This window comes from Uloborus diversus, chromosome 5 (genome assembly GCF_026930045.1).
Source record: "Uloborus diversus isolate 005 chromosome 5, Udiv.v.3.1, whole genome shotgun sequence".
NCBI lineage: Eukaryota > Metazoa > Arthropoda > Arachnida > Araneae > Uloboridae > Uloborus > Uloborus diversus.
Window position 1 is genome coordinate 31,769,739 of NC_072735.1, and position 72,089 is coordinate 31,841,827.

At 33.5% G+C, this 72,089-nt stretch overlaps 1 protein-coding gene across 1 annotated transcript; it reads left to right on the forward strand.

Moving 5' to 3' along the window:
- Positions 1 to 424: 424 nt before the first annotated feature.
- Positions 425 to 33,993, forward strand: LOC129222137 (cell division cycle 7-related protein kinase-like; the record flags this gene model as incomplete). Its single annotated transcript, XM_054856588.1, is given in 11 exon segments — positions 425 to 484; positions 597 to 680; positions 2,170 to 2,302; positions 2,392 to 2,485; positions 4,685 to 4,827; positions 8,009 to 8,210; positions 13,448 to 13,668; positions 16,428 to 16,510; positions 18,341 to 18,490; positions 29,367 to 29,661; positions 31,964 to 33,993. Coding segments are annotated over 10 exon segments (1,431 nt in total). The 3' UTR covers positions 29,660 to 29,661; positions 31,964 to 33,993.
- Between the last annotated feature and the right edge of the window lie 38,096 nt (positions 33,994 to 72,089).

Sequence of the window (72,089 nt, forward strand, 5' to 3'; positions counted from 1 at the left end):
CAAAAAGAATTTTTTTAATCCGAACCAGTAGTTTCCTGAGATTAGCGCGTTCAAACAAACTCTACAGCTTTATATTATTAGTATAGATTCTTGGTTAACCAAAGACAATTATAATTTTATTTCTTAAGCAATCATCATAGTTCTTCAGTGCTTTTATTTGTATTAGCAGTTTTGAAATTTTTGTAAAATATTAGTGTTTATTTTTTAGGTATAAATTTCTGTATTCAATCCTTCTATTTTCTTGAAAATTCAATTTGGGACACGCCCCTTTTTAATTTGAAAATGTCTGTCTTGGGAATTCGTGCTACTTTCACCCCCTGATTTACCAGACAGACGACAATATTCAAAAGTTGCCTGTGACGGTTGTTTCTTTTGTTTTTGTGTATCTGAATAATAGATGATATGTGTAATTTTATTCTTATAGCTTTCTAAAGAATTCCTAAATTTATTGCTGAAATGTCAAATTCAAACATTCCTTCCGATGGTGAGTAATATCTTAAGTTTTGCTCAAACCACACATTTAAATACTATATTTGTCTATGTGTTTTTTCTGTAAAATACAGAAATCATAACTTTTATTTTATTTTTTAATTCAGAGGAAAAAAATGAAATTGCCAAGATGCTTCAGTTTGTGCCTCAAGTTGCAGAAATATTTGATGTGAAAGAGAAAGTTGGGGAAGGTATAAAACAGTTATCATTATTATTATTTTTTTTTTGTGACATTTATTGACACTAAAATTACCATTTACATGTGTAAAATGTGCATCTTACTTTTGAAATGGAATTTTTCTCTAAAGCATTTCTTGCATTAAAGTAGCAACCTGTTTTTGGGAGTAGTTATCAAATTAGAGTAGAAATCCGTTAGCCATAATTACTTGAGCATTATACATCCACCTATTACCCCCCCTTCCCTCAAGTTAAAAGTTAACATTAGAAAACTGGCACATAAGTCAAAAAAGATAGATTTCCTTATCACAGAAATAAATGTTTCTAATAGTCCACTACATTTAGAATCTTCTGCCCAGACTAATTTTCAAAAATGAGCGTTGAGAAATATTAATAAAAATGCAGTGCTCAGTGTCCTCCCCCCCCTAAGCTTAAACCAGGCGTTGATTATTTTTCTCCCGATATTTAAATAGTAGTTATAAAATTCATTGTCTATCATTTTTATGCAAAAGAATGAACCACATCATGTGAGGAGGGGAGGATATTTTCTTCTCTCTCTCTCTACTCTCCCATTTTGTGTCATGCCATACTGATAATTTCATACAAAAGGAAATCGTCTTCAAGTTTGATTTTTCAAAATTGAATTAAGAAGGGAAAATGAGAGAAAGAGTTAGCATATTCCCATAAAATTTCCTGTTAAAAAAATGTTATTTTTAAAAATTATTTTTTAAACTAATAAGGATTTTTGATTTTTCTCATGTACTGAGTAGATATCATTTAAGATGGTCTCCATCAGTTATGGCATGAAAATAGACAATTACAGTTGACTCTCTGTTTAACGATGCTCTATTTAACGATTATCTCTATTTAAAGATGACTTTTCGTGGTCTGTTATGTTCCACTGTAATTTTAAAAGCATTCTCTTTAAGGACGCATTCTACTTAAGGATGATTTTTTGCAATCCCTTGAAAGTCGTTAAATAGAGAGTCAACTTTATTTAAAACAAGCCCATTGTGAAATTTTTAATTTTGGTGAAAGAGATCTTTAAAAAAACATAAGAAATGTACATTTAATATTCATTTAAAATCATTTAATTAATGACTTATTTAAAATTATAAGTGCAAAGATCGTTCTCCTTTAACATGAAAAGAATACAACTTTGTTGTCGAAGTAGCCTTTGAAATGCATTTATATTCAGTCAACAATAACTCTTTAAGTCCCAAGGGGTGAATAAAACCTTAGAATTATTGGTAGTTTAAGCTATAGGAAGCTCTTATAGCATTCCCATGAGTTTGGGACCCAATGATACCTTCAAGATAAGGGAATATTCAAGTCCTAAGGCTTTGAGTTATTAAAAATTCGAGTTGACTTATAAATGTGTGTGTATTGTTTTTGTAAGTTGAATTGCAGGTTATGCAAAGCTCGTGCTTGGTATTCAAAAATTGTATCAATTTAGCATTTTTTTGTTCATTGTAATCTTTCTTAACTCAATGTCTTTTTTAGGTACATTTAGCAATGTTTTTCGTGCTGTTGTAAAGAAAGGAAGCAAAGAACAAGAATATGCATTGAAATACCTCATACCTACTAGCAAGCCGTCTCGCATTGCTAGTGAATTACAGTGTTTAAAGGAATTTGGGTAATATTGTATTCAACTTAGTTCAATTGAAAGATAGTCATTGAGTGAATAACTAAAATTTGGAAATTAATGTTGATTTTTCTTTTTAGGGGGTCAAATAATATTGTTGGTGTTGAGTTCTGTATCATGAACAATGGACATGTTGTCATTGTTATGTCTTACTATCCCCACCAGCGATTTTCAGTAAGGATTTCATTTCTTAAACTTTTCAACTAAACTTAGAATTTTTGTATTATTTTAATAGTAATGGATATAAATGAGCCTGTTTATATATTTTCAGTGTATTTTCCCTATTTCTTAGTTTAGAATTAATAGAAAATGATCTGCAGAGTATTTAGTCTTTACTTTATACATACATACTCATACAAATGTACAGGTAAAACAGGGGTGATTTTTTACCGAAACTCATTGGAACGGCGTTCGAGTACTACTTTTCTGGGAAAATAAATTTCCCTTTCTCATCGAATTGGTCCTGACTCTGGTTTCAATTATTTCTCATCGACTTTCCGGTACTGGAAAGTTAACAAATTCACTCCTGAGACATATGCACCGGTGGTGACATTGCCTGTATATTTACAAATAATGGATGATGAATTTCTCGCTAATTTGCTATGTTCATTTGCTCCCATATGTTACGGTTCCACGTTATGATAACTTGGTAATTTACTCGTCCATCTTATGATAATTTTGCTCGGGAAAATGTTCTTAAAATTGGAATAGAAAAAGAACAAAATCGAAATTTCGAAAAAACGCTCCGAAGTGCTCAACCCTATGCTACAAACTAATTCTGTGCCAAATTGAATGAAAATCAGCCGAGTGGTCTAGGCGCTGTGCATGTAACAGACATACAGAGATCCAGAGACACAGACATCTAGACACATAGATATCCTGATACACAGACTTTCAGCTTTATTATTAGTAAAGATGATGCGTAATGGTTCTTTATATTCAAGTGCATACAAAGTAATAAAAATCGAAAAATACAAAGTAGTAAAATTGAAGTTCAAAAGTCCTAAGAAAAAAGGCAAATATAGTGCAAAAATGTCACATCCAACCAATTAGATTGAGCAAAATTATATAAAATTGGAATAAATTTATGAATTGTTTATATTTTATTTAGAGTTGTCTTCAAAGAATTATTCATTGTCTTTTTTCCTCATTTGATGATAACACTTTTGTTACTCAGAATTTTTATATGACTGAATTCATGCTTAAGCTTTGAAAATTCTTTATGACTTGAAATTTTTTATGTTTTAACCAATTTCTTTCATTTAACGAATTATTTTCTTATCTTTGTTTCACTTGTAATTGTTCACTTTATTCTTATTCGCTTCATTTTCTGCTTCATTCCTGCCTTTCTCTTCTTAGTATACATTCCTCAACTATGTTACAAAAGTAGGTTCTTCCTTACTTTTTGTGAGTCTAAAACTTTTTTTAAACCTAATCAGTTTCATTTGAGTTTTAAATGAATGTAGTTGTTATTTGCTGCAACACCTTTATTACATGTTAGATGCAAATATATTTTCACCCACATTTTTGACAATTATTTAAACATGAAGAAATGTTTTAAAATCATTTGCATGCTTACATGGTACTATTAGTAGTGTTAATGATTTTTTAATTTCTGGGAACATCTTTGATTTTGAAGATTTATGTGCAAAAATAGAAATATTTTTTTGTATACCATATTTTTCTGAAGAGCCTCTTAAAAAATATTTTTTGCTATAATTTGCGCCTAGCCCACACTATATGCATCCAGGAATGCAATCTCTATGATACTTTGTTTAAAGCAGGGCTGCCATGAGCAGGCCCTTGTCAGTTTGGTTGCCGAGCCCTCCTCCATTCTTAAAACTTGCCAAATTTATGCTACTCCGATTCTGAGCCAGTTTCCTTCAAGGGACTGGCCCCTAGTTTCCGACTTGGATGACATGGTCTCTCCTAGACCCTGGTTTAAGCCATGTTGCCAATCCTAGTATTTTATTGTAGGCAGAAGAAGTTAAAGTAAATAATGAACTTTCACTTTTAATGTTTGTTACAAAATACAATTTTGAATTCTGTCTTTCTCTTTTTTTTGGTTATTCAAACTGTGCTTTCTTTTGTGTACCTGACTTATCTAATAATTTCTTGTTATTTTTTAATTTTTTTGCCTTTGAGGGAATTAAGTAATTTACATATAAAAATAAACTTTTATAATAAAAATTAGGGAAGTTTTGTGAAATTTAACTATTGCTATACAAGTCATGAAAGTACATGCATTTTAAAAATTATTCATAATTGACAATTATATTCATCCATTTTTAACAGATTAATGAAGATGATTTTATTCATTTTTGTTGCTATCCATTTTAAAAAATTGTTTTTACCCCTTTTTTTAATTTATAGGAATATGTTCGGCTCATGAAAATTAGTGATATTAAGGATTACATGAGAAATTTGTTAATAGCTTTATGTAAAATTCATTCACATGGAGTTATTCACAGAGATATTAAGCCTAGTAATTTTTTATACAACCAAACAAATAAGAGGTAAGAATCCATTTTACTTGAAATTTTTTAAAAACATTAAAATTTTGTTTTGTGTGCAAAAAACCTCTGCCTTCACAATAGTTTTAAGTTTTTATGCTTTAGAATTAATTTTAGTTTAAACTATTCCAGTTCAGGATAAAGAGCCTTAAGTTTTAGGTACTTGTATGCAAGAAAATTCTTGAAATATATTTTATTTTCCTCATATGGTTTTTAATCTACTAATAGCAATAAATTTATGATATTTCTCTGGTACAGTATTTAAAAAGCTTTTTTTTTTTTTTTTGCCATTTTCTGTGGAGTTGATGGAAGATGTACAAAGTTACTCAAAAGGTTGAATTTGTTTTGATGAAACTAGGGATTGCAATACTGGTATACCGAATACCAGTATTTGGAGCTATTTCGCAATTTGGTAATACCGGTATTTGCTGGGGTAGAATACCGGTATTTTCGGTGTTAGCTAAAAATAACTAGCTTTTGATAAAAAGAGTTTTCAATTTAACTACTTAGATATCTACTGTTAATTTAAACCTAAATTTCTTTTTCGATGAGACAGTGTCAAAGTACTCCAAAATTGAAGTACTGAAATAAAATTTTGGCTTTAAAAGTAGGAATATATAAAATATCAATGAATAAAAGTAGCTAAAAGATTTCAAAAAGATATTTTTATCACTAGATGGTGTAATGAATCGCACTTTCATGAGTTTATGTGAACAACGTTTTTATTTTCTCCATTTCCTTGACTTGCCCTCTTGCGAAAATTAATTTTAAGTGTAATTACGAATGTGTTTGTGCTAGGAACAATTTATTCCAACCTTCAATTGCAGCAATTCTTTATGGTAATTCATAAAAATATTTGTCCCAAATGTACTGAATTTTGAAAAAAAAAACAAAAAAAAAACTTGTTTGTATAACAAAAAGTAGTGTGTTCTCGCTGGTATTAGCGTGCTGTTCAGTCTCATTATTCATGTTTATACCGAGCGAGATAATACTTATAAAGCCTTGAACATTTGCAAAGAGGTAAGGTATAATTGGTTGAAACATATTTTCTTACATTTACATAATTGTAAAGAATTTCGAAAAAAGAAAACGAAAACGAAAAAAAAAAAGAACCTAACAAGATCATATACAATGTAATTTTCAAACCAAAGGGTTGATAAAAGGTAAACAAAATTGTGTTCTGACTGAGAGAAAATCGTTGAAGATGATGTTATATAATGCTTGAAGGGAACTGTCACTCAAAGAAAAGTTACTATTCGCTATAAATAATAATGATAAAAAAACTACCCACAATACGAAAGAAGCACCCACACTCACAAAAATGATTTTTTAAAAACCAACAAGTTAAAGACCTAATTAATTGAAGAGGAATTACTTCCATGCAACTGCAGGGGATAGTGCATTATTAACAGTATCACCGGCCTGCGTGAATGCAGAAAGAATATTTTTAACTACAGGAATTGTTTTCACTAAAATGAGTTCCAAGCTTACTGACAATTATTTTTCTTGATATTATTGATTTTGTGTCATGATATTTGTTTCTTCATCTTATATTTGTTCACAACAAGTAAATAATGCACTTTTTGCACGAAGTAATAAAGTATGGCAACGAAATGTTATGTCTTTTGAATGTTTTTTTGGGAAATTTCCAATACCGGTATTCCGCGATCATGTTAAAAAAATACCGAATACCGGTATTGCATTTTTGGTCCGGTATTGCAATCCCTAGATGAAACCTTTGGCCTGTGCTTCTTCTTGATGTTATTCGTAGTATATAGCCAGTTCACTAACATAATATTTTTTTTCTAATTGACATTTTTGTCGCTTCTTAATAGTGCTTTAATGCACTGTCCCCTCAAATTATTTCTCTTGTTTTACTCTTGAATTTTTTAAAACTTGCTATAGAATTTGCAGGTACTGAAAGAGGAATTAAAATGTTAAAGTTAGATTTGTTATAAAAATAAACAAGAAAAACACGGGGAACTTTCCTGTCATATGCACCATAATTCTAATTCACAATTTTTATAAATTGTTAGTCATATAGTTTCTAAGTGAACCTTTGAATAAAAGTATACAAATAAAAGAGAAAAAAAAAGCATGTTTGATATTTTTTTATACCATGAATTTTTCACACTGGCACAGTATTCTTTGATTGTAGCATATTACATCATAATAACTTAAAATAAAACTTTTTTTTTGTTCTGAGAAAACCAGGAGCAAACGGAGTAAATTTTAAATTTAATCAGTATTTCAGTTTAAAAAAAAACCCCTATGTATGAAATGTTGAAGTTGAGGGGGAAGAAATGAATCAAACCAGGTTTTTGTGATTAAAAGTGTTTTTGTTGATTATAGACCACTCTTCTAGAATGTGTCTATTGCTGGATGATTTCATAGTTTTCTGATAAATTTTTGTGAATGAAAATTTGAAATATTTGTTTTTATTTGCTACTCAATTCTTGGTTAATGTTAAAAGCTTCACCCTGTAGTGTAGATTGGATTTTTTACATTGGCAAAATTTTGACAAGTTGTAGCTAACTAGCTGCTCGAATAAATACTTGATGAGTAGTACTTTTTATATTGTATTCCATTAGACAGGTTCACTGATTATCCATGATTTTTTACAAGACATCTCATTTAGTATGTCACTGAATTGCTCCTAATATACTGATTTAAAAGCAGGTTTTTTTTTTCTTTTCTAGAAACTTCATAAATAGTTCATTTTAAACAGATTTGTTCAAATATTTTACTTTTCGCAATAAAACCTTTTGTTTCTTTAACTCCCAGTCTTCACTGTGTATATGGTTGTTTATAAATTTTAAATAATAGTTGCCTTAATGAACACTAACAAACTTCCCATTGAAAACATTTTTTGTGAATTTTATTGTTCTTTTTCTTTTTTATCCAGCTTTTTTTTGAAATTTACATTGCCCTAATGAATAAAACTTTTATCAATCTCCCTTGAATTTCATTCTTTCAGCTTTTAAGTTTGAGAAATAAATGCATTAAAGTTAAAGAAGGCAAAATTTCTAACAGGTTTTTTTTGTTGATAACTATTAGATTTCTAAAATAAATTCCAAAAAAACTTTCATCTTGATTTTTTATTACAGAAGTTAATTCATAAATATTGATTGATTTACTGGTAATTTTTATAAACTTTTGATTTTCCTATTAATTTTTCTTCCAGTTATACCTTGGTTGATTTTGGTTTAGCTCAAAGGGTTAGTGATCTACAATCTTCAAAGTATTCTGCTGCACGACAGCCACTATCTGATTCTTCTGGAAGGTTAAACAAAAAAATTGGAAGCACTTCTGCAGTCTCACTCAATTCTGATAAAAGATCGCATGAAAGTTTGCCAGCCTCAGTCAGTGGAAACAGATATCAAATTGTAAATATATCTTCTAAATTTACTTTTGCTGAATTGTTACTGCAATTAAAATGGCTATTTTTATTATAACTAGCCGAAGCTGTTCAGAACATCTGCTTGCTGGTGTCTTTTCCTCAGAATTAAAATAATGTGTTTTACAGCAGAATAAACAAATATTTTACATTGTCAAAAGCTCCATGAGTTTCAGGCAGGGTTACTGTAACATGGTCGCTTGGTGATTAGTAGCAGAGTTGTAGGATTATTTTACACTTTGATAGAGCTTTGAATGCTATTTTTTGGATTTAAAAATTTTTATTTAATGGATTATTTTAAACTTTAATAGAATATTTAATAGTTTCTTGTGACCTAATTTATATATTTGTTTGGCAGAATTATTTTATTTTTATGTAACTTTTGGAATGGCAGTGCTGCCAAGATATTTGTGAATTTTCCAGGACCACATTACCGTTTCTTTGCTCCAGTTTCCTAATGTTGCCAAAAACCATCATAACCAAATGTGCCTCTCACCTGTATTTCCAAAATGGCATCCCTGTGATGTTCACTTCAATCTGTGCATTAACATTTCAATAAATGAAATTATGTCTCAGTCACCATTTTTTAGCCAATCATTATATTGTTTTGCTTACATAAGCTGAGAGACATTTATATTTTTTTTTACTGTTGTTCATTTCGTGTTTCCAGTAAAGAGCCCTACAAAATGTAAAACAGCAAACATTTCACAGCGATTATGCTCTGCCGTGCCAAGCAAGCGCAAATGAGGTATCTGCAGCTGAGTGCAAAATGATAAATTGCCGTTTAAAGTTAGTTGTGCAAAGTTAGTTGTGCGGCTTCATGTATTTGATTCAGATGGGACTTATTTAGAAGTTAAAAAGAAAGAAAAAAATATTTCCCACTGGCATCTGACCATAAAACAACATATTTAGATGAAATATGTGACAAAGAACCACTTGGTGATTGTACCTCAATTTTTATAAAAAGTGCAGATAGGACTTTTGTGCTTAGCACAGCAGTTTTGTATACAGGCAAACATACAATTACTTTAATTTTTCTTTTGCATCAAATAAGATTTATTTTCATGCTAAGTTAGGTTTTCTGTTAACTGTTTCTGTACTAACTAGTGCTATTCTGTAACTGTAACTATTCTTCTTCCTTTTTGTTGAGTATTTATTTTATTTTTCTAATTTTGAAAATTTATTTACAATTCTACCTTTTGTTGAGTATTTAAGTTATACAGGGTGTCCCAAAAGGTCGTTTACAAACTTAACATGCTGGTCTGTCATATCATGATGAACAAGATTTACATAGGAACATGTGTTCCCAAACGCAATGCTGGCGCACTACATGCACACAAAGTCAGACACTAACAGATGCACAACATGTCGCATATCTATTACAAAAAGACAGTTTTGCACAACATTTTAATTTTTAAGGAAAGCTTAAAGTAGTTGATAAAATTTCCGTCCTGTCAGCTCTCATAATCACGTTACAATGACAACGCAGCGATCGGTGAAATCTTGCCCGAATGGATCGTTATTACAACGGTCGGTACTTTGTCGTTGCGACGCGTGTATGACAGCTAAAGGCAGCAAATTTCAACAACAGCTATAAGCGTTCCTTGAAAACTAAAATGTTGCGTAACATCGTCTTTGTGTAATAAATATGCGACATGTTGTGCATCCTTTATTGTCTGACTTTGTGTGTATGTAGTGTGCCAGCTTTGTATTTTCGAACTTATGTTACTATGTAAATCTTGTTCATCATGATATGACAGACCAGCATGTTAAGTTTGTAAACGACCTTTTGGGACACCCTGTATTTCTAAATTTGAAAGTTTCTTTTACAATTTCTTTACAACTCTCCTGTTTGTTGAATATTTATTTTATTTTTCTAAATTTGGAAATTTCTTTCAGTTCTCCTGTTTGTTGAATAGGTATTTTATTTTTCTAAGTTTTTAAATTTCTTTATAATTTCTTTACAATTCTCCTTTTTGTTTAGTATGTATTTAATTTTTCTAAATTTAGAAAGTTCTTGGCAATTTACATAACATATTTTTTTATCTTCAAAAAATTAAAACAATAGTTCAGATGAGGGATATTCTGCTACCTCAGACTTCCTAAGATAGTAAAGCAAATTTGCTATTGCTCTGTAAAAGTGGTCTACATTTTAATTTTTTGGGAATAAATAAAGGAAAATGCCTGATGTATTCAATAGCCAAATTAAAATGTTTGAGTGCATTTTAATTCTCTCTAAGATATATTACATTAATTTTCAATGAGCTGCACACTTTTTAGAAGTAAATTACTAATGCAGTTGGTTCCTTATTTAACGATTTTCAAAGGACCACAAAAAGTCGCCCTTAAGTAGAATGTGCCTTTAAACAGAAATTTCGAAAATTCTGCAGTGAAGACTTCGGGACCGTAAATAAGAGATAGTCCTTGAATAGAGCTTTGTTAAGTAGACAGGGTTCGTACGCTCCGGGAATTCCGGGAAAACCGGGAATTGTCAGGGAAAATGACACTGTCAAAAATGTCAGGGAAAAGTCAGGGAGTTTTCAAATTTTGTCCTCCAAAAATTTTTTTTCCCAAGGAATTAAGTACCATGAGATCTAGTATTCGTTTTTATTATGATTTCACGAAAAAAATTGTAAATTTTTATCTAAACCGACGCTGGCACTTAAAAACTGCGATCGAGAAATGAACGTTTTTTTTTTCACAACGAAAAATGCGCCAAAAGAGCGAAGATTTTCTTACATGAAGTCAGTGAGGGGAACGCATTTCTTTCTACTGCCTAAAGTTTTAGATGGGTTGCCACAACATTCTATTCGGTTCAGGGTTCGTACGCTCCGGGAAAACTTGGAATTATCATGGAAAATGACATAGTCAAAAATGTCAGGGAATTTTCCAAATGTGTCCCCAAAATTTTTCTTTTCCCAATTTTTTCCCAAGGAATTTGGTTTTATGAGATCTAATCCTCATTTTTATCGATGTATTTAAAAAAAATTGTAACAATTTTGAAGCAATAAAAAAAGTGGCGACCCAAATCTTCAGCAGCCGCCATTTTTGGCTCTCAGTAGTTCCCAAGGGAAAAAAAATCAGGTGAACAGCAATTATGCACAAACTCAAAAGGAGAGAAGACAATTTACTGCTTCGGAAGCACAACCTGTAGATGGGAAGGTCGATCGGGGAAAATAGTTTTTTTTTTTGATCGGAAAATCATTTCAGCTACGTGTGAAACGTAGTCGCCATCTTTGGTCATTCACAAGATCGATGTAGATACAATTCTAAAATGCCTAAGTTTCTAAAAACAAAGCAGAATTGGATGTTTTCTTTAATTGAAAACTGATGAAAATAACAAAAAATGGTCTACAAATTGTTTTTCTATTGTTATTTAAAATAATTTTCTTGAGAAATGAAAAATTTTGTTCTTAAAACTTAATCTTATCCTCACTGCCTCGGACGCAAATGTGATAAAAACTTTTCAATGAATTGTAGTTTCATGAAGATTAATTATTTTTTAATTGTCTTCATGCGACAAATTAAAAAAGTTATTTCTTATTTTTGGGCATAGCCGCCATATTTGGTCATTCCCAAGATGGAAGTACACAAGACTTTTTAAGTGCCTAAGTTCCCGAAAACGGCATTGGATGTTAATTGCAAAGCAAACTATTGAAAACAACACAAATTGTGCCTTTTTTTTCCTGATAATTTGTAATTATTTTCTGGAAAAATGCAAAATTTAATCTTCATAACATTTTTTTGTTTTAATTGATTTAAACTCTTATGTGCTAAATACTGACTATTTTGCTTTTATTGTATCCTTTTAAGTATTATTAATTATTTATTACTACTTTTGTACTACAAATCCAAAAATCTACTTATTATTTTAAATTTTTCACTTTGTCGCCATATTTGATCGTTTGCACAATGGTAGTAGACTTAAATTTTCAGAAACAGAATTGGATGTTTATATCAATGAGTAACATTGAAAATAACATTAAAATGTGCAAAAAGTTGTGAATTTTTGAAAATTAACTAATACTTTCTGGAAAAGAAAATTTGAAATTTTAATGTAAGCGTCCTTTAATATGTGAAAAAAAAAAAGATTATTGGCATTGGCCTATGATCGGCGAATGTAAATTTTTGTTACTATGCATTACATGGTATGCCAATTGATGCAACAAGTTAACCATATTTATACTAAAATTTAGCTTTGCATTTTGCTCAATATGTTTTGTGTAACCTACTTATAAGAAAATAAAAAGTATTGTAAACCGAAAGCGGATGCTAAAAGGTTGCTGCAGGACTACAGCAAAACGCTATAATATTATGCGTGACATCAAAAAAACGCTAAAATAAGTTGAAAGTACGCTGTTTTCAACAAATAGTAAACAAATTAAAACAATTTTGAACAAAATGTTTAAAAAAAACTTAATATTTTGGCAGAGAAAACAAAGGAAAAAAATCCAAGTTTTTTTTTTTAATCTAAGGGGAGAAGTTTCAGTTCTTCTGCATTGCTACTTTAAACAATTTTAATTATTTTGAAAATATTACTATTTAAACTTAAATTTTTAATGAAGCGAGTAACCTGGAATTTTCTAAAAAACAACCTGGAAAACCTGGAAAAGTCAGGGAACTTTTTTTAACCAAAAGTGTATGAACCCTGAGTAGAGAACCAACTGTCGTGGCACTGTGTTTGTTACTTTTATGTAAGGCAACAAAATCTGGTAAACACCAGTAGTGGTCACTTCAAGGTTTAAAATGCACTAGTAGTGGGCACAGTGAAGTATATTTTTAAGCTGTATGTCCACAATATTAATTCCCTCTCTTGAAACTCAATGAGCATTTTATAGCCCAACGCCTGCTAAATCTTCCCAATTTCTAAAAATGTCAGAATTTCAATTTGTTCAATTTTTTTTCTCAAACCTAATTTGATCCAGCAATGGCTACTCTTGAAAATTTCAGTAGTGGCCATCTGACATTACTTTACTTTAAATTCAAATAACTGATGAATAAAATTGATTCAATATGATAGTTATATCAAGTACCAACAAAAAAATTACATTGTTATTGTTAATTTCTTTCTTCAAAGTACAAAAGTAAACTTGAAGTGACCACTCTGGTGTTTTCCTTACTTTCTGTTTGGAGAATGGTCTGTAATTTCTGATAATTCCTAAAATAAGAGTAAATTATAAAAATTTAAAATATTAACTTTAATTTATGCATATTTTTGTCGTTTAGGAAAACGTTTCCAAGAGACGAAAATTATCTCCCACAGAGTCTGCAGTAGCGAATGAAATATTGCCTGCAATGAATAATCATGTTAATTCCACTGTAAACCAGCCAAAAAATCATCAAGTACATTCCAAAGCTAGAGATTCTACAAAATATGCAAAGAATAATAAGTCGAAAGATTGTGGCTGCTTTAGAAAACCAACTGTATGTAAAATTTGCCTTGGAAGGTAGCTATTACGATTTTATTTTTCAATTTATAATTATATAACACATTTTCTGTATTTTAAAAATTATTTGTGGAAAATGTTTTTAAAGGAAAAGGTCACTATTATGTTGTTTGAAATTCTACAGTCATAGTAATAGGGATTAAAATATTATTTTCATGATATTTTTCCTTGACATATGAGAAGTTTACTTTAAAAACGGATTATATCCGTTTTTTTGGCTAAATGAAAAAACGTTTTACGCACAAACATTAGCTGTTAGAATTTTGAATTTTTCACATTGTGTTGGTAGAATGATAAGCGACTATTGGCATAAGTCTAGTAATTTTTCCTTAATCTTATCATACCTAAATTGTCAATTTTATTTTAGATACAGTCCCTTTTGGTGTAAAACAGTAGATATCATCCCTTTTGCAAAAAAAATACACATTTTCAAGTTAACATTTAAAACGGATTATATCCAGTTTTATATTTTTTTGGCAAATTGAAAAAAAAAAAAAAAAAAAAAAAGTTTTACACACAAACTGTTAGACATGAAATACACTTCCAGCTCAGTCATTTCCAGCTGAGGACTGCAGTTTCGTGCTTATTAGCACTCATCAGCCCGGCATAGGAAAGTGACTGAGCTGAAGATGGAAAACCTCTTAAGGAGAGGGTTCCTCCTTTCCTCGGAGTATAGAGGAGGACACATAGGGGCTCGCAAGTTGTTTAGTTGCCGAAAAAGGGGTCGCGACGTGAAAAAGGTTGGGAACCATTGCCATAGGGTATAATACTCCATGTACGCCATATACTCTCAAACATTTTTTAGACATATAGTGTTTTCCCTCAAGCTTAAAAAATTTTCATATAATGATATATTACGTATATGATCGCATACACATATTGTGCGTAATGGATTACTGAGAGTATACCCTCAGAAAAATAGATGGGAACATCACTGCTTCATATACTTTACTACTCTTAATTTTTTCAACAATTTCAACTTACTGTGTTTTTTTTTAAATTAATTTGTATTACCAATTAAGATTTTACTTTTGCTTTATACTGGTACCACCAAAGATGCATATGTTTCTACTTTTTCATTAGAATAAGTAAAAAAAAAGCATTTTTTGAAATTTTAAGAGCATGCTCTACAGTTAAGTTCATGTTTATAATAACCAACTGATATGTTCAAATAGTGATGTATTAAATCAAGTATTATTCTAGGATTTTTTTTACATTAATCAACTAATCTGGAATAGATTTTTAGATTTTAATGAATCAGAAACAATTTTAGAATATAGATCTACGGTGGATGTGCTACTAATGAACTGGACGCCTTTCTCATACTTTGATTTACACAAAAAGAAAAATAATTAATTGTCAGTAAATAAATTGAAGCTACCTTTTATCTGCATCTTTTAGTCTTGGTTTATTGTTGATAATCTTGATCAATGAATACAAAACAAGTTCAAGTTTGTTGACATATTAAGCCATCTATTTAAAAAACTGAAATATTGTACCTGTAACTATTAAATAAAATATAATTTTAAAACAAATCCCTTAAGGATGCCCATCAGTCGCTGTTGTTTTCCGTTTCAAAGCTAGAAATATTTGAAGGATGTAAAATGCAATACATTTATGCAGTGTCAGTTTAAAACTTAATTTTTTAATAAAATTATAAACTAAATGTAATGTAAATTTCAAAAGAATATTGTTAATAAACATTTTATTAATTGTTAAATGAATTCTGGCTCCAAGAGTTCAATAAACACAAATTTTAAAATTAAATATACATTTCTATTATGATTTATCATAAGGTGCAATTTTGAATTCAAAAGACAATATCTTACATAATAATAATTATAAAAGGAAATTTGCAATATAAATTGTTTCTGGCTGAAGCAGCCAAATCACAGCTCATGATTTTGCCAGGCCGAAGCTTCTGTTTGATGGCCAAAGCTTTGTTCCATCGCTACTTATTACCCGTACAATAATAAAATTTATTCTAATGTATCATAACTGTTACTAGTTCATACTGCAAATGTTTCTTCAGCAAGCTTTCATTTATCCCGAAGAGTTTTTGACACTCTGAGGTTTTCGACAGTTTAAACCGTTATCACATCAAAAACTACTTTTTGACGTCGAAAACACCAACCTTGCATTTTGCTTGTGAATAGTTGATTGTAGCTTATTTACAGCAGCTTACTAGGTTTCTCTCTTATAAGCGCAAGGAAATGGAACTATGCTTAATATAGCAAAATCCAGCTCATTAATTTTCTAATATTGGCAAATATAAGTTGGTAATTAAAATATTATACATGTAAAGATCATATATATATATAGCACTTTTAAGCCTAATCAAACTCTATTTTCATATTGAAAAACTATCGTTTTCGCGATCTTATTTTAAATTAGCGTTTAGAAGGTTGCCACTTTTGTTTTCTTGGCTCTGACTAAATAAAATTTTGTTTTTGTTTTGAGGTAAAAATTTCCCCTTTTGATTATTATTTGGAGATTTATCTTCTTTCTTTTTTTTAGGATTTTAGTCATACTTATAGAGGGTTGTGTTTAATTCATTCGGGAATTTTAAATTTGCTGTTTTCTTTCTTTAAGAATGATTATTTGGACGGGAGATTTCACAGTATTTTTTTTCCTCTAATTGAAGCCTGATTATTGAACATGCGTCACTTGACAATACTTTTATTTTTGAAGTAGACCTTTGCAAAGCCGGGCTACGCAGCTAGTATATCATAAATGCAAGTAATGGTTCTCTTTTTAAGGGATCAAGAAGAAGCTCCGAGAGCTGGTACACCAGGGTTTAGAGCTCCTGAAGTGCTACTCAAACACAAGCAGCAATCAACAGGTAATTTTAGTTTTACTTTGTGTGAAATTATTGAATCTGTTGTAGTATGACCCTTTTTCTCAGCCACCCCACAAAAGTGGCACTGTTTTCAACGAATCCTTTGCTTGCTTGCATAAAGTAATTAATCCAGGAAGAGCAATTAGAAATAAAAATAATTTGAATAATAGATAAACTATTTACATAGCTGCCAACTACTCTATTTTCCCTGAAGTGGTTCCGATATTATTCGTGTACTCTGAATATCTGATTTTTTAAAAACTGATTATTGTGAAAAGTTTCCTTCATTTTTTTTCGGAAGAATCGGCATCAAAATTATTTGATTAAAAGAATTGATCTATTTAAGAGCCTGACTTAGATGAATTTGTACAATTAATAGCTCATATAGTAAAAATCTGTTTTTGGAAATTTGTCAAAGCGTTATCTTGTGCTTTGTCAAAAATCACATGCAAAAGTTGAGATTTCAATCTTTTTGCATCTTCTAAATATTTGAATTTCTTTTAAAAGTTGGACGCTATTTTAATATATTCTACCAGCTAGCTTGGATCTGCTCATATTATTTTTTATTTTAAATTATTTTTTTTTAAAACTAAGTTTTAGTTATTGGAATATTGTAGTTGCTTTTTTGGTGAGTACTAATTTTCTTCTCCAGAAAATTGATACTTTACATTATGGTACATAATGCTTCCATGTTCTCAAATATATGACACTTAAAAGCTGAAGTTTGAAATTCCTAAAATGAAGTTCAAATATACCCGCCAAAATCTCACACCCGATGCAAATAGATCGAGCTACAATAGATTCAGTTAAGTGACCCAATTCTTTTTGAAATTTTGTCTTAATCTAGTCACTAGCTGAAGTTCAATATAAAACATAGATTTACAAAATCAAATGTTTTATATTCTTCAACTCTGTAAGAAGTTCAGGCAAAATAAACAACATGAATGTTTGGAAACAAACTTCCAAGATTGAAAAGTTTTCATTGTTTAATTTTTTTTAAAAAATAGTTGTCTTCAAAGTTTATTACTTTCAAAATTCAAACAATGCCTACATTTAAAAATTAGTTATAATAAATACTGAATTATTAAGCAATGGACTTAAACATGAATTTAATTTAACCAATGTGTCCAAAACTTGCCAATCCTGGCCTGAAGTAAAATACTGAAAAAACATAGATTTAACAACAGTACTTATTTTCTGGTTTGTTTTCTTGTAATTTCTGTTGACGAGGTTGGCAAAAATTAAGCAAGCTCTCAATATAATTTTTCATAATGTTTATAAAATGATTAAGTTGTTTTTTCATTTAATTTCTGGCAATGTTTCCAACACATGTAAGGTGAACTATTGTAGTTATTTTACACTTAAACAGGTTTGTAAGTTTCATGGAATGACTTTTGTAAATTATAAATGTTTCAAGTAAGATATGTTTTAACTAACTTCATAGGTTATTTCACGAAATCGCTAGACATTCCTTGAAATGATAAAGTGTAATGATTACGCTTATTGAATTGAATGAAAACTATTCTGAAATTGTCAAATGAACATTCTAAAGGTTGATTCTAAAGGTGTTTTTAGTAATTGGGACCCTTAGACTAAAAGCAGATTTAAAATTTATACATAGGTTAACTATTAAAGTAAAGTCATTTTCAGTGGTCTTGTTTCTTTTCTTTTACAGGTTATTAATTTGAAAATATTTTTTAATGAAAATTTGATGCTATTAATATACTATTGAAGTTTACTACAGATAGATTACAACAATTTGCTCTAAAATTAATTCATATTCAAAGTATGTTAATTAATTTTGTTTATTTTACCCTTTATTTTTGATTGCAGCCATTGATATGTGGTCAGCAGGTGTTATTCTGCTATCTATCTTAAGCAAGAAATATCCATTTTTCAAAGCAGATGATGATATAACTGCTCTTGCTGAAATAACGTTTCTAGTTGGTACTCAAGAAATGAAAGAAGCTGCTAACTCCTTAGGTGAGTCCTAGGTTTTTTATTTTATTTTCTAAGCAGATATATATGTATCTAATGGGAAAGAGAAAAAAAAAACATTTCAAATACTTGTATGATTTAAAATATAAACCGTTCATTGACAAACATTTTTTAGCCTAGTTTCCCATCAAAAAATTGTAAAAAGAAGAAAAAAGCAGGAAAGAAGGCATAAGCATTGTAAAAAATCATTACAAAAGTTAAACATGAATAAAATAGTTAAATAAATCGCAAGTTCAGTTCAATACTACCGTAAATGCAAAATTTCAATTTTTGATTTTGTGGTGGTATTGCAGTACTAAAGTGTTAGACTTTGAAATGAAACACAGCCACAAGTGATCAAGTAAGTTTTTCATATTATTGCAGATTTTCAGATATAGCCCAATGAAATTCTGCCTAGCATTGGTTTTTAGCACTGTAATATCGTCACATCAGACATTTTACTTATGGTGGGATTCAACTGGATGTGCAAATTATTGAAAAATTAAGAGATTAAGAGTTTTGAGATGGGAAACATGTGCATTTTTGTCAGTCTTATCTCTCCCCCCCCCCAATAGCTTTTCAGTGAATAGTCCGATTCAGCTTGCACTTCTAATTTTGGTGACTTTTGGTGGCTACCTTTGGTGACGTAAAATGAAGGGATAAAATTCATCCTTCTACTTTGCTGGGTCATTCTCACAGAAACTCATTTTTTTTTCATGTCCCTGTAATAATTCACAAATTTTTTCTGACTCATACATATTTTAGGGGTTGCAATACTTTTCAGGATAAAGTTTAACAATATCATTAAAAGTAAAATTTCTGCATTTTATTTTAAATGTCTTTTAATGCAAGTCTAAAGTATCCAAATGTCATTCCCTCACAGTTAGTAAAAAGTAAGCAAAAGTGATTTCTAAGCAAATAAACAATGAGTTCACATTTTTGGGACTTTATTTAAAAATATTGAAACATTTAAGTAAAAAAAAACATTTAAAATTAAATTGATTAAAAATTAGTTCACATAATTATTTTTAAGTTTGTCTCCAGAGGTTGATGTCATTCCCTCACAACAGCCAATTTCCTTCCGAGAATCGCAACGGAATACATTTTTTTTTCAGCATAAGGTGTAGTAATTTACAGCAGGAAACCCAGAAAAATATTGCAACATGAAAGTATAAAATCAAAGAAGGGTTTTTGCCATAGGCGGATTTAGGACCAAGTTCCTGGGGGGGGCAGGATTTTTTTTTAGAGCAACATTTTTATTGCTCCCCACTCCCATGTTTTTGTCTGTTTCCTGTGATGCATAAGTCCATACTTTACTTTTTTGTGTGTCATTTTCATTAATGTGTGTTTTCATGCTGTCCTTTTTTACATTGATCTTAAGAGAGGGAGCTGGTATCAAGAGAGTGACGCAAGGCTCCCTTTTATGTGGGAAATAGAATATCTCCAATTTTAGGGGACCGAGCGTTTCTCCCCCGGGAGGAGATTTTGTAAAATGGATATAAAATTCTGCATTTTGAAGCTTTATAAAGGTTAATTGGATAGACATAGAAATTGATAACTAGATTATACAGTTGTACAGCATTGTTCAAACTTTGTAAGAAACAGCCATTTTAAGTTTGAAAGAAAAAATAAACTATAGATTTTTCATTACAACAACCTTTTTTTAATTATAAGTAGTGCAGAAAACGAAAAGGAATAGAGGTAGTGTATCATTTTTTTTCCTGGCTAAACAGATTAACAATATGCAGTAGAAGTAATTGAAGAACACTTATCTTATTATTTTCAAGGACTCTAAAATAAATAAAATTATTTAACGCACTTCATTTGTACTTTTCAGTCTCTGATATTTTAGTACTTGATTGTAAATTTTTACAGTCCTGTTCCAACTTTGTAAGAAACAGCTATTTTAAATTTAAAAGAAAAAAGAAACCATAGATTTCTCATGGCAACAACTTTTCTTCAGTTGCAAGTGGGGCAGAAAACGAAAAGAAATAGAAGTAGTGTGTATTTTTTTCTGTGCTAAACAGATAGACAATATGCAGAAGAAATACGATAAAAGCAATCAATACAAAAGAATTTCCAAAATAATGCATTTGGGATTGAATAAATAGCAAGATATGAAACATGTGAGTCACAAAAATTTATTTCAAATAATATGTTACAAATGTGAGAACCATTATTTTTACATTTTTAATACAGGATGTGGCAAGGAGCTGAATTTGACATATTTTGGCATTCCTCCCCTCTACCATTTGTTAGAAATTTTAAAATTTAAGGTTTGTAGCTACACGTTTCCAAATATTCAAGGTTTACAAGCACTTAAAAATGAAATTAGTTTTTTCAAGCAATTTTCATTTTTTAAGAGACGAATAATGAATTTTTTTTTTTGGAGTTAGGGACCCACTTCAAAGCAGGGGCCCTAAGCAATAGCTTCTTTATCTTATACGCAAATTCAGCCCTGTTTGTAATTCACTCATACCTGCAGATTTTTGCTTGATTTTTTGTATTTTTTACAAAAATTCGTCAGTTTTTACAGTTAAGGGATTTTTACGATTTTACCAATCTTTGTTAGGTTTTTATAGACTTTTATGAAATTTCAGCAAATTTTTCCAAAACTTTTGATGACTCAAGTTTTTTCCCTTTGCTTTAGGTTCTAATTTATTAAAATAATCGTCAATTATTATAAGTGTTGCAGCTTAATGTATAGATCGTTTAGCCTATATTTTCATTCATATACTTGCCCAAATGGTTTTTAGTCCAAAATAGTGAATTTAGACACAGTTTCAGCACCCCAGTGACAACTGTACTGTTTGTACTTAATGTTCGTTTTTTTTTCCTTTTCTCCCATCAGAAAAGGACATTCGCTTTTCTCTTCATTTTCATTGAACTATTCAAAAAAGAAAAAGTCATGATTTTTTTGTTTCAAGATTTTGGAAGATGTGTTGTTACTATATAAAGTCCCCCCAAAACTGGGGGGCACTTCCCCTTACAGGGGTCTGGCCAAAGCAAATTTGGGTCCGATAACGGACCCTTCACAAAAATCCGATCAACCAAAACGGACCCTTCTCAAAATTCTGGTAAAAAAAAACGGATCTTTCACAAATTGTTTATTGAAAGAGCAAATCTCAAATTAAAATAATACAGCATATTTAAAGTTAAATTAGAGGAATAAACTTATACAAAATCAGCTAATTTTGCAAAAGGAAAAAAAAAAAAAAATCGGCACTCTTGTGATGCTCCTGCAAGCCATAAATAATTACTACCGCCAAATAAATATAATGCCTGTTGTTGGTTTCTTTGAAAGAAATTAACAGCTGAAAGTCAGTTTGGTTTATAATTTTGCTTGTTTGTTTTATGCAGCGGTGTTGTTGTAAACTTCTTTGGAAAAGCGTCAACATTCTCTGAATAGGCGTAGTAAGCACTTTTCTCCCCACTCATGATTTAATCATCAATAATATACAGCGAAATGAATTTAAAACTGCAAAGGATAGTATGGGTGGGGCGGATGTGATCGCTTCAGATAGGGTTCCAAAATTTAAACTTATCGCCACTTAGTGTCTGGTGGTGCGATGTTAAACTGTTATTTTGGGAGAAAGTTATAGGGGCATTCCAAGGTATTTTTGACATTTATGTAGAGTCCGTAACGTAACCTTTTTTGCCATAACTTTTTAGTTTACTGTTTGATTAGCATATTATTTTATTTTGATCTTTTCCTACCAACACACCAGCTCAAATTAAAATTATTTGCAAATCAAACGGTAAATTAAAAAGTTATGGCAAAAAAAGGTCACGTTACGGACTCTACATAATTTTAAAAATACCTTGGAATGCCCCTATATGGGTTTGGTTTTACGATACTAAAAAGGATAATTAACTTTAAATAAACTTTTATTTACCGTTATTTTTTTCTATAGATGTCTACATTTTGAAAAACGCAATCTTTTTACATCCGATATGAGAATTATATTTTATTCTTTTTTTCAAGCTAACTTCGCTTTTTTAGGATGCAAATAAATGAAAAGTCTCTTTATTTTTGTAACAAAGCTTATTTCAAGTTTTTAAAGGGGAATTCCATTTTCTTTTATGAGTCAATAATTAAAATGCAGAATCGATGGTTTATTTTTTATTTTGTTTATTTATTTATTTTTGCTTCAACTGTGTCCAGATATTAATGATATGTTTATCATAGGACTCTAAAATGCAATTCAAAAGTAATTTTATCAAAAATATTTATTTTACAAGCCGTTTTTATACTTTTGATTCCTTCACTTGAGGATTGCAATCTCTTTGCATCCGCTGTGGAAATCTGATTTTTCGAATTTTCGATGTTTAGTGCGCTTAGTTAAGAGGTAAACAAATAAAATATTTTTTTTATTTTTGTGAAAATCACGGAGTTTATAAGGTTTGAACGAAAGTGTGTGCTCTTAAACAGTGTCTTGGGTTAAAAAGTTAAATGCTGAACCCCTGCCTAATTTTTTTTTCTTACAGTTATTTTAAATACTATACAAAAAACATTTCTAGTATAATTTAACATGATGTAGAATGGTAGATGAATATTGATACTTGAGGGGTGCCCATCTCCCAGGGAGCGATGCCTCCCCCCTCTCTTCAAATACTAGAAAAACACTCTAAAATGATATTCTCAACAGAAAAGAGAGAAAACACTCAACTTTAAGTGTCAATGATGCAGTTTCCACCATCTCAAGAGTCTAAACTTTCGTTTTTACAAGAAAAAAAATTAATTATTTGATTTTTCACAAAAATAATTGATTTTTCACAAAATTATTTTATTTTTCACAAAAAACGGACCCTGTGAAAAATCCTGGACAGACCCCTGCCCTATAAATCCACCCATGCCCTTCTGAACTGTTAAAAAAAAGTAATAATAATAACAATTTTTTTTTTAAATTTTTGTAAGATGTGCTGTTACTACATAAAGTCCTCCCAAAACTGGGGGGGCATTGCCCCCTCTGCCCCCCCATAAATCCGCCCATGGTTTTTGCATCTGTCATTCCCTCACATCTGTTTTTACAGGAAAATAAAATAAAACAATGCATGAAAACTGCATAATCATAAGTTGCTTCCCAGTTTGAGAATATTTTTATACAAATAAACTCAAATATCAGTTAGGTATAACTACTGGAATTTAATTTTAATGAATTCGTCATTCCCTCACTAGTAAGGGAATTCAAAAAATATTTTTGTTCAACAGGATCAATATTTTTCCACATCAATCTCTATAAAAGGTATCAACTGATTCCACTCACTTTAATTTTTCTGAACTTAATAAGCTCAAAATGACTGTTTTTATGAGAATGACCCAACTATGCCCCTATCCAAGGACGGAGCCAGTGAAGGGGAAGGTCTGGGGTCGACCCTCACCCCCCCCCATTTTCAAAGTCTTCATGTTGTAAAAAATGCTGTTAAAAATTTCTTTTTGCACTTCAACTTGGAAAAATTCCTTTTTTCCCCCCTCCCCCCCTCAATATCATTAAAGATCGTCCAAACTTTAATTTTTCGGGGTTCAATTTCAAAAAAACAAGTTCCGATAAAAAGCCACCGAAAATTACCAAAGAAGGCCCCAAACCCCTCTTCCCACTAACATTACCAAGGATGTTCTAAAACCTGCATTTTAAAACTAACTTAAAAATCTTTGGAGGAATGTCTCTTGTCCCTCACCTGTCGGACCCAAATCATTAAAGATTGTCTTAAATTTAGTTTTCATGGCTCCAAAATTTTACAGAGAAGAGCTACCAAAAACTCCTCCCTCTAGCATCATTGAAAGTCAACCAAAATTATGTTTTGGTAGTCTCAATAGGGAAAGATTGCCGATCCACTTAACATGTTACCAAAGATGGTCTTTCAATTGTATCCTGAAGATTTTAGATTCAAGAAATTTCTGGGGATTGACACTGAATATCTCTTCTCTCTAACATTACCAAAGATCGTTTAAAACTGCGTTTTTGCAACTGTAATGTCAAAAAATTTTGTGGGAGGTACCCCTGAACCCCCCTTTCTGTAGCATAATAGGCGATAATCAACAATTGCATTTTAAAAGATACAGTTCGAAAGAAGACTGGGGGGAGCATCCCTGAACCTCTTTTCCATTACCAAAAGTTGTCTAAAATGCATTTTTTAAACTACAAATGAAGAAAATTCACGAAGTTGGGCCCTGGAATCTCTCCTCCCCTTAACCTCACCGAAAACCTTCTAAAACTGCTTTTGTAGAGCTACAATTAAAAGAAATTTCGTCGGCGAACTCCAGAACCGTCCTTTTATTAGAGATATAACAATTGTGGATTTATTACCCTTCCTCTTCTCCCTCTAACATTACCAATGATCGTCAAAAATGCAGTTTCAACACTACAAATCCTTAAACTTTCTGGGGTGGAAGCCCCTGTATTTAAGACACATGTGTAAAAAAGAGGCCTTCAATTTCATACACCTCCTGTTTATTTTTGATTTCGGAATGAAGTCAAAAAATGATCATCCGTGGCATGATCCTGAGAGTCAGATCCTGCCACTGCTGCAACTTGTGACACCACTGATCTAAAAGAGGGTTTTAACCCTTTTGACAAGACAAAGGCAGTTAAAATATTGGTTTTTAGGCTCTTAATTTTTGTAAAATTTTGGGATGTGAATCCCCAATCCCTGCTATCCTCCCCAATGTCACTAAAGGTAACTTAAAATTGCATTTTCCGAATTTTGATTTCGAAAACTTACGGGAGGAGAGCAACTGCTTACCCGCACCTTAGGAATCTTTGCCCCTTGTCTAACGTTGCCAAAGAGAACTTTAGAATGTGTTTTAAGAAGAGAAAGCTCTCAAATTTCCATCTCTTTCCGGTTAACTCATCCAAAGAAAATATGTAATTGCGTTTTTTAATTTTTATTGTTAAAAATTTGAGATCCCCCTGAACCTCTTCTCTTCGCCTCCAGCATCATCAGCCGTAGAGCTTATAACTTCTAAAAATTTCTGAGTTAGAGCAACCACCTCCTCCCCTAACATGTCAACATATATCTAAAAATTGTGTTTTTAAAACTTCCAACAACAAAATTTTCCAGGGACAGCCCCAAATGCATTTTTAAGACTACAAAAATTTCCAGGGGAGCATCTACAAACCAAACCTTCTTCCTTGTGTTACTACCAATTCAAGCCGGAAATTGCATTAAAAAAATGTCTTTTGAAATTGCGTCTAAAATGAGATACCGAACCCAGTGTTAGTTTGGCATGTACAGTGAAACCCCTCCTAACGGACACCCCTTTAATGCGGACACCCCTCTTATGTGGACAGTTTTTAATTCCCCGGCAGAGAGACATTAAACCTAATGTATAAGGAACCTCTCTCGTACGGACACCCTCAAATACGGACACGGACACCCTTTTCGAAGTCATTTACATTGATATATCCTTTTTTTGCGGACAGTATTTAAAACTTGAGAATTAAATAGCTACTCCATTGAAAGGCTTCATTTAATGCAAAGTCGACCAGCTTATACGGAGATAAAAAAAATATTTCTTTGCAATTTTACTTTGCATCTACTGCGTAGCAAAAAATTTTCAGCTTGACACCGAAATGCATTTTTCATTCCAAAAAACATCATCAAATCGTCAAAAATAAAAGAAAAGAAAAGAGAAAATGATTATTCTGCAAGTTTCTGTCTGTATACCCCCACCCTCCCCCGTTGCCTTGTTCCTTTTCAGATGACTAACAAGCAGGCGTGTTGTGTCTAAGTGGAGCCGAGTTGACGCGCCATCTAACAAAAATATTTTATAGAGAGTAAAAGTAAAGCCAATGCAATATCATAAAGTAAACTTAAGGGTAAAAGCATTCAGTTGTTTCATCGTTCTCATTGAAATGGCTCTGAATACTCATCGTCAGCGTCATACTCTTTCTCTTAAAGAAAAAATTGAAGTTATAGATTTCGCAGAAAAAAATAAAATTGGAATACGGAACATTGCTGAAAAGTTTGGTGTGGGACGCACACAAATTTGCTGTATATTAAAAGGAAAAGAGAAGTTTAAGAAAGAATGGTTCATAAATGGAAACCAAGAGAAGAAAAAAGATTTTCCTAAAAGTAATGCCCTTGCAGTGGATGAAATTGTGTTTAAATGGTTTGTGTCCGCAAGAAGCAAAAATATTCCGATTTCTGGCCCTATTTTACAAGAAAAGGCGAAAGAAGCAGCTACTGAAATGGGTATAGAAAATTTCAAAGCTTCCAATGGATGGTTAGATCGTTTTCGAACGAGACATGATATCGTTTTTAAAAAAATATGTGATGAATCCATGGATGTGGATGCTGACGTTTGCGAGAAATGGTTTGAGAAAGTGCCTAGTTTGATTGAAAATTACGAGCCATGTGACATTTATAACATTGATGAGACCGGTTTGTTTTATAGAGCTCTGCCAGATAAAACCTTAACTTTACGAAAAAGAAAACTGCTCTGGTGGCAAAATCTCCAAAGAACGCTTAACAGTTTTGTTGGGTGCCAGCATGGATGGTACAAAATTAAAACCAGTTGTCATCGGAAAAGCAGCCAGACCTCGGTGTTTTAAAGGACTGGATATAAAAAAATTACCTGTAGACTCATATTCAAATAGAAGAGCGTGGATGACAACCAGTGTCATATCTGATTGGCTTGTAACTTTTGATAAGAAGTTGGGGAGAGAAAAAAGGCATATTGTTATTTTTATGGACAACGCGCCCTCCCATCCCAAAGACTTTCACTTGAAAAATATAGAAATAGTCTTCTTGCCAGCAAACACAACATCGAAATGCCAACCTATGGATGCTGGGATAATTCAAGCATTTAAAATTCAATACAGACAACTAGTTATGAAGCATTTAATCAATAAAATGGAAGAAACTAAAACAAGTAGCAAATTGTCCAAAACAATTGATGTGTTAGATGCAATCAGCTGGGTTAAGCACGCATGGAAGGAAGTTAAAAAAGAAACAATAGTAAGTTGCTTTAATCGCGTTGGATTCAAAAAAGGATCTGCCACAGAGGAAATTGACAACGAAGTTGATTGTGACAATGATGGATCCGATTTGCAGTCGTTAATGCAACAAGCAGGGTTCACAAATGTGACCGCTGAAGACTATGCTCCCATCGACGACCAAGTTTTCACTGAAGAAAGCGAAACAGAAATTGCAAGCATAGTGCGCGAAATTAACGAAGATCATACAGTTGAGGATGACGATGAAGATGAACTGTCCGTAAAAGAAGACGTTAAAACAATTAAAAATGTTAACGAAGCTTTAAGCGTATTAGATGGACTCAGGGAATTTTCAATTAAACACAACGATCCTAAAGGACTAGACTTGGTACAAGAACTTAAGATACATTTCGAAAATGAAAGACTTTCATCGATCAAAACATATCAACAGACATCAAACGAACAATTTTTTAAAAGTACAAATTAGGTATGTAATTTTTATGTGAACCTGTTATTTAAATCTCTTTGAGTGTGCAAAACTGTAATATTTGAATTTAACCTGATAAAATAATTGTTTATTATGTATATGTTGGTAAAAACTAGTAAATTAAAAAAAAACTATGCATATGAAAGAGTAGAATTCACACATATTTCATTTAAGATTTCAAAAAACATAAACAAATAACTAAAGTTAATTAAATTAAAAAAACCTCTGTAAAGCGGACACCCCTCTCTTACGGACAAAAAAGTTTGTCCCGTTAGTGTCCGTAATAGAGGGGTTTCACTGTATTTTGAAATATTAAAAATACTTCTAGGTCTGCTCCTCTTTTACAAACAATAGTTTTAATGCTCCTGACCTTCAAAGCTCATGAAAAGTGATTGGTGGTACATATTACTGTTTCATGATCCAACATGAGGGCCAATTGAGAAATTGCAAACTATTAAATATTCCTATTTTGATTATTGGATATTGTTACTGGACCCCCAAAACTCAAAAATTCACCATTGCCGAATTTTGAAACACCATGATTGATTTTTAATGAATTTTTAAAAACCCCTAGTGCAAAACTGCTGTTCTGAATGTCACAAGCTTACGTCACAGGGCTCTAGGTGGCAGCTTTCCGCGGAAGATCCCTTGTTGTTGGTACGGACATTTTGAGCGCACCGATATTTTTATTTTTAAGAAATTTAATGATCCTTTTCAACACACTATGGAGGCCGGATTCATTAAAGCACAGTCTAAGAATCTTCCTCAAGTAAGATCAATGATGTTGTTCGAATATTTCCGAGAGGATGAGAGATTTAATGTTCCAGAAACGTGAGGAGTTAAGCAATGTTATTCTATCATATAAAAATAAAATTATAAAATCGAAAACTTCCCTATTAAAGGTCCTCATGTCATTGGTATATCTTTTGTAATTGCGACATTTATGACACCACACATTACTTTTTGTACCAACAAAACTTGTACATTATTGAATTTTGATTAAATATTATAATAATAAATTTAAATTTCTGAGAAAACATTTGCTCCCATTGTTTTCACCCCCCTTCTCCATCTTCTGAATTTTGTTTCATTTTTTTGTTTTAACCTCCCCTCCTCCTCTTACCATATGTCTACAAATGTACAATAATGCTTGAAAAATCAGAGCAAAACGTGACTTTTTCATATTTGTCGAAAATTGAAGAACCCCCGCCGGAACAAAATCCTGGCTACGGCCTAGTCCCTATCTTATTTTATTTTAATTATTGACAAAGGTTAGGGAAAATAAGTATATCTGTCATGTGAAACATTTAAGTTTGTTATTACCTATTACAATTACATAATTTATCAACAATATTAATTATATTTGAAAACAGCTACTGATCAGTATTATTCTCTTGTACTTACTTTGCATATATCTCTTGTGTTACATCTGATCTCACATTAATAATTTATTTAGGAAAAATATTAACAATGAATCTACCTGAAACTACAGAATCAATATCAAATATTCGTCGTACGTTGACTCCTGCTCGCTATCTTCAAGCTCTTTGTACAATGATACAACAGGAACAGCCATGCCAAGTACACAATGGTTCCAGTGAAAATGAAAGCAGCTGTGTCTATTGTTACGAAAACAGTCGTCAAATTCCAGAAAGTGCCTTTGATCTTCTGGACAGATTGTTGGACCCTAATCCATTCTCAAGAATCACAGCTGCAGATGCTCTGTGCCATCCTTTCATTGCCAGTTAAATGTAAGTTTTGTTAAAATGAATGAACCACATATTTACCAGCTAGCTCAACAAAAACATTAAGTAACTTGCAATTGTTCAATTTGCGCCTATAACATGTACTAATTTGAACCATGTACTAACTCTATTAGATTTCTGAGAAAATTTCTGTTGTTACATATGGCTTTATTCAGAAGTATCCATTTAAAAAGAAGCCAATAACAGGAAAAAAAATACAAAAAACAATTGAACATATAACAAAAGTAGCAATTTAAAATCAAAAAGAAATCTAAATTAGTGGATTTCACAATTGTAACAGAAATAAAGAGAAAAAGTCATTTCAGGGAGTCCATGACTGATTGCGCAGACCAATAAAGCTTTCCGAGTAAATTTTGTTTTTGATCAGATAGGTCAAGTTTTGAGCAGGAGAAGAGATGAGTAGCATTCATGTTGCCAGAACCGCAAATTAGACAGGTACTAGATGCTAAAATACCGATCTTGTGGAGGTGCTCAGCCAAGCAATCATGGTGTGTAGAGAGCCTAAAAAGGGCCACAGCTTCCACTCGAGGTTTATTACAGTAAGTCCTCCACATGTCTTGAATTTTGGCGCAAGGTTTGCCGTTCGAGATGGCTTTGTTTATGGTCGTAAGTTCGTCTTAAATTTCATTTTTACAAAAACGAGTAAAGAACTCGCTGCGAATGGTACAGTTTGCTTGGCGATCTAAAGAATCTTGCTTGGCCAGGGAGTCAGCCATTTCGTTTTCCATGGATGCCCACGTATCCGAGCGAATTTCTAGTTTATATCTTTTTGCAATGTTTCCTAATTAAATTTGCAGTTTTCTTGAATGTCCTAAGCATGTATTATTTCGGTGTGAATAGCATTTCCTTTGTTTTTTGTAATTATAGTAGAGTCTTGAAAACACAAGTCGCTAAAGTTTGTGATTTCGTTTAATTCATAGTGCTTCATTTATATTCTAAGGTATAGTTTTTATAGTTGAAAAATAATTTGCATCAAAATCTAATGAGGAAACACTTTGCCATTGTGAAACTTACTTAACTACATAAAATGAAGTAATAAAAGGGTAAATAAGTCTGGCATTGAGAGATCAGAGTTCAACTATACGCACCAAGTGACCGAGAATATTTATTGACTACTGGAGTTGAATTAAGAGATGCTTTGGTGGTAATAACTTGATTCAAAAGATGACTTGAAATTATTATCGATTTGCTACAAAGTATGAGTAAACTCCTTTTTGGAAAATCTAGTTTTAATCAAAAACGGAGGCACACTACTTGACACTATACAAGTTGTGTGTAATACGTTATTTCAACCTTGTATAACTAAACTTTTTGAGTTATGCAAGATACATGGTAGGTCCATAAATACAGACGTCATGGTGAAACTGATCAAAACAGATTTAGGGGCAGTCGAAATGGATTTTTAAGTTACCTCATGTTTACACACAATAATAGTATGCGGAAAAACACTAGTCAAAATTCAAGTGAACCTTTGTTAAAATTTTAGTGATGAATTTTTTGTGAGAACAATATTTCTTGTTCTTTGTGGATGGGAATAAAATGTGAATTGCCTCACGTCATCCGCAAATCCAGATAATTTGCAGTAATCTGAGGCGGCTCAAGCCCCAATTGCTTCAGATTTTTGAGACTAACTGTGAACATCAGCTGTAAATCTGAGGTGGAAAATTCTGGTTAGTATAAGAGTTGACTTGCCTCATGAGAAGTTTTAACAAAGTTTCCATTACTTTTGAAGGCACTTTTGTATTTTTTTTTGATAGCCAATTTAATAGCAATTTAGCTTGCAAGCCTGGTATTTCATAGGGAAATTTGAATTGTGAAAAACAAATCTGACTTGTCTGTGAAACAAGTCTCTAAGCATGGATTGATATCTTCCTTTTACTTTAATTAAGTAATGTAATAATTAGTATACTACCAAAAGTAGTATGTTTTATCCCAAATATGCGTTGCATTTTCTGTGTTTCCTTGAACTTCGAACTGTCCAAATTTAAATTCTGTAATATTTTTAAAAAGTTGATGAAAAAGCTAGTTAATAGGAAAAAAAGCTTTATATGATTCTTGTTAATTGTGTTGAAATGTTTCATCTATCAACTTGATATTTATGATATGGACTCTATACCTATTCTGATCAATGATAAAATGACTTAGTGCCCCCCTGTTGTTGACCAAATTGTATACTTTTATTTTTAAAATAAATGTTTGTATCTTCATATATGACATTTTATGACTGTATTTGTTCATGGGATGAGATTTGAATTTGCAATCTTTAATGTAATTGTCTCTATTTTAGATCTGATTCCATTTTGCATCTATCAGCTTGGCTTCTGTACAACTATGCAATATGTACCTGACATGCAAATAACTGTAGAATAGATGTTGAACATGTTGTTTGGGTGTTTGAAAATTGATTTGCTTTCACTACTGGTAATGAATGAATCATTATTCGTTTTTTGATGGTTGAAAAAATATAATCGAAAAAGTCGTCTCTTTTGTAACATATCCATTTGAAAATGCAATAGTGTTTTTATAGTATTTGTGATTTATGACTTATTTTCTTGGTTCAACATTTTCAATGCTTTTATAATATGAAGTGACAAGTTTTAATTTTTTAGATTTTAAAAACTGGTTCTTGACAATTTTCACATTTTAATTTACTTTCATGTAATGGATTTACTATGTGGAATATTTTGATTTAAACTTGTGCCTAACTACTGCATGCCTTAAAAATTTGAACTTCCAAACAGTTTGTATAATTTTTAATTGAAACATTCTAAATGAATAATAGTGACTTTTACTATCACTCTGCTTTAAAAAAAAGAAAAGGTTGTCTTTATTCCATCTATTTATTTTCATTTTTCAAACACAAACTTGGCTTGGCATTAATTTTTTTTTTTTTTTTAAATTCTGTGGACAATGAAGTTTCTTCTTATAAACATATCTTTAGAACTTTATGCAAAAAATTTTATCAAGTAAGGAATATTGATTCGTTTAGGTTCTTTTTTTTTACTATCTTTTTTAGCGTTGTTGTAAATTGACGTGTTAGTAAGTTATTTAAAAATATTTTTCAAGTAGCATATGTGGACAAAAATAATATACATGAATAAAATATAAAGAATTTTACTGCATTAATTTAGTTGAAAACATTTCCTTCAATAAATGTAGCATTAATTAAGTAATAAATAAAGCAAATTAGGAATTTTAAAGCTCATTAGTTATTTTCCGAAACCAAAAATGTAAAGCCAGATTTTAATTCTTTATCCTTTTTATAGAATCTTTTTAATTTTCTTAAAAGTTTTTTCTTATGATTACTATTAAGTTAAGGGAATAAAAAAAAGTATAAGTAAAATGAAACAAATTTTCAAAAACTTAAAATACAAAAGTGGAACACTTGATATTTTTTCCTTTCTTTTTCAGTGCTGCATCTAATATTTATTAAAACTCAAGAATTGGGCTACCTTGTGAAATTTTATAAATGAATGCTTTTCTTGATGATGATGTTATTTTAATATATAAAATTTAATATGGTGATTAATAATGTTTAAGCTACGTATTAGAACTATCAGAATTAAAAATGAATATGTTTTACAGGAATAACAAGTAGTTGAAAAACTATATCAAAAAGATTTTTTCCCTGTATGGGATAAATTGTAGCTTTCTTAGATCATTCATTTTTCAAAAATTCTTATGTTATAAACTTGAATTTCAACTGAGTTTATACTAATCTTTAAAAAAAAAAAAAAAAATCAGTATATTTATTGAATTTTTGCTGGAGTAATTCTTATCCTTGTTACATTTTCAATGTAGGGAAATCAACAGGCATCTTGTAGTGATATGTCTGACAGATTTTCATGCTTTCAGAAAAATTTATTGTATTTTATTTTTTAAAATTTAATTGCCCAAGATAAAAGCGAGTAATTTTGATCACTTATGAATTGATGTTTCAAAATTAATGTAACATTGTACTTTGCCAACATTTATGTGTACTTAAACATGTATTGCTGTACATTTCTTGTTTAGTTTTGTTTATAACTTGATGCCTGAAATTTTCAACTAATTTTTTGAATTCATTGATCATTTATAGGTTAAATGTGCTTAATTTATTTTTGTGTAAATGAGGCATCCTACAAGTCTCATGTATACTATGCAAAGCAAAATGTGTTCATTGCACTAGCAAAAGGCCTTTTTTTAAAATTAAAAATAGGTTTTCTTTGATAATTTTAAAATGTATGATAGCAATTTCATATAAAAGTTGATTAAACCTTTTGTAACAAATTGCTATCTTCATTATTGTATGTAAGTGCTTGTGTATAATTATTAATAAAAGAGCTTGTTTTTTTATTTGATTCTTAATATTTTATGTTAACTCTACTTTTTTGTTTTGATATCCACTTTTTCACATAATGCTTAAAAAATTCAGACATCAATCTCAACTGAAAAGCATTAAGAGTCAAATTGTTTAAACAAAAGTAATTTTCGTAAGCAAAACAGCCCATTTGCTACTAATTTTGAAAAAAAAAAAAAAGCTCTTGAGATGCAACAAATATTTTGCACATCCTATAAAAGACGGTAATATGAACAGTGATAGATATTTGACACTTTTGGTTGCGGTATTTATCTTTGTGAGTTGATTCCTCAATTGAAATATCGCCTTTTAAAATACTAAGTTTTTAATGTTATGTTATCCAATATTTTAATTTAACATTTTCAATGCATCTATCTTTATTTAAAATGTTAGATAGCTCTGTTAATAAATGGGAAATATCATTTGGGTATGGGTCTCACATTTATTAACACATTAACAATATTTTGATTTTATTATATGTTCTTAGTAGGAAACATTTGTTCACGAACATATATTAAACCAAACCTGTAGCAACATCCCTCAGCTAAATTGTGTGAATATAAAAAATTGTTGTTAGTATAAGTTTTCAAAGTTTAAAAAACTTTGAATCACTTGCAGGATAAAGAAGTTCTTTATATATGCTTTTCAGTGCTGTATGGTGCTTTCGGTCAACAATGTCTTTTTAAATTTCAGGTGGGTAACAAACAATGTGTTGCAATTAAAGTGCAAACATCATTTTTTTTAATCATCTTGAAAATAATCAAACCTACCTGTGAATGAATCTTATTAAATGGGTAATAATGTATTACAGCTATCATAGTTCGAATCATTATTAACTTTGAGTAGCTTGTTCCATTATTAAGGCAAAATGCATTTATCTTGTTTTTCTGAATAGCAACAAAAGGATTTTTTTTCGTAAATTAAACAAAGATATATGTCCGACTATAGTTAGAACAAACCTAGCTTGGGAGTATTTGTAATGGTTTGATTAGGATCTGCGTAGCCTTAACAATGCTGCCAAGTTAGCTTTGCCTTAACTATAGGGTAGGAAACACACAACCGTTTTCATGTTATCTTCAATTTAAATTATTTGAATGTCCTATTATAATAGCGAGAAAAGCTAAATCCCCTAGTCAATCTGTATTCTTGAATCACAAGCCCTCAGTAAGGAAGGTTATTGTTTTATTCCAGGATATTTTAAAACAAACGTCCTCTAATTCTAATATCTTGTTAGTACTTTTCCTGTGAAAAGCTGATGAACTACAATGAAGGTATAATTTGTCACCCTCTTGCATTCCACCCCTTGCCCATCTGGAAAAAGCTCACAAACTTGTCATTGTTAAAGAATTCTACCAAACTTAATAAAATACCAAATCTAGCTCATACTTTGGTAATACAGTGCACTATAGGGTCAGCAATCAAGACACATTAAAGATCTAATAACACTAAATAGTTGCACCGTATTTATGGGTCGCAGCAACATCAGTTTTACCAGCAAAAATTATTATTACAGTAGACCCTCGTTTTACGCGAGTTTATTTTACGCGGTTTCGATTATATGTGGTTTAAGATTTAACACCTTTATTTTATTTTACGCGGATGAGTTTCGGTTTTACGCGGATGCTGCAATGCAACCAGATAACATTATCCTCTCTTTCAAAATCCAAACTCCTAAAGATTGCATATTACACGTATAAACTGCATTTTGGCGTGCTAATAACCGAACTTGGGCCCCTGGAGACATTTTATGCAATTGATTTCAGAGCTCTTTCCAGAAGTAAAGTTATTAAACTCACACAGTTCAGAACTCACTTGAAGAAGAGCTTTTAGGAGTAACAAAGAAGACCAAAACCAACGAGGATACTGACTTCGGTGACACACAACCAAAAACGTTCACATTGAAAATTTTGAGCCATTCCTAGACAATAGAAATGATCTTTCTGATTTGTTAGTGAAGGAAGATTCTATCAAGGAAATGGCGCAAATGATCATGAATGCGTTAATGCTCTGCAAAGAATTACAGAGGAAAAATTCTTAATACCTGCCAAAAGACTATCATAACCAGCTGTTCTTTATAAAGAGAACACGAAATTATTTTATGTTGTCTTCATGCATGTTGTGCACAAAAATCGATATAAGTACACATTAAACTTATTATACAATTAGTCGTCACTAGAATGAAGTATTTTTTTTATCTACGGAACCTAACCCCTATTTTAACACTACCATTAGGTCTCAATTTATGCGGCATTTCCGTGGAACGTAATCCCCGCATAAAACGAGGATCTACTGTATTTAAATCCAAACTTATGCCTGTCTGTTACTGGTGCCTTTACTTTATTTTCTTGGGGGAAAAAATGGCTAACGAGAAAGAGCTAAAGAGGCCACTTTTAAGTGTTTACGATTTTTTCACTATTTTGACTCTTTCCTTCAATTCATAAAGCCATGCTTTTACATTTTTTGTTCGTTTTTTAATGTTTTGCTGGGTGCCTCTTTTGTATGAACTTCAAGAGGGGGAATGTAATCGAGAGAATGATGTAGGGCTCCCCTTTAAGTTGGGTATAGAATATTACCAATTTTAGAAGGGGTCTAAAGGCTTCTCTCCCAGAGAAAATTCTGAAAAATAGATATAGAATTCTGCATTTGGAAGCCTTATAAAAGGCAATTGGAACTAAAAAAAAATATCAGGAAAAAATACGCAAACATAGCTTTATGTACTCTTTTGAAAATTAAGATAACACATAGTAAAAATTGTTTTTGGTTCGACAAATCAATGACAGCAGTCAACAAAGAGAATTAACGAGGGAGGAGAAAAGATAATGCATTGTTACTTGTTCTCATCGGCTTTTGGTGCAATTGGTTTTTGATCACCCCTCCAACTACCGACAAATACAACAATGAATTAAATATAAAATGATCAATAGTAAAAAATGCTTTAAAAGAAATGGTGCACAGATTGAGAAAGTAGTTAATACGAAACATGCTGCTTATTTGGACAATTCATAATCTATACACTTGATAAGAAATAAAATTGAAGTGCACTTTGCTTTGGAGTTTTAAAGGCTTATCAAATTATTTTCAGGGACTCTAGAAGAATTAAAATTATTTAAGGCACTTCATTTGCACTTTCCAGTCTCTGAAATTTTAATACTTGATTTTATAGCTTTACAGAAGTGTGGTGCCACCTGCCTTGTCTAGTGGTCAGAGATATCTGACTGCGACAGGAAGGTCCGGGTTCGAATCCCGGCTTGGGCATGAACGTACTTTCTCTCTAATGTCCTTGTTCTTTCTTTGTATGAATGTGTTGTTATGCTGTGAATGGTTGCCTGCTATATAAACGGGTCCCTATGGCATGTGTGCACTGTAGAAGTCGGACTTCACACCAAATTACGGTACAGTTGGAAAAGTGAAGGAGCGCACCCCAAATTGCCAGCCTAGCTGGCACACAACAAAAACAACAGAAGTGTGGTAACTTGCAAACAGCTATATTAAATTGAAAATAAAAAATAACTAATCACTACAACACCTTTTTTCAACTAGTGGCGAAAACAAAAAGCAACAGAAGTAATGTAATTTTTTTTTCGCGCTAAACAGATTGAAAATATGCAGCAAGCAGCAATAGAAGAATATACTGCATTTGGGGTTAAATAAACTGCAAGAAATGAAACATGTGAGAACTTGACAATTGGGGGTTTTTACATTTCTGATGAAGGGTGCAGCGTGTAGCAGGGAGATAAATTTGACATATTTTGACATTTCTCCTTCCTCTCATTTGTTAGAAAACTTAAAATTCGAGGTTTGTAGTCACATGTTTCCAAATTTTCGAGCACTTGAAAATAAAATTTATTTTTTCAAGTAATTTTAATTTTTTTTAGGAACAAACCATGCAACTTTTCGGGAGTTGAGGGCCCCCAAACAAAGTGGGGTCCTAAGCTAAGCGGGGCAATCAAAATGTTAATCTTTCAGGGATTTTAGTAGCAACGGTTAATGCCGAAAAATTCTGTGCTTTTTCACCCTTTGAAATTTACTTTAAAATATAGGTAGATTACGTATTTTGAAAAAAAAAAAAAAAAAAAAACCCTTATATCCTTATACATTATTTTGTAGCCTGTTTTTTGTTCCTACGCGAAATTTTCCTCAATTCTTGATCGATTTCTTTTATTTACATCTCATTTTAAAGCTTATCATGCAGGCTAATGACGAAAAATCGACCACGGTCTAAAAATTATTCTTTTCTGTCAAAAGAACCTGTTTTTTTTTTTTTTTTTTTTTTTTTTTTTTTAAGCACCGAACTGAGGTTTTTGGTTAAATTTATAAGTTTAACTTGCGCTTTATGACCGACAGAGCTGAATAGCTCGATCGGCAGAGCGTTCGAATGGTAAACAGAAGAACGAGTGTTCGGGTCCAACCCGGACCATCTGCATAAAAAAATTAGACAAATATCACGCATTACGTGCACACATAGAAACAAAAGATAATACAAGTGAAATAATAAAATTAATGAGAGTGATACGCTCCGTGCTGTTACGAAAGCTTGATGCAGCATGTTGCTATATCGATTCTTAATTGTAGATTATTTTGTTTTTAAAGCTTCAGCTCCGGTCAGAAAGCTAAAGCATAATGTAAGCGAAAATATGAGTATCAGGTTTAAGATTTCAGACTACAATGGAATATTTTTTTGTTCAGAATAAAAAATAAATAAATCGTATATTGAAATGTATAGATTCTTCTAATGACAGTTTTTAACCCTTTGTACAAAAAAAAAAAAAAAAAGAAATTCTACCGCAAATCATGGGCGTCGCGGCCGGGGGAATCCAAGGGGTCCGCCCCCCCCCCCAATATTTGAGGACATGTCCCCTCAATATTTGAAAATCGGACCCCCTTGATAATTGTCAAGATGAAATTCATTATTTTGGGAAATTATTTTTGCTTTGAAGACTTTAAACAGTTTCATAATACATAATTTACCATGTTTAATTCATCTATACATATAATAAAATAAGATGTTTGTGTGTGTGTGTGTGTGTGTGTTTGTGGCGCGCATCCCAGGAAAACGGTAAGGCCTAGAAAGATGAAATTTGGTATACAGGTGCAGTTTTTGCTGAAAAAGTGCACCTCGGGCTTCGATTTTTGATATTTTTATTAGAAAAAAAGTTATTTAATGTTTTATGCGTTTTTTTGCACTTTTTAGTACTTTTTACCTCACAGACCCCGAACCAATCGCACCACACAAATATTTTTTGTACTATAATGTAGGAAATTTAGTTTTAAATATGATGATTGAAAAAATTTTGAAGATAGAGCAATTTTTGTATTTTTTATTGATTTTTGAAAAAACCTTTATTTTACATTTTTTTCTGGGTTTAGTTTTTTTCGAAACCCATCCTGCGACAAGTATTGAACCCTCAATTCTAAAATTTTAGTTGGTAATAGTAAAAACATTCCGCCCCCTTCAGAAGAAAAAAGTTTTGAAAAATACGCAATAGTTTTTTTTTTTTACAATTTTTTTAATGGCAGAACACAACGCGCGCTGTTCGCTTGCCGGCTGAGTTCCGAGTTTACCTCATCACGTGATCCAACTGAAATCGTTTGCCTTCTCTTCACCTTTTTTTTTTTTGCAAGCGCTACTTTTTGAACACTACGGGGAACAAAGAGCTTTTATTTTTGAGGGCTATTTTGATTACATAAATAAAGTCCGCGATTTTTTGCATGATCTTCGTTTCTGTTACGAATTGGCGGTTAGGTTAGGTAGATACAGAGATAGATAGAGGTTGAGTGGACAAAAAATGTTTTTGTTTTCGAATTAATACTTATATAAATAAAAAAAGATTGTACTGTCAGGAGGTAGATATGCGCAGATCGTATAGATTGATAGATAGACAAATATAGAGTTCGATATAGCAGATGGACAGCAAGAAAGAGGCATGTCCGTCATTTAAGGAATTTCAACGGGGTGTCAGTGCCCCCCTCCCCACACACACCATGACTTTGAAAAAACAATGCTTTCACATAAAAGTGGAAGTGCTTTTTGTTATTTTTCGACAAAATTTGCATGAAGAGTACGTCGTACCCCCTTCTTTAAAAATATTCCAAACGACGGAACTGGAGATAGATCTAGAAAATATTTTATTCAAACTACTAATGATATACATAGATATAGATTGATTGATACCGCCACGAAATTTGTTTAAGCAGCCGCCGAAGGCGGCAACATCGGTGTAAAAAGGCGAATGATAATATTGAGAAAAAAGAGAAAAACATTGATTAATACCGTCGCTAAATTGTCTAAGCAGCCGCCGAAGGCGTCAACTCTGGCGCAAAAAGGCGAATGGCGTAAAAAGACGGACCAGCTGGTCGCCGCAGGCGGCTAGTATCAAATAAAACGAAATGAACATCGAAAAAAAAAATGAACTAAAAAAAAAAAACAAAATGGGTGATGTGTATAGTGAACGGAAAGTCGGAAAGTGAATTCCAATGACAAGCCATTGCTCTGCTCTCTGCACACACTAGTTTCAGTGGAGGATGCTAGAAAGGGGACACTTTCTCCCGAGTGCAATAACCATCCATAGTCGTGTCGCCAGCCTCCCCAGCTTGAAAGTCATTCCAGCGTATTTGTTGTTATTTAGGGGGAAACAACGGGACAACTTTGAGGTACTGAAACTAGATGGACACCTCCCTTTTTTTTTACGACTCTTGTGCTAATAAGTCAACAGAAGTCAGACGGGGATCTAAATTTCTGCCCCTTTCTTTCTTATCTCGTTTCTCGGCGCTTCCAGGTTTCTGTTTCGAGTTTTGCAGTGTTTGTTTCTCCTATTCGATTCAATTCATAGCGACCCCGATGTTACCCAAACAAAATGAGACACCAGACCTCTTTGGCGGTTTTTTGCAGCTGGCAACAACACCCTAGCCAAAGGATGCATAAAAATTTAGAAGACTACTTAGTTGGTCAAAGGTTAAGTTTGGGACAGAAAGGGAAAGGACGTGTCACGTGTTTGACATTATTCAACACGTGGCTTCAAAGTACTTTACCTAATACCGAAGCGCAGTTTCTCAAATGTGTTGCGGCATCTCAAATTTGACCAAAAAAGTGTTACGTTACAGAAAAAAAAAGAGGAGGAGTCTAAAAATTAACGTGCAATTTCAAAAGCAAATCAGAAGCCAGCATAATGATGGATACTGTGATGTCACTTCGATAGACCAACAAAAAAAGAAGCGCAAGATGACCAGAAAAAAAAAAAAAAGACAGAAATAAAAGGAGCTTCCCTATTGGGAAACATTCCGACAAAAATAAAGATAATTTCATGTGGTCTTTTGGTCTCCTTGAGAGTAGGGGACCTGAAACGGGAAAATGTAGCAAACCTTCTTCATCAAATCAATCTGAGGAATTTTTATCTACTGAATCATCATCAACATCCACGGAACCATCTTCAAGAAGTCAAAAGACCGTGATAGGTAAGTACCATTCTGTTTACTGTAATACATGAAGGGGCTCCCCGATTTTATACTATTCAGATGGGGTTACTTTTCGATTTTCCGAATGAAATTCCTAATTACTCACATCACTACATCTAATGAGAATATCTTTTTAATGCAATATTTCACAAAAAAACTACTCGAAATTTGAAGACCTGGCTATAGGGCGGTAACTTACTGAATATACCTGCCTTGCCTTCAAAATTCGAGTTGAACCGAACCATTGTTTCGGTCACTCGTCTGGTTAGTGCTAATTCTGTATTAGCTACCAGTTTGTTTAGTACTCTTGGCTTCTTTAAGAGGTTTTCCACCTCCAGCTCAGTTACTCTTATGCCGGGCTGATGAGTGCTAATAAGCACGAAACTGCAGTCCTCGGCTGGAATTGATTGAGCTGGCGGTGTATTTCATGTATTAAAAGTATTATCAACTTCATTAGTATGAAATCATTTTCTTTTCCTCTGCTTTCGGTGGAGGGGGGGGGGGGGGGGCGATGCATTTTGTGTACGTTCGAAAAATTACGCTAAAAAAAGGACTCAGTTCAACTGGTTTTGGTTTTTAGTTTGAAATATTCGATTAAAGGAAAGACACGTGCTCGCATTCAATCCGTAACGGTTAAAGCAACCTGTCATGCGAAATTGTATCAAGTTTCAAAAATAAAAACACTTATTTTCAATCTAATTTATTACTTCTCTAGAATGTTTGTTTCAATTGCTACGCGAGATCTTCCTCATTCCTTAATCAAATTCCATGTTTTGCGAATAATTTTACAGCGTATCATGCTGGCTAATAAAAAAAACATTGACGCATAGTGTTTTTTTTTTTTTTTTGGGGGGGGGGGCAAAAAATTTTTTTTTGCTGTTTTTTATTACACATTGCTTTAATGAATAGCATTCGAAAACGAAGGCACAACAGTTATTTAAATCATTTATTTAAATAAGTAGAATGCGCTTTTTAACTTGTTATGACTGGCATAAATAGACATCATCGGCAGAGGCAGATCAAGTGAAGTGGGGGACCTAAGCGGTAAAAATTTTGCCCCCCCCCCAACTTTAAGAAAAAAAAAGTAGTTCCAATAAAGTAAAAAATAAAGTATAAACAAAAATTAAAAGCAATATCGTTGGACAATAACTTTTATTTAAGTGCCTTATATGAATTTTCGTGGTGCTTTATTGGTAGCAAAACCATCAATTATTTTTTTAATGTCGATGTGGCTCCTCAGATGTGGTTTCGTGTCGATCTCCTGCTCTATGTATAAAATAGCTAAGTTATTCAGTTTCTCTTCTCACATCTTTATTATTCCAGGCCCCACAATGTATGCCCGTAAAAATTTTTAGGTCCAGAGATTTTCTCTTTAGAATCTTGATCTGTTGTTGTTCTAATGTGAGAATATCTTGGGTAGACTTGTTGAATCTTGCGCAAAATAATTTTGCAGGTTATCAAAGATAGCGGCCATTTTGGTTCACTTGCTCATTACGTTTTTCGCAACGTGCATGCCTCTAAATTTAATTTTTGTTTTGAACTGAGATTTTTGGGGCTTATAAAGTCAATTAATGTAATAGTTACGTCATTAAAGTCGCTCTGGCTATTTCCACAATTTTTGCGTGAGATATCTCTGACGTTTTCTGTTTAACATTCTGGTTACTAAAAAAGTGAATCAAAATTTATAACTCTTAATGAAACCAAACGATTTTAAAGTGCGAAATCTTTTGTGTAAACCAATGTTTTTCAAGGTCACTAGCGCAGTCAGCGATACCTTCTGGGAGAGGTTTTTTTGATCAAAAATACCTTCTGAAGGGAATTTTTTGATCAAAAATACTTTATGAAGGGGTTTTTTGATGGAAACAGCCCTTTCATATGCATAAGCTACTGTATTAGAATTTGCATTCGTGTTAAAAACCAATGGCTCTGTTGTTTTTTTCAGCCCCCCCCCCCCCCGTTCGCTGCGCCACTGTTCAAGGTTACTTATCGTCTATTAGCAAAGTAATTGTTTTCGAGTAAAAATATTCCACAGTTACAAACACTTTTTATTTCATGTGTTTTTGTGACAATAACTATTTAAGCAATGGCTGATATTTCTAAATTGAGTTCAGAAAGTTTTGGTGTGCAATTGAAGACATCTAAAGACAGTTTTGACAAACGGAAATGTATTATGTCAAAAGGAATCAAGAGAAAAAATGTTTTCTGGACAAAAACGAGTTCGTGAAGCTGCTGAAATACGCAAAGACGCAATATTGAGAAACGCCGCAAAAAAATATAGTGTGTCATTGCAGCAACCAGTGCTACAAGAAATACACGCGAGAAAAAACTCTGAAAAAATGGTAGAAAAAAAAATGCATGGACAAGTTATTTTGAAAGTGGAAACAAAGTTTTAGAAAATTAGAGAGTACTGAAGGAGGTCCAAATCAAGACGAATTTTTTGACAGAGTAGCAGATCTTAACAGCGATATGAATGTTTCTGCTGCGAATTTATATGCACATCCAAACTGTATTAGTTCTTATATTCGAAAGCATGAACGGAAAACCAATACACAGTCTACGCAACATCTATCCTGAAAATTTGATCTGTTTAAAAAAGCAAATGAAATATTAAAGCCTCTTTTTAAACGCTGGGCATGGATTTATTCTTTCGGAAATAAAAGAATTGATGCTCAATGCAGATGAAAATGCATAGGTTATATTAATGAAATAAAACCATTTCTCGTAACAACATATAATGAAAGGATTATTTTCTGTGCTTTCGAAAGAAAGAATGAATTTTTGTTGTTTTTTTCTATTCATTTATCTTCAAAAGTACTTGCTGCTGCTATTCGCTGACAAGAAGCTGTAAAGACTGCAGAATGCATCTTCAAAAAATCATTGTAAGATGTTGATTTTAGACTACAAGAGAAGTTCTGCGATGTGCGTAAAAATGGTTCAGGATGCTCTTGGCTCAAGGATGAGGAAAAAAGTCAAATAATGATTCAATCGCTACGCACAAATATTGAAAGCTTGAAAACTGAGTTTGAAGATTTTGTTAAGGGATGTAGTGACAAATCGGGAATGTGCAGGCATTGTGAAGTTTTTCGTTCACTGGTTCGCAGTGATCGCGAAGAAAAATACAAATTATGCGTTCAAACTGTTGAGTTACTGTTTCCAGTCTTTCGTGAATTTGACTGCATCAATTATCTACTACACGCAACATGGTGCATAGAGAGGCTAAAGACTCTAGAAAATGAGTGTCCCTACCTGTAGGAAAAATTCATTCAAGGTAAATTTGTCGTTAAAAAAAGAATGGTAAATTCAATGCTGTGAAGCCTGAAATGAAGTTGAAACAAACGATTCAACGGTCACAGAAAAGTGCCAGAGAAATTGCAGGGCAGACGAGAAAAAGTATGTTGCCGAGTGATTTAGTGTATCATGAAATTTCAATGATATGCAATGTGTTCTGATTCTCCTTTAATGGATCACCGTGAGAGTCTCCTGCATCATTATCTTTACAGGCAATCGTAGCCAGTTTTACGATAAAAATGTCAAAAGACTTGTTGATTTTATGTATCAACATATAAATCCCTATGAGATTTCTGAAACAGTGCAACCTGACAGCTTTCTCACTAAACAACTTGTGAATGGTAGTGTCAAGATTCGCCTTCTCAGTATCATGAGTCATTGATCAGAGCAGTACCGCCAGTTTAAACAGGAGACATTTGTTTCAAAAATTGTCTGATTTACTTTCGAAGCTCAACCTACCATGGTTTGATGCACACAGTTGTTCACAAAATATCGCTTCTAAACTAATGGGAAAGAATCAACTTTAACAAGGGTACTGAGACATGGAGATAGCGAATGAAGGGGGAGAACTCGTTAAAAATATTTTAGCTTATGACTTGTTTCCGACGAACACATTATGTGATGATGATTCACCTACCTAGCTAGATATTATCGTTGCACAATTGCAGAATCATCTGTTGCCAGATAATTTTCTATTTAGCAATGTATCCCCGATGAAAACTGTCCTGGTTATCTATTCATGTCACAAGTCCGCTGAATAAAGCAAACTTTTGGAGAAGTTATCAGCAATGTTCTGTACGGATCCATTTCTGTATGCTCTTTTCATGAACTTCATGTTGTGTTCGATAGTTATTTGCAGCATCCTGTGAAATAATCTGAAAGGATGAGAAGAGAATCACCCAAGGGCACTATAAACCTTGCTGTAATTGCCAGAAAATCACTAGTACCTATGGAGGTCGAAAAATACTGATCTTAATTATCAAATTAGGAAAATTTCCAGTAACTAGCACGCAAGGAAATAGAAGAAATGTCAAAACATACTACATTTACAGCGATTACTAGTGGTTTAATAATTAATGAAGAAGCAATCTGTAAAACTTCTCATAGGAGATTTGAGACAGATCATTAAAGAACTAAACTAGAATAACTCATTAGAAGAAGCGGATCCACGAATTGTTCCACATATAGACTGAGCTGATAAAAATAGTTCAAAAAGAGTAGTCGCGGCGTCAAATGATACAGACGTCGTAGTGCAATAACATGCAATGTAAAAACAGATCGTAACTTTTTTCAAAAGTAACTAATCTTGTAGTTTTCGTTTATTGTGTTGTTAAAGAAACATGTATGTAATAAACACGAGTTTAAAATGAGCATTCTGGATTATTTATTAATTTTTGTACACTTTTTAGTGACTAGAATATTCAACAACAAATGTCAGAGATATCTCTACGTAAAAATTGTGGAAACAGCCAGAGCGGCTTTTATGACATAATTAATACATTAACTGACTTCCTAAACTCCAAAATCTGCAGTTCAAAATTAAAAGTAAATTTGTAGCTACACCCGTTGCGAAAAACGTGATGAGCAAGTGAACCAAAATGGCCGTTTTCTTTGACGGCCTGTAAAATTATTTCGCGCAGGATTCAACATGTCTACCCAAGATATTCTCACATTAGAACACCTACAAATCAAGATTCTAAAGAGAAAATCTCTGGACCTAAAAATTTTTACGGGACTACATTGTGGGGCCAGGACTATATTTCGTAAATGAGTTTTAACTCTTTTCAAAACTGAAAAGGATCGCTCGCCAGATGCATTCGTCGGAAGAGTTAAAAAATTTTTCATCGCTGTTTCAATGTCCGGTAACGCACAAGACATTCCTTTAACTGCATGATAAATGTAATAATAGCAGAGACCTAATGTGTCTGGTGTTGTTTTTAAGGAATTAATCGAGCTTTAGATTCTAGCCGAACTTCGGGGCCCTATGGCCTTTTAATTTAAAATAGTGGCTAAATAAATTTGAGGGCCCCCTAAACCAGCCCTGATGAGCCTATTGGTATATCAGTCCCCGGCTCCGGCTGTAAAAAGATCTCGTTGGTTTAGTTGCAGTTGGTAACATCTAAAACCATTGTGCCCATATTTTAGATTCAAGCCGAACTTCGGGGCCCTGCGCCTTCACGCACGGGTCCCACGCGGCCGCGTAATTCGCTTACCGTTAGACCCACCACTGATCATCGACCGACAAATTATGATTGTGTAAACTAAGTAGAATATTTCCATTTAATACCATGTTAATACTGAAGGAAAACAGCAAAAAACTTCCATTTAATTTCCCCAAAATATATGCAAAATGAAAGGAAAACGGATGATTTATTAAACTGATTTTTGACTGTTCATTGGAGGTTCTTTTCGTAAATTTTATTGACTTAATTCGTTGTTCGGTGAACAACAGCATATCCTTTAATGGATTTATTCTCCCCTTCTATTCTGAAAATCGTAACCAAATTTCGATGGAAATTACCGTGTCTTGAGGCCGTATTAAATATTTAAAGAATCTATAAAATACAAAAAATGTAAATGTGAAATCGATAAAACTTCAACAATTTCTACTTTTGATAGCGTAAAATGTGTTTATTGTTCCAAATCATGCTTATCAAATTTAATCACTTGTATGATAGTGAATGGGAGGCAATTTAGATTAGAAACTTTTCTTAGAGTTTCCTTAGAATCATTTGCGGCGTAAAAAAGTTATAAATCGATTTCGGATATTGATTTAGCTAGCGACATACTTTAAGTAGAAGTTCTAAGCGTTTCGGCTGCTGAGACTTTTTAAAACTTGCTCTAATGTGAATAAGTTAGGAACAAATGTTTTTATCTCGGTTTTTTCTTTTGGAAGTATTGTTTTAAGTATTGTATATCTAAAACTTCTTTTTTAATTTCCTTCGGTTCTTTCAGCAGTAGGTACATTTTAAAAGTTTTTCAATTTGGTATGCCATCTGTGTATATATTAAGGATGAATCAATTTGGCGAACCTAATGGTCTACCGATATCCTCATTTTAATAAAATTAACCAGTTTAAAAAATTTAAATCATCAATCAAAAACGAAAATCTGACTAACAGTTCTGTATTTTTGAAGACATTCTAAACTACGATTGAACCTTATTATGATAATTAGACTTATTTTAAACACTCCTAAATTTGGATTATTCTTCTTTGAGTTAAAATTTTGATGTTTTAATAAGACGAAAATCCACAGCAATCATTGTTCATTATTAGAATTGTCCATCAAATGAAATAAAAAATCATGTAGTTAAAAAAATAAAATAAAATAAAAATAAGATAATAAAAATTGAAAAATCTTCTTCTCTACATAGTATAAAATGAAGTCCCCAAAAAGCGTCTGTTTGTTTGAACTCGTAAAATTCGAGAACTACCCGTCCGATTGGGCTGAAATGTTCACAGTTTGTTCCTTTAAGTCCTGAGAAGGTTTGCAGGCCAGTTCGAATAAAATTCGACGAGTAGTTCTTTTTTAATTCAAATTTACGTCCAATTTTCACATAAGTTCTCAAATATGGGGGTGAAAAATTACTTGCACATATTAATATTACATATCGTTTGAAAGGGTAGAATTTTCCGCGTTCTATGCAATTTGTTTCAATGCTCTAACGTTATTACGGCGGGAGATATTTGCATTTTTAGCTCGAATTTTTTTAGGCTTAGCTGAAATTTAGGCACTTCTTTCTTCATTAAACAAATCAATAAAAAGTGAAGGAATTGTCCCATAGCTTTCTTTTTGACGCCATTGGAAAAAGCGACCTTTTTTACTCCAGATCTAACTCGACCTATGGTCGAAAAAATAAACTTTTATCTCGAAAGAAAAAAAAGTTACAAGCCTTTTTAAATCAAGTGTAAGAAATCTCGATTCCGTGCAAATTGTGAACCATTTTCTTTCGCATTTTAATTCCTTGAACTTATTTTATTTTGTGTTTCCATGGTTACGCATTTTAAATCCATCTTTCTGGATTTAATTTCTTAAAAGTATTTTAATATCTGTCGTTATTGTTTGGAAGGGAAATCATGATGTTTTTTTTTATATTATTTTTTACGCCTGATTGTTGAATATACGTCACTTGACACAATTTTAATTTTCAAGGTGAACCGGGCAACGCAGCTAGTTACTAATAATAAAACGGAATCTCTCTGTCTGGATGTCTGTAGGATGTCTGCGACGCGCATAGCGCCTAGACCGTTCGGCCAATTTTCATGAAATTTGGCACAAAGTTAGTTTGTAGCACGGGGGTGTGCACCTCGAAGCGACTTTTCGAAAATTCGATTTTGTTCTTTTTCTATTTCAATTTTAAGAACATTTTCCGGAGCAAAATTATCATAAGATGGACGAGTAAATTACGAAATTATCATGACGTGGAATGGGAAAGCGAATGAACATAGCCAATTTGCGAGAAATTCGTCATCCATTCTTTGTAAATATACAGGCGAACCGAATGACCTTTTAATTTTCAACTACTGGCAAAGCCGTGCAGGTACCACTAGTGTGTAATAAAAGCTAAGCATTTTTTTTTTCAATCTTTATATCTCAGGATAGCAGAATTTAATCCTTAAAACTTGGATCATCCGACTTTAGTAAATTAAAATATTTCATAAGACAAAATATACTTCATAAGTACATACTTCCAAAGAGATAAATAAATATCTTTGTGCAGAGAAGTAAAAGGACACCCACGTTTAGTAGCAAAACATTATAGATTACTGTATGTACGCCGTGTTTCGGGGTTTTAATCAACCCCTTTTTGCAAAATAGTGAACCTTCGGATGTAAAGACTTCCGGTAAAGCCAAAAAAAGGTTCCTTGAAACCCTGAAACACGTGTTATGCAGAATCTGCAATTTCGGGCTACATAACGTTATTTCCTTTTGATAGGTATACAACAGTTTTTAACAAGACTTTTCTCTTATTCTAGTCTGCTTTTAAATTCGTAGTACTGCCATTGTCTACAAGGATTCAACACTGATGGAATCCCCAGCTTTTCTAGGCTTAAACATGTGTTCAGGGCCGTCCGAAGGGCAAGGGCAGGGGCGGCGAGCGGGGCAAGCCCCCAGGGCACAACAAAATAAGAGAGCGCCTTGTGGCACACCTCGTTTCAGTGGAACACGACGACATTCACACGAAATGAAGATCGTATAAAATGCTCTGATCGCATAAAATTAAGGGCACCTTGGGGCTCCCCCTCATTTCGTGTATCATAGATACATAAAATAGAGCATCATTACAATGATTCTCTATTATTACAATGATTCTTTATTTTTTTCCTAGGGCACGAAAATATTCCTCTCTCTAAATCTCCAAAACATTCGTTTCCTTTGTATCATTGAAGCAGATACAATTTCTGAGAATAACTGTTTAGAATCAAACAAAAGGCACTTCTCCTTTGTCTAGTTCCAACTCAAATTTGCTTGAATTCTGCCCCTGCGTGCAATGACGTAACCAGAAAAAAGTTTTAGGGGCGCACTTTCAAAGACCAAAAAACAAAAAAAAAAAAAGTTTTTTGATCGGATAGGAAACAAGGGGGGGGGGGGGGGTGAGGGGTTCAAAATTTTGAAACTCTTAGTTTAGAAAACACAATTTTAGCCTTAAAAACGCGATTATAGGCTATATTTTTTGACGTTAGCGTAAGGGAGGGACCCTGTCTCTGAACGGACTGCTTCCGATTGATTATTTTTTTAAATAGATTGAAATAAATTCCTTTTCCCTCTGCAAGTTTTCGAAATTGAAGTTTCAAAGATGCAACTTTAGACAAACTTTGAAGATTTTATGGATAGGAGGATCTGTAGCATTTCCCTGGAAAAGTGTTCAAAATTACGGTCCAAAAAACTTAAGCAACGTTACATTTAGTGGCTATTCCAATTAAATTTTTTGTAAGTGTCATTTAAAAAACCCATTGCTTGTGATATTAAAGAAAGGCGGTATGGGGACCCTTGTACGAATATTTTCTTAAAACTCAAGTCTTAAAATGCAATTGTAAGGCCGTATTTTGTAATATTCGGGCCAGTGATTTTTCAAAGTTAGAGCTCAAAAAACGCAATTCTGAGATTTTCGATGTTGTTATTGGTGGGCTTTCCCCTAAAACTTACAAATGTTTGATTTAAAAGAATGACATCTTTGTTTTTAACATATATGAAAGCTGGTATTAAGTTGGTATAAGTAAAACCAAAAAACTCTGGAAAAGAATCATTCGATGAGTCCAGATTGAAATTTAATTTTGATGTAATTTACTTCGATAAATACATTTTCAATTTATAATCAGCAAATTATTTATTCGTGTTCTTAGTTTGATCAATATGAATAACTAATTCAGTTTTAATTGTTTGTTTTTTATTTAATGGGATAATATTTTACTAGATAAACTTGTATTTTTAACATTTCCATTTTGCGAAAAGTTTTTGGGGTATTAATGTTTCAAATATTAGAAACAGATTCATTGATTGCGTTTTAATTTGAATTATGCATAACCCTCTGATTGTTCTGTTCACTAATATGAAAAAAAAAAAAAAAAATCAAGTATGACGCGTTCACGCGTATGCCGCCGTGGGCAGGTAAACGCTGTATCTGCAGAAATGAGTTTTCGAGATTATTAGAAGAGCCGCGTTTTGGATTCAATACTAACAATAGGGGAATGTTTGAATTAAATGTTTTTATCGCGATTTATTTTTATCGTAAACCGAAAAAGCAAACTTGTACAGTAAAATTACCGTTCAATAGATGACAAAAAAGCAAAAAATTGAAAAAAATGAAAAATGTGCAGTTACTGACCTTTACCTGCCCACGGCAGTATTATGCACTGATTTTATAACTAACTCGATTTTTCTGTGTGTATAGGGGGGGGGGGGAGGGCGCCAGGAAACTTTCGCCCCGAGTGCCGTCAGCTCTTCGGTCGGCCCTGCAGGTGTTCCTGTTCTATTTTGCGCATGGTAATTGAAACACTCTGAAGATGGTTCGTTGAAATGTGCTTCAAAAATTTATGCGTAATTTTCGTGTTGGAACAAAATTATCCTTCCAAAAATTTTCTAGAGAGAACTGATAAGAAAATTGGCAAGGACAGAAAACCGTGCAACGCTTTCTAATTCTTGTCTTTGATATGGAAAAATAATCCATGCTTATGCTTTTATGATGTTTATTGTGAAACAATTAAAACATTCACAACATAAGTAACTTAGCGTTAAATTTTCTTAGTTTTTTGCAGAATGAGGATGAAAAAGGTTTTAAATCGGTTTTCTTTTCACACATTAAATATAAGCGAATAGGTTAACTCGTGTTTACGAGGGGCTTGGGTGAAAGACATTAATAAGATTGCTGAAAAGAAGGGGGTATTAAATCAGAAGGATATGGTTACTTTGTGGGTGGGAAAAAATGATGTAGGCCACAGTAAAAGTGAGGAGTTTTCAAAGGAATGGGAGTCCCTGTTGGCCAAAACAAACAACCGTTCGACCAATGTCCAAGTGGTTGATTTGCTTCCCAGGTATTGAGTGCATAGAAGCTGGCTAAATCAACGTGCTAGGTGTATGAACCTGCTACTTAAATCAATTTGCGAAAATCATAGTATCAGGTTCATTGATGTATGGAGTCATTGTAAACGGGATTGGATTGCTAGAGATGACCTGCATCTAAGCTCTACAGGGGTCAAAATGGTTAGTGGTTTGATTTTAGGGGCTTCGGAGTCTCAAAAAACTAAGTTTGAACGGAGGCATGGTTCAAGCATCAGGTATCGAGAGGAAGAAATTTTTTTGGGTATTGCTAGAAATGGAAATCAAGTGTCGAACACGAGTTGTAGTTTAACAATTGTGATTTAGGAAATTTCAGGGTGTTAAATAAAAGCAATTTAGGCATGCTTAAAGTTTACTATACCAATGATCGCAGTATTAGGAACAAGATGGAAGAATTGAAAAGCATAATTATAGATGAGAAGTTGGATATTGTTGGAATTACAGAGACATGGGTTACCGAATTTGATGTAGATTTATTACATATTGTTGGGTATAATTTGTTTAAACAAGATAAAGTAGGCAAAAGAGGTGGTGGGGTTTTATTTAATGTTAGAGACGATTTCATTTGCAATGAAATGGTCATAAATGAAAAGCCTACTGATATTGATATGGTTTGGCTGGAGTTGATGAGCAATAAGCGCAAAAAAGTTATACGCCACCTAATTCAAGCCAGGGACAAGATGAACAGATGTTTCGTATTACTTGTGACATGTCCATGTCCAGTAAGGGATCCGTCATCATAATTGGGGATTTCAACTTTCCGGGTATTGATTGGAATATATTTTATCCTAGTACTGGCAGAGAAGAGGGATTTTTAAAAGTAATTGGAGATTGTTCCTTAGATCAAGTTGTAACTCAGGGGACTCGAGAAGAGGCGATTTTGAATCTAGTTTTCTGTGACGTAGGAAGTTCTGTTCAGGGGTTGTGTGTAGGGGATCAGTGGCGGATACAGCCGGCGGGCAACCGGGCATTTGCCCGGTGGGCCGGTCATGCTTCGGGCCGATCAACTAACAGCAAAGTCTTTCGGGCCTGTCTACTAACAGCAAAATGTAAATTTTGCGCGCATGTGTTTAGAATAACGCTAATTCGCAAAACACAGCCTCAGCTCCTCTTTACGCATGGGCTAATTTGCGGGTGGAGGGAGGCAGGGCCGTCAACAACAGGGGGAAGGAGGGAATTTCTGAAAAGGGGTTGCCCAGGGCCTGATCACCAAACAGGCTGACTAGGCGTAGGCCTGGGGCCCCATGTTCCAAAGGGGCCCCAATTTTTTTTAAAGAATTATGCATAGCATTGCAACGATATGAAAAATACACGTATTTTTTAAAAAATAAAAAATTATGACTTATTAATTGGAAAAAAACTTCTTTAAAGGGGAATTTTTAATCATTCTACCAGTAACGAATTTACTTGATCACGATTATGAGGGGGCCCAAAGGGGATTCATAAATGCACATAGTTGTGTGATTAGACAAAGAGGCCTACAAAAGTGCATTCGTGCTTTAAAAATGTAAATCAAACACTGCATAGTCTTGAGGGGTTTCCAAATTAATGTGGGCCTAGGGCCTCACTTTTAGTTAGTCGGACCTTGGGGCTGCCAATACATTTTTAGTGGTGTAATAAAAAACAAATGAATAAATTAAAAAAAAAAAAAAACAGGGAAACCTTAGCGGTCGTAAAAAGTTAAAATACTTTTGGTATCTTTGACGCTTAGTTGGAGAATAGAAGCCCGGCTCGGAATTGAACTCGTGCAGAGGGTAAAATATCCTAATGGTGAAAGGTGTAGAAGGGGGCCTGTGAAAAAACTGAACTATGTCATTATTTTCCCGGATCTGCTTTTGCTCTCGGCTACCCTGTTTATAACAATTGGAATAAAAGTGGTAGAATATTTTTTTCTGTAAAATTATTTAAAAAAATGCAGTCTTAAAATACCATTGAGGAGCATGAAAGACTCTAGGTTATTAAGATTATCAAATCAAAAGCCAGAGGCCGCCGAAATGTGAGTTTCAAACATTTTTTGACGAAACATAAAGTATTCTGTACGCTGTACAAACTCATAATTTCGAGCCACTCAATTTAAAAAGAAAATTAGTTGATAGAAACCAATGTTGAAAGAATTCCGGTGGTCCCCAGAACATCCCCCCCTCCTAATATCATCGAAGATCGTGTAAAATTTAAATTTTTGGGCTTCAATTTTGAATAAATTAAAAAGAGAACAGCCGAATCCACTCCAGCCATAACATGGAATTCCAGTTTCGAAAATTTGCTGGAGGAAAGTACTCAAACCTCTCTCATTTTTTAAACGTTCCCAAAGATGGTCTGAAACTGTGTTTTTAAATTAACAGTATCAAAAATTTTCTAGGAAAGTGCCTCGTCCCCTCCGCGCTTTCGGCATCATCAATGAAGAACGTTTTAAATCTCGTTTTTAGTGCTTCAATTCCGAAAATTTTCCGGGGTGAGTCTCCTCAAAACTCCATTTCCTAACATCACTAAAGGTCAGCAAAAATTTCGTTTTTGGAACTTAACTTTCGAGTAACTGCCGGTGCCCTAGTCGTTACCAAAAAATGCCTCGGAATCTATCTCGACTTAAAATCACCAAAGATCTAAAACTGCGTTTTCAGAGCTAATATTTTTTTAAAAATTTCATAGGAGAGCCCTCGGAACCGCACTTCATACCATATACTCGAAGATAACTTAAATTCTGTTTTTGGATTTCCACTTCCGAAAAATTGCAGCCGGAGAAACCCTTAACCTACGCTTCCCTAACATCACCAAATATTGTCTAAAATTGAGTTTTTAAGACTACAATTTCGAAAAGTTTCCGGGGGAGAGGCCCCCCGGACACCCCTATTTCAGACTCAATGTTAATCTTTCCATTAAGTTTATATTGTTAATGCTTTAATGACTCCCAGAAGCCATAAAGCTAAGTCGACTCTCTCTCTCTGAATTGATACATACGTTTGAAAAAAATTAAGAGGCTGCCAAACTCGTACCCGACCCCTTCCACCAGGTTTTTGAACTTGCATCGAGTCTGGGGTTCGTCAGGTTATGGCAGTATAAAGAAGTGAGTGTTTATGACAGAGCCCAGTAATGTATGTTTGTGTCGAGGGACTCATCACGTTCTACGACGGCCCTAGTCTTTCCCCCATGAACATCGCTAGATCAGTTTCATAAAACAGGGCAATTAAGTTACTTGTTATGACTGCAGAAAAGAACATGCTAGCCAAGCAGTGTAATCATTACGGAAATATTCAATCAAGCTCCGGGCATTAAAAATATTTAAACGGACAATTACAATCACAATTTCCCCCCAAAATAAGATTTAACTAATACGGTGTCAATTTGTTCACCATTGAAGCGCAGAAGTGTTCCTATATGTTAAATTTTGTTTAAATAAAACATATTTAGTTGTTAAGAATAATTTCCTCATATTTAAGTGATATCCCAATCGTAAGGTAAAATTTAATATCTATAAGAGCTATGGGGCCGCTACATCTCCTAATGCCAGGGCCGATTTTTTCAACCAATCCGCCACTGTAGGGGATTATATTGGAGATAGTGATCATTACAGCATTAGGTTCTGGATTGAATTTGAAGTGTACAAAGTTGCAAATGTTATGCTTGTGCCCAATTTCAGAAACACCGATTTTGTTGCACTTAGGCAGAGCTTGAAAGAGGTTTTTTCATCAGGATTGGAAAATAGAAACGTAGATCAGCAGTGGATGGAATTTAAGGAAAAACTGGCAAGAACGGTTGAGGATTATGTTCTATTTTGGAGAAAAGGTGTCAGTACAAAGAAGCTCTAAATTATAAGCAAGCGGCTTTTCGTCGGTGTAAGGAAACTGGTCATAGTGCAGATAGGCTCCAGTATTGTAAGGCAAGGCGAAATTTAAAGTATTTTGTACGGATTCGGAAAAAGGAATTGGAGCAAAGGCTAGCAGATAACATTGATGGGAATTCTAAAAGATTTTTTGCTCACGCTAAATCTGGGAGAGCTCGAAATAGTCAAATTGCGCCATTGGTTGATGAGCATGGGAATTTAATCCAAAACAATAGGAATATTGCAAATGTTCTTAATAACTTTTTTTCCAGTGTGTTTAACGATAACTGTATCTCAACAGTTGACACTAGCACGACACAAGCTATTATGCAGCTTGAGGGTTTTGTGTTTTCCAGGGAGGAGGTTTACACTTAATTCTTATAGGCCGTGACAATCGCTGAAACTCATGGCAACAAAGAGGGCGCCATAGCGAACACCTGTTTCCATTACGTCGCCATTGATTGGTGATGCAGGAGTTCCTGTCAGCGCCTCTTGCGGTCAAAATGGAGACGTCCAATCAAAAATTAACAAACTTTGAAACGTTGACATTGATTACTGGATGCATGAGCTGCATCGGTTTAGCACAGAAAAGTCAAATTGTCAAGGCCCGTTAAGCGTCAGCGCCATTTAGTGGGGTCTTGGTCAGAAACAGGAATAAAAATATGCATCGAAAAGGAATAAAGCTGCATCCCTCGTACCCATTATGCCTTTTTTAAAATCTGCCAATGAAGAGAAAGGAAAAATGTAAACCGGAATAGTAATTTAGTTATACTCATATTAAGCTGGCCGCATTGGCAGTTTAAGTGAAAAGAAAGTTATCGTATTTTTATTTTCCTCCGCAATACGTTATCGGAAACGGCGGTTTGTGGAAGAGTCAATTTTCCGATAATTCCACCGGTCGTATTTTCTCAGGATTTCCTTTTGCTCTGCTGAATTTAAAATCAAGTTAAGAGAAATATAACATTTCGAAAACAAAACGCTGGATGCAGCAGTGTTTCTTTTCGAACAAAATGCTTTTACGCTTTCACGGAAGGTGAATATGCATTTGAAAAATGACTTTCAAATCCGATATCAGATTTTTGCACAGAACGTACGAAAAGAGTGTTAGAATGATTATAATGATACATTTGATGATCGTAGTCTAAGACTCTCTGTTTCAGCATAGATCAAAAGCTTTTTAACCTTTTAGGTGCTTATGAAATTATTTAAATTGGAACTCGAATTTTCAGGAGCTTGAAGTTTCTATAGAACATTATCGGAAACCAAAAAGAGTAAAAGATCTAAAGGTATGCTTTGAAAACCAACAATGGTCTTTTCAAGATCTTTCATTAAGTACTTTTTTTCGTTTTCTGTAATAAATAAAGAGCAATACCGTAGTAATCATTCCATTACATTGATAAATCAAATCCTTACTTCCATTACTTGAGAAGAAACCATGTTAAACACCTTAACCAGAAAGACAATTGTAATCTTTGAAAGAGGATTTGGAATATCATAATGCATAAATGCATATATATATTCCAGACTACTACCAAGTTTTAGCTCAAAGAACATTTTTTCCCGTTTTGTTTTATTTTTATTCAAGCTTCTTATATATTAAAGTTGTTTAAGTTTGTATAAATGGTAAAAATCCTTGCTCTATTTTCCTCAAGCATCTCTGTAATATAACGTAATTAGGGCGACACAAGATGGCGCATTGGTTAATATTCCTTTAAAGTCTCTTTTCTTTCCTTCTTCTTAGTAATTACTATTGAACTTGCTGAGTTGAAGAATAATATCTTTCAGAATTAAAAAATAATAGTAACAATGTGTTACTAACACAATATACAAAGATTTTACGCAGTGGTTTGGCGAGATTCAGTTTGTCGTCAAAAACCTTCAAAGCTGAAAGTCTCTCTTGATGAAAATCGCACATTTCAGTCGTATATTCCAAATGGTACTGTATATGTTTTTTTAAATTTGTGAATTAAGATAATATGTCCTTCACTGATTTAAGGACTAATTTGACAGTGGTTTCCGAAAAGTACTTTTCAAAGCTTGAGGGTATTTAAAACACTTGTTCAAAATGGTTTTCCCCCACAGCAAACGTTAACCTCCTTGCTTGATGAGATTGCTATAAATAATTAAGCTTTGTATCTTGTTTAGTTTAAGTGGCAGCATTTTATCTTTATAAAAATTTTAAATGTACAAATATATTTTCTACTCCAAATTTGCAAAGAGTGAGAACTGCCCTTTCAATTAATGTCGTTGTTAATCAGTTTTATAAAGATGAAACAAATAAATGAGTTCTTCGGAAAATTCTAAATTTTTTGACACCTGATTTGACCCGTAAATTTCTGCTGTTCTTGAACGCACACATGCTCAATAAAACACACTTTGGTTCTGATCATTGGAAATAACATTTATCTTGTAAAAAAAAAAAAAAAATCACTTATTTTACTGAAAACAAATACGCATGAAAAATGAACGCTAATCGCAATCTATGCTTTATCAAAGCTAGATGAAAAAACGTTTTGTTAAAAAAGTATTCAATGAAAGGTTTTTTTCCCTTCCACTTTTCAAATTTTCAACTACATATTGGTTTTTCATTGAAACGTAAAACACGACACATTATCGAAAAATAAGCTAATCCATTCATCATAAGTCCCTTGGAGTATATTTCTTTAAGTTAAAGTCATGTTCTTCTAGCATAAATATTTTCCTTGTAGAGCTATTGGAAAATTGGTTCTATATTTGGCCGCATAAATTTTTGAACCGCATAAAGTACTTCAATATTATCAAGAAATACATTTTAGCGATCGGTTTCTTTTCAGTTAAACTGCGCTGTGTATTCTAAAACGGCTTTAGAGAAAATACAATTTTGAAAATATAGCATAATAAAAACTGAATTTGAAAATAATGTAGACGTTGAATACGCTACCTTGCGGTGATTAACAATACTAAAGAAAAAAGGTAAAACATTCCATTCCACGTGTTTTCTTGGGAGTAAATTACAGGCTTCAAACAGCTTGTGGTGTAATGTAATTTCAGAAGAATAGAAAAGAAAGCTACCCACAAACACGATGAAAAATTACTGTCATTCAATAAGCGTCAAAGCAAGTAATAAGTTACGGCATTTGTTTGTTTTACCTTTTTCATCCGCCATTAGACAGTGGCTGCAGCGCCCCCTATCGTTTATTGGAGTTGCGAATTTTCTAAAGCATAATCCATTTTCGTCTTCTTTCATGAAATAATATCAAGGCTTAACTGGATTAAACACGTATCAATTGAAGCCTTGGTAATATTTATGTTTCAAAAACATTTCACCACGATTGTTTTCAAGAAGTGATTTATAATTTTCCCTCATTTTGGAATTATCAAAACGTGCCAAATTAGCGCTTATCAGCCTGTCAAACGTTGCCAATAACTTCAATTCGATTGGTCCGTCTCACATTGACACAAACAAGTCAGTTATCATCAAAGTCAAAAAATTTTTATAACAATGAACTACTAGATTAAAGTTAAAGAACATTGTTGTATAGCGCATTTCAACAATTACTACAGTTCTTTGACCTAAAACTAGAATTTCATGTTTAGTTACATTCATTACTTTCATTGTTGATACATTCCTCATTATTTTTATTGGTGACATATTCATTATCATTTTCATTCTTGTTAGTTTAAAACGCTCATTTCCAGTCATCATCAAAAATACAGATCGTCTTTAAGCAACGCAAGAAGTATAATAATAATAATTATTTTTTTCAAATATACCTCAATCGGTTTCGTAGTAAACATACTTTGCAACCGTCATAGTCTGATCGGTAAGGCATCGGACTCGTAACTGGAAGGTTCCAGGTTCGATGCCAGCCGTTCAAAATTTCTCATGGAGTGAAGACTTTCATTCATGAAACTAAGACCCACAAGTCACATGATTGATTTTAAAGCAAAGCATTGGAAGAAATCAGGTTTCTTTCGCTTGTTTCACGCAAAACGTGCCAATCATTCGTCGTTGTTGAGTCACGTGACTTGGGGGTCTTTGTGTCAGCGTTTGCCAAGCTAATGATTGGACTTGCTCCATCCATTTAAACTCCTGCTCTAAAGGGGGCCGTTTTGGGAGGCCGTTTTCCAAAAAAATCAATCATTGCAAAAATAATGCAATTTTAAAGTGCTTTTTTTTTATCACATTCTAAAAATAATAATGTAAGCTGTTAAAACTAACTCTGGCTAAGTAATCAAATGTGACCTTTTTGGCTTAACAAATTTCAGTCAACAATGACATCTACCTCATAAAAGAAGTGCGTTCCCCCAAATATTTTCCTCATCTACAGTACTGCATAAATATAGGCCAATTGTTTAATTGATAGCATGGATAAAAACTCAGTAGCTTTCAAATGAATCGCGCATAAAACGGTTAAGTTTTACATCAGTTTTGCTGCCCACAATAACTGTCATATGTTTTCAGATTGTTTGATTTAGATATTTTGAAGAAACGGATGGTTTGTTTTTCCAAGAGTCCTATTCTATTCAGGAGTCACAACTGACTTCAACTGTATTTATGTCGAGGACTGCATACTAAGTGCCTTGCCTCCATTATTTTATATACCGATAGATGGCAGCACCATCACCGGATCGAACAGTTAGTGAGAATTTTGAACTAGTCCAGGAGCTAATAGTTACCTAGTACTAGCACCCCCAGAGGTATCGTTTCACTTGGAGGACATTGAGACCACGAGCATATTTAACGTCGCCCAGTCCCCTTTAATGACGACGGTGGGTCTTCGACCAGCGAGGATTGAACCCGAGGCCCTCCGGTCCTTTCCCAAGAGCTTCAGTTTTTGAGAAAGTCTTATAGCGAATCAGAGTATGCTTCTTTACTATCCTACCAGACAAGCATTCGACTTTAAATTTATAAGAAGAGTGTGTACACTTGCAACTAGCCTCTATACTTATTTTCACTTCAAAAAAAAAAAAAAAAAAAAAAAAAAAATATTTTCAAGTTAGAAGTTGGAACTGTGAAAAAAAAAAAAAAAAAAAACTGAGGCGAAAAGGAGAGAAATAAAGATAAGCACAGTGTTTTCACAAACGAAAAACGTAAGACATAACTGTCCGACCACAGATTGTATGGAAAGGCAAACATCCGGTTTACAGGCGGAAACGGACGTATCTATTAGTTTTTAGGGATGTCAGCGTTTGCAGATGTATGTTAGCCTCTAAATTAAGTAGCGGAACACCTACATCAAATTTTTACTTTCGCCCTCATTCAGATAGACTCGTCTTAATTGGAATACGAATACAAATATTCAGAGTCACAACTGACTACAACTGTATTTATGTCGAGGACTGCATACTAAGTGCCTTGCCTCCATTATTTTATATACCGATAGATGGCAGCACCATCACCGGATCAACCAGTTAATGAGAATTTAGAACTAGTCCAGGAGCTAATAGCTACCTGGTGCTAGCACCCCCAGAGGTATCGTTTCACTTGGAGGACATTGAGACCACGAGCATATTTTACGTCACCCAGTCCCCTTTAATGACGACGGTGGGTCTTCGACCATCGAGGTTCGAACCCAGGACCCTCCGGCCCCGAATCCCACCCTCTACCGATCGGGCTACCACGGCCCTGTCTTAATTGGACGTTTGCTAATTCCATACAATCCGTAGTTGGACAGTATGTATTGCCAGAAATGTTATTTTTTCACAGAAAAATTAACTTCATGAATTGCTCTCGGTTTGGTGTACGTTATAATATTTTGGTCTAAAAATATTGTGAAAAATAACTAAAATACAAAAAATCTTTGAGCCCAATGAGTTGCTTAGTAAAATCACTGAAATATTGCTTAGGTCTGATCTGATAAAGTTTTGAATTCGACTTCTGCTTTCTGCTAATACGGAGTAAGGTTAATTAAAAAAAAAAAAAAAAATGTAACACTTCACCTAAAGAGTGAACATTTTGTATATTCATTTCAAGTATCACTTATTTAAACAAAAAACACCATCAAAACTGCATTTTTGATTTTAATATCTATGAGTCTTCTTACATTCAGGAGAGGGGGTCTTGTCTTCCTAATTGTCGGGTTATCTCCCTAGCTTTACGAACACTTAACCCATATTCAAACTTGAGGAATATAATTTTTTCTACCGTTTTTACTTAGAATAATGCTATTATTTTTAGCCATATTAATATGTGAAATGGCAAACCATTTGTGTATATTTTTTATTTCGTTCTAACTATTCTACAACAAAAAAAGGGGGGGGGGGAGAATAAAAAACCAAAAATTGGGTCAAGTCTCCCTTGTTTCCCTTGGTACTTGTTTAAGACCAAAAAGGTGCAAATAATAAGTTGTAATTATTATGTTTGTGTTTTAGGCAACCTGTCATGAGAGCAGATGAAGCCTTATCTGTTTTTGTACTTGCTGCAGTGACTCTTATCGGGGGGATGTGTTTTTCTTTGAAGAGAAAACAGAATGTAACGCTAAATGAAAATAATTTTGGTTTCACAAAAACCTCTGGTGAAAACTATACAGTGAATAATATGTTGCAGACTCATAAATCTGCAGTTCATGATATCTCAAAAGAAAATAGTTCTGGCAATGCAAATTTGCACTCTGGTATAAAACACTTTAACGATGAATCTATCAGACGTAATGATCCTCAGAAAAACGAATCTGTTAGGAATGCAAGGCAGTCCAATGATGAAAATTCTGAAGAAGAGGACAATGATGAAAATTCTGAAGAAGACGACGACGATGAAAATCATAATAAACAAGAGTCTTTCGTAGACAACAGTTCTGATGTAGATGACAGCCAACACCAAAATGAGCAGAGTAACGCAGGATCACAATCAAATGCTGATTCAGAATCACATGTACAAAATGCTACTAAAGATAACAATTCTGATGCAGACGACAGCCAAGACAGCCAACACCAAAACGAGCAGAGTAACGCAGGTTCACAATCAAATGCTGATTCAGAATCACATGCGCAAAATGCTACTAAAGATAACAGTTTTGATGTGGATGACAGCCAACACCAAAATGAGCAGAGTAACGCAGGTTCACAATCAAATACTGATTCAGAATCAGGCACGCAAAATGCTACTGAAGATAACAATTCTGACGCAGGTGGCAATGAACGCCAAAATGAACATAGTGGTGCTGATTCAAAATCTAATACTGATGCTGTATCACATACTTTGAATGTTGCAGAAGGTTACAGTTCTAATGCAGATAACAGCTCAAACCAAAATGAGCACATTAATACATATTCCCAATCCTATGCTTCACAAGATTTTCTTCAAATTCATGATTCTGTTAGAAATAGTCAGAGTACTTACAGTGACATAACTTTGCCAGAATCGAACAACAAATCTACTCTCCAAGATGTTATTAGGCAAAATGTTCCTCAGAACTACGGTTTTATGACTCAGAAGAGTGGTGGGGATTCAAAAAGTACGCTCCAGCTAATAAGCAAACAGTCAGGAAGCATTGTCACAGAACGACCAATTACTTTTACGATGGGATTACCAGTCTATCCTACCACAGGCCCAAGAAACTTTGAAATGGTGTTTTTACCTAAAGATGGTCATCAAGCTGGCGTTAATCGCAACAAAGTCGATTCGAAATTTCAAAATACATTTTCAGGTTCTACCCACAATTCAGCCGTCACAAATAAAATAGGCAATGACTCGAAATCTAAATCTCATGTAAATATTACAATGGATAAACCACAGTGGGAAAAGGACGATTATGATAGCTTTATGAAATACATTATGATGAGATTGAAGAAGCAGATGAATGCAAATATTGAGCCGGACGACAGAGATAAAGAACTACTTGATATTTATTACCAGTATGATAAAATGTTGAGATTGTTTGTGAAATTTAAAGACATGGAGAGAAATTTAGGTAGAAACCTCATCGAGTTTCACAGAAACCAACTTATAAATAACCTATATCAGTAAGTACTTTTCTCTCCCTTTTTTAAATGTTCAATTCATTTTTTAATTAGTCATTGCGGATTTGCAGGTTTTTGGGTTCGTCGATATGCATTTTGTTTTGTCCATTACAAAACTGTGTGCAAGGACAAAAAAAAAAAAAAAAAAAAAAAAAAAAAAAATTATAATTGCTATTGTTCATTTTTTTTTGGCAACGATTAAAAAGGCTCCATCCACAAATGAGAGCAAGTGTAATATAAAATTAATTTGAATTTTGAGCTCTTGAATTCAAATTATGTTTCTCGCAATCACGAGTGTGTGTGTGTGTGTGTATGTAGGCATGTGTGTTTATGTGTGTGTGGGGGGTATGTGTGTTTGTGTGTAGTGGGTATGTGTATGTGTTTGTAGGCATGTGTGTTTGTATGTAGGGGGTATGTGTATGTGTGTGTAGGCATGTGTGTCTGTGTGCAGGTATGAGTGTGTGGGTAGTTGTGTGTATGAGTGTTTGTGTGTGGTGGGGAATGTGTATGTGTGTGTAGGCATATCTGTTTGTGTCTGTGTGCAGGCATGAGTGTGATGAGTGTGTGGGTAGTTGTGTGTAGGTGTGTGTGTATGTGTAGGTGTTTGTATGCATGCGTGTGTGTATGTATGTGTTTGAGTGTGTGTATGTGTTTGTGTATGTGTGTGCAGGTGTATGTATTTGTGTATGCGCGCGTGTGTGTGTGTTTAGTTGTGTACGTATGCGCGTGTGTGTAGGACATGGATGCAACCTGGAGACGGCTTTCGCTATAGGAGCAGCATCGTGAGGAGCCGGTCGACGGTGATGGTGCGGAGGGTGGCGGTGGGAAAATAAAATGATAGGACGCCAAAAACAGTCAAATGAAAGCAATAAGCAATCGTGAATGCTAATATAAAAAAAAAAAAAAAAAAAAAAAAACATGTTCGTTTTTTAATTCTGTTCGTGATCTTCTGGTAGGGACCACTCGTGGTTGTGACACTTGCGGACGTGGTAGTTCTGCTACTGTAGTTAGTTGAAACCTTATTCTATCGCAAATATTTCTTCACTAGAAAATTGCCCGTTAAGGTATGACAGGTGAAAATTGCTTCTACATTTGAACGAAGCAATTGCCTGTATAGTGATAATTTTGATAATTGAAATCTTGACATTAACTCCCATGGATAAACCCTAAACTCCAGTAGAGCTTTCAATGTTGACCACTTTTTCGTTTCTTCATTCTCCTAAAATGAGTCTTCCCAGTAAAACTGTTGAATTACTGGATCCAGTTTTGCCTTGTCATTTCTCTGCATGTCAAACATCACCGAAAAATATTATCAAATTATCATGCTGTGGAGCGAGTTTTGTTGTTGATGACGTCAGCGTTACTCGATCAGTGAATCCGCTACTATACACGGTGACTAGAAATTACTTGGACACACATAATGTAGTGTAATTTTAATGCTAATGAAAATATTACGACAAAATTTCAAAATCAGCATGAATATATAATTTTGTCCAATATATTTGCAAATTTTCAAAGTAGCTATCTTTAGCCATAACACAGAGCTTTAAACGTGTCACAAAATTTTCGTTTATGGACCGCAACTCACTTTTAAATATTTTATCCCATTCCTTGCATGAGGATTTCTTTAGGGGTGCAAAAGTTTCTTGAGGTTTAGCACACATCCTTATCTCCAAGACCTTCTTGCATTGTTGAATGGCGTCAACGACCCCAATCTAATGGTTTGGGGGTGGGATATGTGCTAGTGAGTCTCTTTCTTTTTTTGATCAAGGGCTAAAGATTAACCAAACGAGCTGAAGTGTGCATCACATGACTTCCTTTTACTCCAACTTAATGTCATTTTCCCATTATTGGCATTTTCAATGTGATTCAGTAGTTTACTCTCTAAATATCACCAACAGTGGCCAAATTAAAACCAGATTAAAAAAAAAATTAATTTGAATTCTTAAATTTTGAATTCAAATTATGTTTTTCGCAATCACGAGTTGCGACAGGACCCTACTCATTGGTTACTACTCTACTCACTTGTTTCTAGACACGACTCCTGTCCCTCCAAGTCTACTCTCCTGTTTAACGGAGACGTGTGTATTAGTTGTGTATGTGTAGGCTTTTGTGTGTGCGTAGACCTGCGTGTATGCACGTTCGCGTGTGTGTATGTGTGTGAGTGCGTATGTGTATGAGCGTGCGTGTGTCTAGGACATGAACGCCACCGACCAGGAGCGGCTACCGGAGGACGGAGCCGCGCCTGCAGGTGACGGTGGTGGTTGAAAAAGGCACGGAACATCAACGACGGTCAAATGAGAACAATAAGCAATCGTGATTGCTCAAAAAAAAAAAAAAAAAAAAAAAAAAAAAAAAAAAAAAACCACGCCAAATTTGTCGCCAAGTTGGCGACAAAACTTGGCAACCAAAAGACTGGCGATATATCGCTAAGTGTCCGCCAAATTGTAACACCACTTGAATTTACATCGAAATTAACAATGATTTCCCCCCGAAAAGGGGCAAAAGATCCCATTAGAAACACCCGAATGCAACCAAAAGGAGAGATGCACAACTAGACCCCACTAGGAGTCTACGTACCAAATTTCAACTTTTTAGGAGATACCGTTCTTGAGTTATGCGACATACTCACGCACATACGCACATATCGTACATACAGACGTCACGAGAAAACTCGTTGTAACTAACTCGAGAATCGTCAAAATGGATATTTCGCGTGCCTATACGTTCTTAGGCCCTTTTCCACGCGTGGTCGAGTTGAAAAAAAAAAAAAAAAAAGCTTAATATTCATTCGGAGGTTAGCAAAATGGAAATTAAGGTCGATTTTTGAGTGAAAATTTTTTCGCGAATACAATACTTCCTTTTTTGTAAAAGGAAGTAAAAACATACCGCGAGCGCATTTTGGAAGATGTTGTCTTACCTTGGTTCTTTGGACGCAAAAGATGGACCTTCCAACAGGATTCCGCACCTGCAGACAGAGCTAAAGACACTCACGATTGGTGCAAGACACATTTTTCGGACTTCATCGGAGCGCAAGAATGGCCACCGCATTCCCCAGATGTGAACCTAAAGGAATATTCTGTTTGGTTATCTTGAAGACAAGGGTGTGTGCTAAACCTCGTAAAATTTTGGCATCCCTAAAGAAATCCTTATGCAAAGAATGGGATAAAATATCAGTAAATGAGTTGCGGCCCATAGCCGAAACTTTTGTGACACATTTAAAGCTCTGTGTTGAGGCTAAAGGTAGCCACAATGAAAATTTGTAAATATATTAGATCAAATAATGGATTTATACTTATTTTAAAGTTGGGTTGTAATATTTTTATTAGCATTAAAATTATAATGTATAATGTGTGTTCAAGTTATTTCTTTTCCCCCTGTATACATGATGATATTCGTTATACTATATAATGGACACGTTAATAACTTCAATTCTAACATTCGATTCCAAGTTATTTGTATAAGAAAAGCAAGCGAAAAACCTTGGTGCTTAAAACATGAATTAAATCAATAATTAAGGTAAATGAATCACAAGTCTTGAAGACGATTTTTCCTCAGAGAAAGTTTTTTCTTTGATTCGTGCTTTATTTTCATAGATTTTTGGTTTTATTCATAAAAGCTGTTTGTGCTTATTGAATGATTCGATCTTTTATTTGTGTGATGAATTTACGATGCGATCAGCTATGATTTATGCGTTCAATTAAAAAAAAAAAAATCTTCTGAATGCAACTGCGGAGATCAATCTAGAAAGTCTTCAATAAGAATGTCACAAAATATATTTACATTTAAAAATAATTTAAATATTTAAACAAAATGTATTTTCCACTTGCCATGCAAAAAATCAGAATCAACTAATCAAACTCTATTGTAATGGCTTTTGACGTTAAAACTTATATTTTGTCGGTCAAAAAATTAAATGTAAAACATTTTGAAGTTTGACAGACAACTGTTTCCCCTTCTCTATTATTTGTAGTTTTGAAACTCAGAAAATATTTGTCTCAAACTAATAGTACTATAACATTAGTACTATAATACTATTTTTTCAGAAGATGAAATTTTAAATGCAGAACTTATCTAATAAACTCTTACGGATGGGGGGATGGGGGTAATAAAGGTAAGAAACATAAAAAAACTCTTCCCGTCAAATGTCATTAACAGTTTAACACATATTTTGTCTCTTTCCCTAAATCTGTGGCAACTATATTTTAATGTTTTCTTTTATGAGCAGTTTATTTTTACTTCAAAACATTTTGGAATCACGTGTCCTTGCCCTGTATCTGTCCCCTAACTTGCTCCTTCCTCCAACCCAACCATTCAAAGTATATCCATCTATTGTACACTTTGCTTGAAAATATTTGCAGTCAAGTTTCGCACTTGGCGATCAGTTTGTCACAAGCTCCAGGTTGGTAAATTCTCCAATGAACCAAAGAATTCTGTACAACATTTTCCTCTGCCGAAGACAAATCAATGCAGGAAAACTAACCATGGTTAAAGCTAGTTTGATTTCAAAGAAAACTCTGTAATTAGCTCTGTAAAAGATGTAGATTCTTAATGTTTCATACCGAAAACTATATTCTAGAAAATAAATGATAATAATTTATTGTATATTTCAGGTATCATATTCAGAACTCAACGAATGGAACGGACATGAATATTCACGTACACGCCCCTTACCAAATTCAGATTCGAGCAAAGTTAATCTCCCAGAATAATGGGACATTGGAAAATGGAAATAAAACGTATGTTAATTTTACTTACCTTTTTATGCATTTTATTTTTTGTATTCTGCAATCTTACTATTGAATTGTATATTTATTAGCTATTTCGTGGTTGAAAACTCAAAGTTGTATTGTTTTTCTGATGATCCTATAGTATCATCAAAATAGTTAATTCCGCTGTACAATAGCATTAGTGGTCGGTGGGCGGGAGGAGGGGGGGGGGGGGAGGATGGCTAGGTATCGAAACTTTGTCTGAGACCTGCGCACGCGTTGGCGATTGTTGAAAGCGCTAAATAGCTTAGTAAGGATTTTGACTCATCCCTTTGCTGTTACGTCATGAGGACGTTTAGGGTTGCTCTGAGGTGGCTTTTTTATTGGGCTTGCCAGACGTTCCGCTTTTTAGACAAAATCTTGGCATCCCGACTGGTTTACTTCCCGTCTCGCAGAAAGATACGTTTGATAATAAATAACCAAAAGGATTTTAAAATAATTAAGTGTGAAGGATTATTTAGGATAATTATTTCATCATTTGTAACATTGACTTATAAAATTAAAACTGGTTTAGTTTGTGAGGATTTTAACAAGATTTAAACCAAAAACAGACCAAAAGTCTAGAAAAGTCGTATAAAATAAAAAGTATATCTAAATAGTGTAATTGTTTTTACTCCTCATTGAAAGTTTTTCTAACTAAAATAAATCGTAAATATTTACATTTAAGAAGTGAAATGTTCAAAATTTATCTGCTTATGTCATTTTTTTCCCTCTGTTTTATGCTTAAAGCCAGTAACTATTCATTCATAGCATTGAGAATAAACTGCCCTATATTCCAAAAATCAGCAACAGGTGTGTTACCCTTTTTAATACTAGCAACGAGAAAGGGGGGGGGGGACATTTGGGTGTCCCGGTTGAACATTTCAGAAATCGGGCAAGCCAAGCCTACCTATAGGTTGCGTTAGATTTTAAACGTCAAGTAAGTAAAATCATTAAAGGAATCTGTAAAAGTAAACACGCGCTAGTGAAAAGAGGTAAGATAATTTTATGCTAAGATTTTCTTTATCGTTACGGCATTTTTTATATTTTTCCTACGAGTGCATTACATTATTTTTTTTTCCTCAAAGGGATTTTCATTCGATTAGAATCGGAGATTTGAAATTAGAAGCTCCAGCGCCGTTAATCATTAAAAACGAAGGAACACGAAAGGGCAACACAACAGAAAAAAGGTATTGTAGTAGATGTTGTAAATCGATATTATTTTCTTGTTTTATATATAGGTTTAATTTAATGTAACCTTGCTAAATTTGACGTTTATTCCATTAACATGCAAAAGTACCTCCTTTTTGGAAGCGTTACTTGTAAGTTCTTTTCCTGCTTAGCCAGTTGCTAACATGGACTCTTGCTCTATGAGCTAGCATTCTGTATGCACTTGGCGAGAAATTGGTGAGATTCGTCAAACGTTCTTGAATTTAGGCTACTAGTTTAGGTTACTAATTTTGGCAAAAAATTTTCACGAGAAATCTCCAAACATCGCCCAGTTTGGCGACAACTCAAATCTAATAGCGAATTCTAGAATTCACTAGAACTTTCCAGTACAAAGATCGACAGTATAAATACACCACCATCAGTCAGCTGTCAGTCAGAGAAATGTTGTTAAGCTATTTTGTGAAGCCTACTTACTGTGATTTTTGTCTTATGGTTTCTTTTTTTTTCTTTCTTATGGTTTTGTTAGAAAACTTATCTATAAAAGGTGTCTTGTAGTATTTTATCCTCTTCGGAAGTACATGTTTGCCATTGTGTTTTAGTGTTTTATTGAATTGCTCAATTTCGAGGGATATTTAAGCGTTTGTTTTAAAGTGTACAGGGACTAAACTCTTCGGAAAAACTTTAAATGGTGTTAGAGGCAGGATAAAAAAGAATCGTAAGGAACATAATGGTCGCAAAGGCAATACTGACGCGCTACATGCGTACAAATCCAGAAACTGATGGATGCAAAACAGATCATAAATTCATTGCAAAGACGATTTTACGCAACATTTTAAGTTATAAAGAAAAGTTTAAAGATATATTGATAAAATTTGCGGACTGCAGCTGTAATTCATGCGTCGCAATGACAAAACACTCATTGTCGCAATAAGGAGGATTTTCACAAATTTTCATGGATTGCGGCGCCTTTGTGTTGCGGCTATTAGAGCTACTACAGACCGTAACTTTCAACAACTGCTTTAAATCAGAGCTTCCCAAGAGGTGTGCATCGGCACACTGGTGTGCCGCGACAAGGTCCTTGGTGTGCCACGGAAATTTCGAAGTTGTAGAAAAAGGAAAGAGATCAGGTATCATGTTGCTAGTTTAATTAATTGCCAAATTACATTGAAAACTGCATACGAACAGTGAGACATTTATTTCACCAGTTTATAAAGAAATTGTACGGGGAACGATAGTTTCCGATGAAATGAATGAAATGATCAAATGCTAATTCCGAACGGCCGAGATGGAATCCTTCCGAAAATACACCGATGGTGGCAAAAATAAAATCAATGGACGGACAGACGGACATCTAAAACGGGCAAGTGAGAACAATAAGCAATTTGTGATTGCTCAAAAAATAAATGAATAAATAAATACAGGATGAGTCTGAACTCTTGGACTTAGAGGGGACGACAAGAAGCAAGAATCATGAAGGAACGTATGGTCGCAAACGCAATACTGAAAAAGGTTTAAAGCAATTGATAAAATTTGCGGCCTGCATCTGTAATACATGAGTCGCAATGACAAAGGCCTCACTGTCGCAATAACGATTCCTTTTGACGAATTTTCATCGATCGCTGCGCCTTTGTTGCGACGTGTGTACTAGAGCTACTACAAGTTGTAACTATTAACAACAGCTCTATAAACCTTTCTTAAAAACTAAAATGTTGTGTAAAATTATCTTTGTGTAATATATTTGTGCATCCATCAATTTCTGGTTTTGTGTGCATGTCGTCAGCATTGCGTTAGCGACCATATGTTACTTATGATTTTTACGTCTTATCCTTTCCTTCCTCTAACATTCCTCAAAGTTTTGCCCAAGAGTTTAGACTTTTCCTGTGTTTGTAAATGAAATTTCAAAGTTATTAAAACACTAATTCGTCAATCTAAGAACTAAAGTTACTGATGTTCAGCGGGCGTGTAACCAAGGGCGTGCACAGGGGGGGGGAGGGAAAAGGGACACCTGTCCCTTCTCCTTTAAAAAGTTTTTTCCTTCCCTGTCCCTTCTCTTAAAAATCTCCGACCCCGGGGCCGGAGATTTTTAAAATGGCGGTGAA